Source organism: Convolutriloba macropyga, chromosome 2 (genome assembly GCF_964194025.1).
Source record: "Convolutriloba macropyga chromosome 2, txConMacr16.3, whole genome shotgun sequence".
Lineage (NCBI taxonomy): Eukaryota > Metazoa > Xenacoelomorpha > Acoela > Convolutidae > Convolutriloba > Convolutriloba macropyga.
Genome location: NC_134469.1, coordinates 46,453,544 through 46,514,491, shown reverse-complemented (window position 1 = coordinate 46,514,491; position 60,948 = coordinate 46,453,544). Strand labels below are relative to the sequence as shown.

General features: G+C 36.4%; 2 protein-coding genes across 2 annotated transcripts; both read right to left on the bottom strand.

Moving 5' to 3' along the window:
• Positions 1-1,559: 1,559 nt before the first annotated feature.
• Positions 1,560-3,756, bottom strand: LOC142358706 (peptidyl-prolyl cis-trans isomerase-like). Its single transcript, XM_075410232.1, has 3 exons — positions 3,407-3,756; positions 2,238-2,422; positions 1,560-1,915 (listed from the first exon to the last, which is right to left on the bottom strand). Exons 1-3 carry the CDS (start codon positions 3,609-3,611, stop codon positions 1,814-1,816), a joined length of 492 nt encoding a protein of 163 aa, XP_075266347.1. The 5' UTR covers positions 3,612-3,756; the 3' UTR covers positions 1,560-1,813.
• An 8,408-nt stretch (positions 3,757-12,164) lies between these two features.
• On the bottom strand, positions 12,165-59,063 carry LOC142358705 (condensin complex subunit 3-like). The gene is made up of 15 exons (XM_075410231.1): positions 58,858-59,063; positions 51,254-51,472; positions 50,548-50,839; positions 43,013-43,246; positions 42,605-42,797; positions 42,076-42,219; positions 32,561-32,680; positions 32,123-32,480; positions 31,440-31,739; positions 23,536-23,872; positions 22,588-22,817; positions 22,125-22,306; positions 13,858-14,041; positions 12,887-13,060; positions 12,165-12,657 (listed from the first exon to the last, which is right to left on the bottom strand). Exons 1-15 carry the CDS (start codon positions 59,032-59,034, stop codon positions 12,304-12,306), a joined length of 3,498 nt encoding a protein of 1,165 aa, XP_075266346.1. The 5' UTR covers positions 59,035-59,063; the 3' UTR covers positions 12,165-12,303.
• Between the last annotated feature and the right edge of the window lie 1,885 nt (positions 59,064-60,948).

Here is a 60,948-nt window from a genome sequence, read left to right as displayed (position 1 = left end):
AATTTGACTTTTTCAGCTTTGCTGTGTGGAAAAAATGTAAAACGACAAAAGAGCGTCAGACAACGAAACAAAAAACATAGTCAACAAAAGACAAGTCCTGACGTACAATTCAAAGAATTTTCATTGACTAAACAATAAACGACTTATAACGGACTATGAGTGAATTGGGAAAACCATTTCTAAAAAAATCAGAAAAAATTAAAAAAAACAAAAATCGGTGTCAAAATGCCGCATGTGAACAAAACACCACCAGCGAGAAATGAAAATTTGGTTCATACAAAAAACTAGGCCTAGAATGAGCTATTAATGGATTGGGAAAACCATTTAGAAAAAACCCGATCCAACAAAATCGAAAAAACAGTAAAAATCAAAGTGAAATTGCCGCATGTGAACAAAAAACCACTAGCAAGAAAGCGAATTTTTGTTCAAACACCATTTTCTCACTCTACTTTAAAATTAGAGCGAAAAAATTTCACGCCGCAAAACCACTTGCTTTTTCGCTCCATTTCCTGTTCCGGCGTGACCAAAATCACTACTCAAATTTGACTTCAAAAACCATGAAAAAAAAGACAGCGCCCCAATACAATTCAAATTCTTTGAATTGTAAAAAACCAAGAGCACCGCAATATAGCTTCGAATCTATAAAAAGGAGAGAACCTAATTAATAGCCGTTTCAGAGGCTAACGGCGACTATTAAACAAGCATCAACAAAAACCAGCAGTCTTCTCTCTGCTCTTCTTTGAACAGATGCGGCATTAACTTGTATCCTGTTCCCGATAACTCGATCATCATAAAGCCACTAACGTCAGACGAATTGCTCTCGGACAACAGACGGCGACTCGAATTTAGTTTAGATGCAAAAACGCTCCCACGGGGTTTTGAACCACTAACCTCCAGGTGGCAGTCTTCCCTGCCATCTTAACCAATCAGAACGAGAGCAACCACGAGCACTGAAAAATGAACTAAAAAACCTAAGACTAAAAAACCCAAACTAAAAAATTCTAGAAAAGCACAAAAACTCAGAAAAATTTTTGCGTAAGACACACACGTTTACAGTAATTGCATTAAACTTCGTTCGAGAGCAATTAAAATAGATCGCCTTAACTACTCTTCGACTCTAAAAACCGGAAGGTCAATAGCTCCAGCGGCCGCAAAAGATACCTTTCGTATGACTCATATCAACACGATTAAAAAAATTTGATATCATATATTGAGGGGAGGGCAAAACGCTAGTCCTTTGAGACGTTCACAAATACTAATCTGAGAAAGCAAAAGAGCCACTGTGTGTTGCCATTTGTGAGCTTTAAGTACACCATTAGTGCAGTGGTGTTTTGAAATTAATTTGTTTGACCAGAAACGGATGACCTCTTAGCTCAGAGGAGGATATTTTCAGATTCACAGATACTTTCGCATCAAATATAAAAAAGACCACCTTAATTCAAAAAGTTTTTGAACACCTGTAGAAACCATTTATCAGCTGTGCAAGGTAAAAATTGCGACAATTCCAATCAATCACAGTACCTCCTAATTTCAAATGTGGGTCTCAGTGTGAAATAGAATTTCAAGTCAAAAATGTTTGAATTTCACATCAAAAGGAATCATCAACAAGTATTGTAAAGTACTCATGTAGTAACAAACAGAACTCGTGTAGACTTATCACACAGCTGTTATAATCAATCTATTCAATAGTATCGTATCAAACATGCATCATAAAATAGTAGGCGTACAAGTCGTTCTCAATTTTTGTACGTACACACTACGCATGTGACTATAAAGCGCTTATTCACACGTGAATGTATGAGATTGCAACAGATTACAGTTGTCCACAGTCAGCGATGACAATTTTTTTGCTCGTCGCGCCACTCTGACTTCCGCAACTTTCGATCAGATCCACTACGTCCGAGCCACCAATCACCTAGAACACGATTAGCAGGCAATCAGAAGAGAAACCTGTCAAAATTTTACAGCCAAATCGAAATAGGCTGTCCAAAACGGGGAAAGATTCTTCCTCCGAACTTTGCATCTCACCAGCGCCATATTAGTTCTTCTGCACCTCACATAAAATTGTATGAATGCAGCAATTAGGGAGAAGACATGCATAAGCTTTAAAAATTAGGACATTACAACGGTCAAAATTTGGGAAAATCATCATAACAATGGACTCTCATTAACATGTTTGTCCGCTTGCGGTTCGGATCAACTTAATGCGAAAAACAGTGGAATGAACAAAGTTTAACCTTTCCGAATACAACGTGTTTGCCATCTAGCCACGTAGTCCTGGCGGTGCAGAGGAAGAATTGTGATCCATTGGTGCCTGGTCCAGCATTGGCCATGGAGAGAATTCCATGTCCAGTGTGCTTCAGATTGAAGTTCTCGTCAGCAAACTTCTCTCCGTAGATGCTCTTGCCACCAGTTCCGTCCCCTGCGAACAAAAAAACATAGCTGACAAATTGCCAGAAGATAGCCGCAATAGCTTCATAGATCTGTAGTCCCAAAAAGCACGTCCAAGGACAGACCAAAAAATTTTTTCTTTTTCATTAAGGGCTGAGATGTTAAATTTTGATAACGAATCTTTATAACTTATTGCTGTTTCTATTAGCTGCTCTTAAATAATCTTCAATTAGAGTGACATACACTCATTTGACCTTATCTCTTTGAATTAAAGCAAAAAGTCAATTTCAGAGTGAGGAAGTCATTTTTAAGAGTGAGGTAAGTCACGTGTGATCAAAAATTAATCACACGAATAATCTAAAAAAAAACTAGCTCCACTAAGAGTGAAAAATGACGTCACGCGCACAATTCAGTTGAAATTGCATGAACGAATGAACAAAAAGCAGATTTGAAGTGGTTGTTACGTCATATGGTCGTTAAAAAAATCTTGGCGAAATAAAAACACCAAGAAAAGGCCAATATTAGCCTCAGCTATCGCTTCGCGGCTATTAACTAGAACTTACAATACAACTACATACAATGCATACCATACACGAATTCACATATACTGGTACCTCTATTCCGCCTGCGAAATTCGAAAACTTTCGCAGAAGAAATATTTGTCCTTTGAGCGTTTCCAATTTGATTTCAGTTTACATGAAAATGACCCGCTAAACCCTGGAGGCAACTATCTTTATTTACAATGATTTGGATACTTAGGATTAGAAAAATTTTCCAATTATTTGTTCACATTCTCAAAAACTCTTAGCTCTTATCCCGCTCCAAAAAAAAAAACAATGCGTAAATACAATGATTAGGGAACCTCTTCTCTCAACGCAAACTAACGAAACGCCACACGTCCAGAAAATATATACTAAAATGCATCCAAATTAATTTATTTTAAACAAGTTTATAATAAATTTCCCCAGAAGTTTATGCAGTACAAAATTTGTACAGCACGATTACTCTTACTCACCTCGTGTGAAGTCGCCACCCTGGCACATGAAGCCAGGGATGACCCGGTGGAATGCAGATCCCTTGTATCCGAATCCCTTCTCTCCAGTGCACAGCGCCCGGAAGTTCTCGGCAGTCTTCGGGACCACGTCGTCTCTCAGCTCCATCACAATTCGACCAGCAGCCTGGCCACCAATGGTGATATCAAAGAACGTATTTACGACCATTTTGTGTAGTTTACTTTGCGCTTTGAAGGTTAAGCACAGAACAGAACAGAAAGTGACAGAGGAGTGTTTGTGTGTTAGTTAGCTGTTAAAAGTACAACAGAAAATCTGAATAAGCAAAACACAATTATTATAACGAACAACTAAAGAACTGAGTAGACAAGCTGACATGTTGGTCGAACATTCTTGCACGTAAAATCGACCGCTGAAGTTCTTAGATAAGCTCGTGCTTCTGTAATAAACAAGAATATGCCTGCGTACAATTGATTTGTGAATCTTCTTCATTTGCAAATATTCAAAAATAAAAAATGATAATATAAGTAGAACTGCTCTATAGTATAGCAGTCCACTGAATGATTATTACAGCAAAAAAGATTCGCATAGATTCTCCAAATAGCGCTCAAGCGAATATACTCGTAAAACAGAAAGAACAAACATAGCCGGCAGATTGTCGGAAAATAGCCGCGATATACGCTTGTGGCGTTACATGAATTGAAACAACTATAGAAATAAAATAGACAGATCGACCACCAGTCGTTTAATAGACCACTAGACTTTTTGGGTTAGCTTCGGGCTGTCATTTTTATGAGACACATAAGCTCTATAAGGAGAAAGCCCTAATAGGGCTTTTCAAAATTAGGATCTTTTCCGTTTGTGCCCCCTCAGCTTAGTGGGCGCATATTATTTGCACCCCCCCCCCCCCAGATGCACGTGCAATATTTGGGGGGGGGCACAAACGGAAAAGATCCCAAAATTAATATTCGAAATCAAAAACTCAAGACTCTAATATTCAAGAATTAGGGCATAAGTTTGGCAATACTTAGATGCACACTATTGACCTTTAATAAGTAAATGTTCATAAAATTTGAAACTTCATAAGTGAGCTCAGAAGTCATTTTTTAGTGAGGTAAGTCACTGAAAAAGACAATTCCAAGAAGTCACGGTAAGACGAAACAAAAATCTGTTGGACGAAGTAAATAAAATTAGGAGCGCTATAAAAGCCGCCTAGAATTGGGGACGCGGCTATTAAAAACTTTTGCTAAAGCGAGTGAGAAATGACGTCACGCGCGCAAATACCGTTAGTGAGAGGAAGAGGTCATTCAGAAAATTTGACTTTCAGCTTTGCTGTGTGAACAAATGTACAACGAAAGAGCGTCAGACGACGAAACAAAAACAAAACCAAGAGCACCGCGATATAACTACGCTCAGCTTACAGCTTCGCAGCTAAAAAAAGACAGCACATCAATACAATTAAAATTCTTCGAATTGTAAAAAACAAAGAACAAGGCGATATAGATCCACTAAGCTGTAAGCTTAGCGGATAATCAAAAAGTTCCCGTAATGCCAAGAATGCTGCTTGAATGAAGTCACTGCAAACCAATAATTGACCTTCAATTATTACTGTAGAAATATTTTCCGCTTCAATATTGTGACGCTTAATTTAGAATTTCCAAATCCCTTTGAGCACATGGGATTGAAAATTTTGATCCAAGTGTAGCAGTGGAAATACTGAATGTACACCTCCAACCAATCAGAGTCTGAGAATACACTATTCTCCTTTATATAGAGAGAACTGAACTAACTATAGTCAGTCTTTTAGTTAGATACACCATGTGTACACCATTGACTCCGGTGCTATACTTCTTAACCACCGTAATAATAGAAGTTTACTCTCAGTGTTTTATAGAGTCGGTTAGTCTTGGAGATATAGGTAAGTCTACTTCGCGCGCAGAAATAAGTAGCCCTAGCTCTTTATACTTTAAGGCTGTAAAAGGAGCCCACATCGGGTCTGCCTTAATTGGTGCAACCAGTGAGTTCCCAAACTCTAACCGTAAAAAGAACTCACACCCTTTTCTCTTTTGAGAAAGAAACTTAGAACTAGATTACATAGCTTTTTACTTATCTACTTAAAATTTAAAAAAAGGGGAACACAACCCCAATAAAATAAATACTAATAGTTTAACAAAAGAAATAACCAAAATGGATCATCACATTTATCAACCCTCCTCCCACGTACCGACACACTCGGACGAATTACAACTAGCTGTTCTTTTACAACAGAACAAGCGTCTAAAACGCGAAATTCTGCCCTTTGAAGTTAAATACTATCAGCACCAAGATGAGTTAAATATACTCTTAAATACAGCAAAACAGCGAATAATCCTTTTTAGCCATCACAAGGAAAAATAACAATTCTTGAACATTTGTTATCACAAGCACACTGGAATCACTCTTTAATATAGTCAATTCAACGCCTTTCAATTCAAAGCTCATTACCACTCAGCTTCCCGGGTACACCGCCCATTATCACTCTCAGCTCAAATTCACCTACACCAGACCCTGATCAACACTCACCACTGTATTGTGAAACATTCCGATACGACACGAACTTACCCAACTCTACCACTAAAATTAGATCCTAAATTTATTGTTCCCCCACCCGCCCTCTTTGGAGACGATAACAACGAAGAACAATTACATAATTGGGCGAAACAAAGAAAATCTAAGTCATATAAAACAACACCCGTACAAAAACAAAGAGCTCACGAATTATTAAAACAATCAATGATCACTTTCTCTGTTGAAATTGTTGTCGAACAAGATAAACTTATTTTTAACCCATAAGCTGCAACACCACCTATCTTTAGAGTAAAAACTGACCCATCACCTTTAATTTGTCAAGAAATTCACTACAAATTTGATAGATACACAAAAAACACCGCAGGCTATTTTGTTTTCTACAATCCACACTCGACTTTCTTACACATGTCCACTACAAATTTAATTCTCATATTACTTAATTTACTCCTTTCATGTCCACTTCCAACAAAACAACCAATTAAAGTTGACCAACATAACACTTTCACACCTAAAACAGGCATACAAGATCTTGTCGTCACGCACTATGACTGTTCACCAAAGCATATCACAAATATGCAGTATTATAAACTCAATAAAATTGGCGAATATAAAATTAAGCCGGCCAATTTCAAAATCCTCCCCGCCCAAGTACAAATTTTTTTCACAAATCCGAACGCTACAAGTACGCGCTTACGCCATACACACTAATAAGTTTTTGTCAAAAAATCATTAAAAAAAGGTTTTCGGTTTGATCACGATAATTGGTATGTTAACAATATGGAACGACCTTTCTTTCCCACAGAAATTGAAGCTCGTAGAGAACTTGCGCGCGTCGGTCTCATAAGTAAACACCACTATCGCCCTCAAATGATACAATTTGATGTATTAGACGTCCCCCGCTGGCAAGCAAATATAGAAGAAAAACAAGGCCGTTTCCGACTTGACCGTTATAGACCTTTCACCTTCCAACCCGGAAGCATGGTCTATAACCCACGCGATCATAATTGGATTCCTAATGCCACAGATAATCCCTGGGCTAACTGTCCCGGTAAATAATCAGAACGCGAATATCATGTCATCCACACACTAGGATGATCACTTCAATTAACTAACATCACTCTCACCTTTGATGTTGCCTCAGAACACATGTACTATGGCAAAGTTCGCTTTAAGTGCAATTTATAACGAGACCACTGTCCTCCAAATCACGCTATTAAAACCACAGTAATTTGGGAACCCGAAAACCACAGCCGTATTTTTGATTTTGGAAAATCACACGCACGTATGATCAAATTTCAAAAAGATACTTCATTGAAACACTTGATAATGAAACTAATTCTGGTCACAAACACATGCCACACACGTATTCTAGTCGTTTTCAAAAACACGTTTTGAGGTTCTCACAAAACCTCTCTATAAATGTGATGAAGATCGCCCATATTATGCTACTCAATATCAAGACATTTTTATACAATACAAAGAAGGTTTTAATTTTGTCTCGGGAAAACCGTCACCCGACTTTGATGACACACATAACAGTCCCTGAAGGACCACCCTCTTTAACACCTTACAGAAAAGCAAGTATCCGTGATGGATATGTCATTCCACAAGAATCAGAATTATACCACAAAACAGAAAAATATGAGTTATTCAGAAAACAAAATTGGTTTGGTGCAGTTCACCCTAATTTCAAATCGAGGCAAAACTCGATTACATGATCAGTAGTCTTGCTCGAAATGGATCAAACTGACTTAGACCGCGATTTGAAACAAACCGCTTTCATTTTGATGACACAGAAATTTCCTTTAGTTGGTTATATTATAACAGGACAGAGACACACATTCGCTACACTTAAAAGCCAAAATGTAATTTCACTCTTTCAATGTAAAGTCGTTTCATCACCCCTTTAAGTATTAGAAAATCAATGCTTCGAACGTATTCCTATATACTACCAACACAAATTACAATTTGTAGACCAAGTCACCCGAAAGACCTTCCCCTGGTCTATTAAAGCCCCATGTATATCCGAAAATTTTGATCAACGAATCTCACTCGACGCAGACGGCGATGACACATATCGCTTAACACCCTATCCAATTAAAGCGCGAAACCCTGTTGAAACTTTCACGCCTGACGAAGTTGAAAACCGCTTCACCTACGCAGATTTTACCGCGCAACAACTTGGAATATACAGTCAACACGACTGGATTAAGTCAATAGATAAGATGAAATTTAACCCATTAGTTGATGACACAGCAGAAAAATTTGAAGTAGCACGAGCAGTAATCTTTGCAGATCTTACAAGACAAGCACAATTAAAAGTCTCACAATTACGCACAGAATATAATGATTACTTTAACAGACTCTTTATTAAGGGCAGAGAATTCACCCTCCGCCGACTTGATTGGCGTGACTTGATTAATGGCAACTATTTTAAAGAATCCCTCATAGGAATCTTTGGATACCCTTGGTACGTATTAATAGAAATAGCCATAATATGGACTGTTTTTAATGTTTTACAGTGCCTATTCGGCCTATTTCGTAGTGCATTTAACACTTATAATTTAAAATCACTTTTAGGACCAATATTATGTTGGCTAAAATTAAAACCTCCGGATCTTTTGGAGTATTTTTGCAAACAATATTCCATGTGCTACAATCCGATTCCACACAATATAAACCACCATCGCCTAAAAAACGACGTAGACATTCAATTGAGAGTTGCACTCCACACTCTCAACATGAATTGAATCTATTACACAAAAAGTTTGAAAACTTCTATAAGAAATTCTCTTCTCCTGTACACAATTATTCAAATAAACGACACACTTCCACTTTACCAGCTTCCATTTATCAATGCTATGAAACACCAATTGAATCTCGCACGAAACCAGATTTTCAATCTCTACACCTACACACTTTTCAACCTAATAAGCGTAAAGGCTCACGTGGAATTTATCTTTCACGAGACTCTATTGAAAAATATCCTGACTATCAGGAAACTCCAGAAGAACTCTTTTTATCTTCCAAGCACTCGCCTTCAACACTCTTTTTGTTTTAGTAACTCCACTGCAGTTCCCACCCACCAGGAAGGAGGCTCACCAATCCCCCCCCCCAAATGTAGACCCTACGGCATACGACCTCATTATGCTGGAGGTTGATGACATTCTGCCCTCACCCCTCACTCCAGTGGTACTGGCACCCAGTACCCGAGCCAGTTTGCGAAATGCAAACACCAGCCCTCTTCACGATGGCGCAACCCTCCCCACAGCCACAGTCTGTGGACACGGCCAATTATGCGCGTGTGAACCCACTGCCTTCACCCGCCAACTCTTCCTCGAGCTCAGGTTAATTTTACCTGTATATCGACAGTGACACGAGCTCACCCTCAGTTCCTGTAGGTCCACAAAGCTCATCACAAGAGCTGCTTCTCCAGGGAACCAGCCAGGTGCCACAGCCACCTCCACTCTTCTCTACTGCACACACAGCAGTATCCGCATCACAACCACGACCCCAGCCTAAGAGCATTCCCTCTTGGGCTGATGAAGTAGCCACAGCAGAGCAGTCTGCCCGCTCCACACCAGAAACAGTCGTCCCTAATTGGGCGTACTACGGTAGAATTCGTGGATCACGACCACGATCACACCCACTGGTCTACCCACCGCCAGTACCGCCAACACCGCACACAACGCCCACCGGTACCCTCACCGCGGTACGGCCCGACTATACCACCTCTCAGGCCACAACAGCCTTTCCCTCAGCCACCCCCCTACGATCAACCCACGTCGACAGACAACTACCCGTGTATTGACCCCTCAGCTAGGAGGCGTCCACGAGCCACAGCACACGAAATCTACCCAGTTCGTTCCTCACCAATACAGGCTTCACAATCGCCTGCCCGTCACACAGCGAGCCCTTCACGAGGCTCGCAGCCCTCATCTTGTCGCGGGATATCAAACCCTTTTGCACCAACACACGGAACCCCACACCGGTCACAGGGACCGAATTTCCGGTTTCATGAACTTACAAACCCTCTCGACATTAATACCATACAAGGTATACATAAGCCAGAGGGGATCAACTACACTTCCACCCCGCCTCAACACACTAAAGCCCACAGCCAGTTCCTGTTCTCTTGGACAATTGGAGAACGAATATGTTCAAGAAGATTTACCACTCGAATGTCTCCACTTTCCTCTAAACCCTCGCTTCACGGAACGATTTTGGCATCTGTTTAAGTACTTCTTTGCACTTGCAGATCGCCCAAACTACTACCTCAATACTTTCTTCACTCGCGACACTGCACCCTACAAAATTTATGTTAAATACGACCCATTCTACTTGCAATTCGAATTCTTGCATCCCACACAGATGGATGTAAACAACACCACCCACAAAGTAAATCGATTGAAGATGCTTCACGCGATGCACAACTACTTATTTGTGCACCATCACTTTCAACACACTGATCCGATTATCCACATGAATTCGCATCCTCAGTACGCTAATACTAAGCTGACTTCAACCTACTACATGAATTTTAGTTACATCATCCAACCCATCTATTGTGAAGGCACCCTACGTAATTTTGATCCTATCAACAACTACTTCATTTTCTCTCCACTCTATGCCAAGACTAATCGCCCCATCCTCGTCCCGCTCGAGTATCCACAATACGTAGAAGGAGGCGCCACGAAGTGTGCCTATGGCCACACTTTCAACCTCCTCTACAGGGACTGGATGGTGGACCAGTTGGACAATCAGCAGCCATCACAAGAGGAAACACAAATCTTCAATCACCTCCTCGCGTTACAACCACACTGTAACGATGATTTGTATCCTCGTGCCCTCGCTGCTTGTCTGGCACGTGATCCCGAATTCCTCGCCTTCTTCCGTGATCCAGACAATCGAGCTCCGGACTTCGAGTTCGAATATCGGACGTAGGCCACAGACCTACAGCAACACCTTGGGCTCACAGTCCCACAAAAACTCAAAGAGACTCACTGTTCTCAAAACTCACCTAAACCTCTTTCTTTTCTTTTTCTCTTTTTACTTTCTTCCTGTCTTTACTTTCTTCTTTCTAAAAATTATATATTCACCATATTCTTCTCTTTTTCTACAAGACTGAAGATTAGGATCAGTTGTTTTCTTCTTGCTCCAGGTCGGGACTTACGAAAGAACTTATTAAATATAACTAATAGATTTAATAGGGAAAGTAGCTCACACAGTAGCTAAAAGGTGGATTTCTACCAGAAGGTAAGCTGGTAAAGCCGACTGGTTCAAACCCTGTACCAGGTGGAGATAAACAGAAATCTCCTCGTGCAAGCCAGACAGAGACTACGGACTACAAGCGGTCCTTCAACTGGGAATAAGTCCTCACTACAAGACAGTGAGAGCAGTTGGGCATACTCTCAACAGGACTGACGTTACTGGCCAGCACACCCTGTAACTGGCACCCTTACTGGTTCGACAATCAAGACGAACACCTTCACTCACGACACTAGTCACTACTTCACTGACAGGGATGCCAGACGACGGCACAAGTCACAATCCACTTCAGAATGGACACAACTCATCACTCACTTCACCCTACCCTTCAGCGAGGATGACACATTCAATGTATTTCTGCTACCCTTCACAAATTCGGATTTGAAACTCTTAACCCCGGATGGATGTAGCAGTTGAAATACTGAATGTACACCTCCAACCAATCAAAGACTGAGAAGACACTATTCTCTTTTATATAGAGAGAACTGAACTAACTATAGTCAGTCTTTTAGTTAGATACACCATGTGTATACCATTGACTCAGGTGCTATACTTCTTAATCACCGTAATAATAGAAGTTTACTCTCAGTGTTTTATAGAGTCGGTTAGTCTTAGAGATATAGGTAAGTCTACTTCGCGCGCAGAAATAAGTAGCCCTAGCTCTTTATACTTTAAGGCTGTAAAAGGAGCCCACGTCGGGTCTGCCTTACAAGCAATAACTAGTTATATCCTTCCAATCTGACGACGGTCAATCTTTTCTGGTTTCATGAAGCCTGTTAGACATCTGTAGAACTTCCCTTTACAATGAACTATTCTAAGTTACACTTTTCATACTCAGATTCACACGATTTGTATGGATCGACTTAATCTTCGCAGAAATATTGCTTCCAGGTTGTGGAAGCAGAAAAGATTACCGACCACTCAAACTTTTTCAAACCAAATAAAGAATTAATTGACACAAAAATTGACAAATATTAATTTCACACAACAATTTTCAAGACGCAATCTAAATCACAATGTAATCAACTCGCAGTTTATCAACATCACAAAAAAATTTCAAAAAAAATCAATCGCCTCGGGTACGCTTTCCTCTTGCAGTTCGCTTTCTCGTTTCCGATTTCTCGCCATTATTAACCTCGGGAGCTGGACTCTGCTCACTCACGTGACTCTCGCCACTTTCACTGATGGCGCTGAAACTGGGCAGGCGCGAAACCGGCTGGAGGGCTGTGTTCTCATTGGTGCGAATAATAGACAGCATAGAGCTATCAGCGACATTGTTGGTGGAGGTCGTGATGTTATGGTCTTGTTCACCGCCGTTCGTGCCCACTGAGCTGCAACGCAGGCTGTCATTGTTCAGACTAGCTGACAGGCGACTTTTCACTCGTGCAATATTACGCTTGGGTTGTCCACCTTCTATGCACTGAAATATTATCACAATACAATTCATCACAATTCCAATTCAAGATTTAACGGAACATTCGAAGCACACTCACGCTTTAGCCACTAGTGTGTCTAAACATTTCTTTTGAATAACAACTTGATTGTAAATCTTGTGAGCACATGAAACTTTTGCTCATAAGAGATGACACTCATGCTCTGCTTATATCGTACAGTTTAAAGTTGGTTCAAAGTTGCGCACGAGAACTAACCTGTTCAAGCCTGACAAGACTGTCGAAAAATTCCCGCTGTGTGAAGAGAGTTGCCTCGGGAGTGATGTCTAGGTAGGTGAGTGCTTTAGACAAAAGAGGCACGTAAGACTCATCGGGTTTGCTCAACATCAGATCACACAACTGCCGACCAAGTTGCTGATGCGCTGCTGCTTGCTGTAAGTTTAAAAAAATCTTACAGGTAACCCTAATGATAAGAGAATCAGTACGATAATTTAGAATCTTCATTTTTCTAAATATGTGTAGCAACCAAGCTTTGGAGGATACAATTTACTTTCAGAATTCAATCAGTAATTGAGATCGGAAAAAGTTTCTAGAAACTGTCCAACCTCGATACACTAAATCAACGGTAACAATGGGTCCAAGCAAACTAGGTTTTTGCATTACTTTCCGAACTCTCCCATTCACAACCACAAAGGGTAGACACATTTTTTTGAAAAAACGACAAATATAGTACACGTTACAGCGAGAAAAACTAAGTTATTCTTAATGCACCGATATTATGAAATCTGACTATTGAGAAATAACAGAGGCTCAAAGCATCAAAGCATCGAGGCTGAATGGGACTAAGAAGTTCAATAGTGGGCTTCAAATAACCACATTAGAGGTTAACATATATCACTATTAAGATTTAAAGTGAAAATGGTACCAGTTTCGGTTCACTTTTCATTTGACTTTGAGCATTAAATCCCCACGAATTGAGTTCAGCTGCTTGAAATTGTGATTGAGAGGGAATTTTAGATCACGCAAAACGCAAAAAGTCGAGGGCGTAAAAGTCACTCGAAAAGTCAAAACGGTCAAGCAAAAATTTTGCATAAGACACACACGTTTACAATAATTGCTTCTCTACGAGAGCAATTAATAACACAATTTTAGAAACGTTAAGCTATACTAAATAGTCTAAATATCTCTGCTCTATTTTGTAAGCTCAAGTTGTTGGTTGCTGCTCTTACCCTGACTATTTCGATTCCTTCTGGGTTGTGCAGCAGAAGGCGCTCATTGCATGGGGACATGAGAGTGACCAAGTACTTGGCCATCAGGTCGCAGTCAATTGTTGCCAGAGGGGAAGTCAACGGTGCCTTGAAGATGGTGCGAATCACCGGCATGAACGATTTTCTAATGCAGTCCTGGTGTCCCCTGCAACGAGCGATCATTCAGACTAAGTAAACGCTACAACTACAAATAAAGCATCAGAAATTCCATGCAAAAATACCGCTGACAGCTAAAAACATACCCGCCAGATTGCCGGAAAATAGCCGCCGTTGATCCCCATAACCAAGATTGAGAAAAAAGAAAAAACTAATAAAAAAAGATTTTTGTACATAAATTTTGGAGCTTAAAACGACACAGGGGAAGGTATCAGTACCAATAAGCTTAGAAATGGTAACTAAGAACAAAGTCCGAGTAACGGGCATCTAAAATTGGCTTTATTTGTTTATCCCGTTTCTATTTCTGATTTCGTTTTTTCTATACCGACTCTGTTCATTTTGAATTGCTTTGCTGAGCAGCTGCTGTCTGAAAACAATTTTAGCAGAATGAGAGAAGAGTGAAACTAACCTAGTGAAGTTTAAAAGATTTCAAGCAAAATGTTGAAAAGGCTGTGAACTGAGGTAAAGCGAAAAATTTTTATTCGATGAAGTAAAAAAACACAGCAGGACAAGTTGTGACGTACAATGCAAAGAATTTTCAATGCCGAAAATGCCGCATGTGAACGAAAAACCACTAGCGAGGAATGGAAATTTGGTTAAAACAAACAACTAGGCCTAGATGAAATATGAACGGATTAGAAAAACCATTTAGAAAATCCGATCCAAAAAATTGAAAAAACAGTAAAAATCAAAGTGAAATTGCCGCAAGTGAACAAAAACCCAATAGCAAATAAACGAATTTTTGTTCAAACACCGTTTTATCACTCTACTTCAAAATAAGAGCGAAAAAATTTCACACTTCAAAACCACTCGCTGCATATTACACCGCAGATGTATAGCCCAAAATTTTCGCCTTAGTAAAAGTCGCTTGAAAATTAGATACATAAAATGAATGAAATTAGGAGACATCCTTTGTATCTTATTTTTCGGAAAAGGGGTTTTGCCATTTTTGTGGAATAAAAGAACTTTAAAATAGGTGACAAATCTTGTAGCACGTTTCCGCTCAGTTTAGGTATCTTTTATTCGCATTAAAAATATCTCTAATCCTCAATTAAGCCTAAAAAAGAGCGCATTTTGAGCATGCAAAATTGATTTACTACTCTGTAATAAGCACTTTATTAAAGATTTAATTGAAGCTTTTAAAGCTTTAAAGCGATGTAAACATAAACAACTTTAAAGACAAAGTTGAAAAGCCGAGCCATCGGTTTTTTTCCGAAAAATCCCTCGATCGAAAAAGGGCTTGTATATCAATGTTGGAGTGGCAAACTCAGTGAATTATAATTAGGGGCACTGATGTAGAAACCAAGAAGGGAAAATCGACTTGAAAATCCGACAAATATCATCAAATAATATTGCGGGATTTTTCAAAAGAAATTTTTTTTTAATTCACTGAACAATATATTTAGTTTGCAAACTAATCAAAAAGTTTATTCGAGCTTTTTTAAAAACGTTTTTGTTTTTTCGTTATATCAAATTTTGTCCAAAGTTGAGTTTCGAAAAATGATTAAGCTAAGATAAAGGTGGCGATGTTTAAATTTTTTCGATTTGAAGAAAAAACATACCCGGCAGATTGCCGGAAAATAGCCGCCGTTGATTCCAATAAGCATGATTGGGATTGAACGAATAGAATATATATTGAAAAAAAAAGATTTTTGTACAAAAATATTTTTTAAGTCCGATTTATTTTGATGGCATTTCGTAGTTGAACATACTTCTGTTTCTTAGAGAGAGGCTACAGGGGCTACTATCAACACCAATAAGCATTAGAGGTGGTAACTAAGACTTATAGGAACGACGTTCAAATAGCGGGCATCTAAAATTGGGCTTTATGGGTTTATCCCGTTTCTATTTCTGACTTCAATTTTTTATACCGACTCTGTTCATTTTGAATTGCTTTGCTTAGCAACTGATGTTCAAATTCACTCTTAGCAGAATGAGAGAAGAGAGAAACTAGCCTAGAGAAGTCAAAAAGATTTCACGCAAATGTCGAAAAAGCGGCAAAATGGTAAAGCGAAAAAAAGTTTGACGAAGTAAAAAAAAATACGACCGCAATAATAGCCGGCTGAGAAGATGAGGGCGGCTATTAATCAATCTTTAGAATTCAATTCAAAGAGTAAGGGAGTTTTGGGCAATATTGTTGTTTCAAGAGACTTGACATTTTCCAGTGAGCTAATTTTCCAATGGTCATCGTGAACGTAAACTTTAAAAACTTTTTTCATATCTACAATCTGACTTTACACATTATTCCTCATTACTCTTGTCTGCTCTCCGCTCACAAGTCCCCCCCCCCCCCCTCCCCCACCAATAAGAGTATAACAAAAATAGTTTTTTTGATAACTTGCAGCAATAACTGTGCAAATCAAAGCAAATGCCAATCTTCTTTGTTGTATCCAAACTACAATTTTACACAATTCTTGTTTGCGGGAAACTTCTAATTCAGTATGATTTTGAATACTTTGCCCATTGATTTTTGTTAGTGCAACACAAAGGTTCTTATCATCATTTATAATAAATTTTGAATTTTGATTCAATTATTCAAAATGGATACGGATTTAAAAAACTTCGCAAATAAAGTTCCGACCCCGCTCATCTACATTTTTCACTTGATTGTCTACTAACTGAGGAAGAGATAAAAATTAACATCTCAACATTTCGTTCAACAAACTACTAAATGAATAAAACAATCTACTTTAGAGCGCCGATGAGAAGACCTCTGACTACCAAAAGAGACAGCGACAAAAATCAAATGATTACAAATATTAGTTACGACGAATACTTGTTGTCCAGTTTTTGAGAACTATTAATAATCAAATCAAAATGGCATCAGATAGAACTTATATTAAAGATCATTAACCTCTACTTTATTTAAAAAGGGACTTTCCCTCAATGCGACTTGGTAACAAGTTGACAAAAAAATGTGCTAAAGGGCAAAGTTTAATAAAACGTTGCTTTTTTTGAAAAGAATTAATGTCACGTAAAACGTGTAAACAAGATGTTTAGATCTTCCTCAAATATATTTTGATTTTAATTTCGCCGTCTCCTCATGTCATGTATTTTAGAATACCAATTTTTTCTATTCAATTGTTGTCTTGCAATTTTAAAATACAGGACCTTGGGCAAATCATGTAAAAAAAATTCGAACAACTTTTTAGATGTTCCCCAGAACTATATAAGTTGTAGTGTTTCAATATTTTTCCAATCGCAAATCAATTATCTAGCGCTGATTTTGAAATTAATCATGCAGCTCAAATATTTCAGTTTTTGTTGTTTTATCTAACTTTCTGCCTGAAAGATAGCCACATTTTTACAATTTGCAGTTCTGCCAGTTTGTTTTCCTAATGATCAAATTTATACACACTACTCTTGTTTTTTAAATTTCCGCTCAATTGCAAACATACCCGTCAGATTACCTTAAAATAGCCGCCGTTGATTACCATAACTCTATTGGGATTGAAAGAAAAGAAAATATCGACAAAAATTAATTTTTGTATGAAGACATTTTTAAGTGCGATTTATTTTGATGATGTCATTTCGTAATTGAACATACTCCTGTCTCTCAGTGAGAGGCTACCGGGTCTAGTATTAATACCAATAGACATTATAGATAGTAACTAAAACTTATTCAATACTTATTTTACTCAATACAGTTTAATCGATATAAATGAAATTTAACAATAAAAGGCAGCCACAAAAGTGAAGTAACATACCCGGCAGATTGCCGGAAAATAGCCGCCGTTGATTCCAATAAGCATGATTGGGATTGAACGAATAGAATATATTGAAAAAAAAAAAAGATTTTTGTACAAAAATATTTTTTAAGTCCGATTTATTTTGATGACATTTCGTAGTTGAACATACTTCTGTTTCTTAGAGAGAGGCTACAGGGGCTACTATCAACACAAATAAGCATTAGAGGTGGTAACTAAGACTTATAGGAACGACGTTCAAGTACCGGGCATCTAAAAACGGGCTTTATGGGTTTATCCCGTTTCTATTTCTGACTTTGATTTTTTTATACTGACTCTCTTCATTTTGAATTGCTTTGCTGAGCAGCTGCTGTTTAAACGGACTTGGAGCAGAATGACAGAAGAGTGAAACTAGTCTAGAGAAATCAAAAAGAATTCAAATGTCGAAAAAGCGGCAAATGGGTAAAGCGAAAAAAAGTTCGACGAAGTAAAAAAACATAGCAGGACAAGTCCTGAAATACAATCCAAAGAATTGAATAAAAACTTTAGATGTATTCTAACTGACCAGCAGATCAATTTAGCAATCCCAGCCAAAAAGACAAATTCAAAAATTGAGAAACTAAAATAATCGAACAAACTAAACAAAAAAAATAGTTTCTTTCTGAAACTTTTGAAGCCTTTAACCAAGAAGGCCAAATATGATACAATTCAATATACTCACTAAGATACTCACATGAAAAAGATTTTTTGTCCACTAACATAAACTCGAGAAAAATGACAAATACTTCAAAAATGATAAGTGCAAAATTTAAAGAAGGTTTCTAAATTTTGAGGAAATAAAAAGGGCAAAATAAGTTTTTGGTCTGTGGAGTTCTGCCATGTAAACTAGCTGCAGGACATAAAAATATTTTGTGGGCAAGTAAGGATTGTTAAACTCAGAAAATGACAGAAAAATTTCAAAAAATTCAAAACAATTTCAAATCTTAGCAAAATCTTGCTAAAAATTCATGATAATAATATCTTCAGAACCATTTTATTGTCTCCAGAGGCTATCCCGTATCTCTTTTCCAAAATTTAAATAGTTTCATTGGATCATAAAGACCAATAAAATTGAAACACGATAATAGTTTTCACAAAAATTGAAAAAAGTTAAAATTTATCAAAAAATAGCTTAAACTCGTGTTATTGATACATTGATAACCAAACCATTTTCTCCATCAGCTATGCAGTAACTTAATATCAAATCCTAGAGGAGGTTCCTGTACCCTTGGTGCCGGAAAAACTCGCTGCTGAAAAAATTTACGAGAAAAATTTTGAAAAAATTGCAAGTTTATTAAAAAAAAACTGCTGAAAATCAAGATATTAATATATCCTTCTCACTTGAATACTATATCCTTCTCACAAAAAACTATGTTGTAACTTATTATCAAACACTAGAGTAGGTTCCTTGGCCTTTGAGGTTGGAGAAACCTAAAAAAATGACAAATTTCCAAAAAATACTTGAAATTGCAGGTTTTATCAGTAAATCGCTTAATTTGTAATATTAGAATGTTGAAGGCCATTCCATGGCCAAAAAAATTATTAAATAACCTATTATCAAACCCAATAGGAGGTTTCCTCGCCCCTGAAGCTGGAAAAACTTAGATAATTACAATAAACGTTAAAAAAATGTGAAAAAATTGCAAGCTTTTCTAAAAATTGCTTAAATTCGTGATGTTAAAAGGTTGAAAACCATTCCATTACCACTAGAAATTACGCAATAACCTATTACCAAACCGTGGCGGACATTCCCTGATACCGAGGGCTGAAAAAACTCAAAAAATTTAAAAACTTTTCAAAAAAAAAAGAAATAAATTGTAAAAATTAGTATAAATTTGCGTGTTTGTTTCGAGTACCAAAAGATATAGCTCTTAAAACAGTCATAAAAAAAGTTTTTTCTCGCAAAAATCCTTTATGAACTTTTACAAAAGTCAATTTTAGACGGGTATAACAAATAAGTCGAAAGATGTCGAAAAAACGCAAAAAATTGCAACATTTTGGGCTCAAAAACTCCTAAAAATGGCCTTTTAACCTTGAAATACGGCCTTCTCAGTATATTCGCCACTCTAAACACTTGACGGACTACTAAACGCTAGTAAGGGCCTCTAATGCAATTTGATGACCGCTGAGCTTTACCTGTTTATCCCGTTTTGAAAGCTCAGAGTCATGAAAAAAAAGGTGTGAAAACATCTTACAAAAATTTAAAAAGACAGAGCACCAATACAATCCAATTCTTGGATTGTAAAAAAATAGGAGCGCTATAATAGCCGGCTGAAAAGATGAGAGCGGCTATTAATCACTCAACAAATTTGGCACGCTGCTGCAATGCGTGAAATAACGAGTTCTGTTAGCAGTTTTGTTGATTTCTGTTAGTAGTCTTAAACACTTGAAGAAATACAAAAAGCCTAACTCTTTTATTCCCAAGACGTCTTTCAGGACATTCACACAGCTAAATTCGAATTTCACCAGCGCAACCTAAACCATAACAAAATTTCCAGATTACAATACTGAGAATTTAAGGAGAGTTACAACGCCTTGAAGAAACTAGAAAATTTGGAAGCTAGCTTCAATTTTCAGTCACAAGCAGCCGCTTTAAGCTTTAAGGTTTTTGCTATTTATGAAATAATACTTGTGCTATTCCAAAAAATTAATTAACTGAGAATCGGACTGAGCTAAAATTAAAAATAAAAACTCGCTACCAAAATTAATTGGTTTTCACGATAAGCGATCTCTTAGTTTATTTTTCGAATTTCAAGGTTTTAATATTTAGTTAAAAATGAAAAAAACTTATAAAATGACACGCTGACAAAATTAATTGGTTTCCACAAGGATCCGCCGCCTCCATTGTTTGTGTTTGAATTTTCAAGGTTGCATCATCATTGAGCAATCTATAATACAAAAATTACTTTTTAAAACAACGCCTATCAATTTCAAATGATTGCATGCCTCCAATCAAAATATAAAAGAAAATACATCAAAGCTTTTGCTCTGAAAAGGTATTCCTAAAAATTTTCATAAAAAACTCCGTTTTGGCTTAACATTATATATAATACTTGTTAAATTGTCATTATGAATATTAGTTTGAAGAACTTTGAACATTAGATTCAAAAGTAAACATTTAAAAACGAACAGCTCACAAAAAGCAAGAGTTCAACTGAATCACTATGAAAGAAATAACCGATACAACGAACTTTTTTATTAGTCACAACCCGCAATAGTTAACACTACAACGCAGAGGTATACCCCAAAATTTCCGCCTTAGTAAAATTCGCTCGAAAATTATAAACATAAAATGAACATCTTACTTTTCGGAAAAGGGATTTTGCCAATTTTGCGAAATAAAAGAACTTTAAAATTGTAAAATAGGTGACAAGGCTTCCGCTCGTTTTAGGTATCTATTATCTGCATTAAAAGTATCTCTAATACGCAATTGAGCTATTTTGTGAAATAAATGATGTACGTCCCAGTACCACAAAAACTGATTTTTTACCAAAAAATCTCTCGCTCAAAAAGGCTTTGTTTGTCTATGTGGGACTGGTGTAGATTCAATGAACCCGGTAGGAACCCTTTGATAAGTAGTAATAAAGTAGTAATAAGTACTAGTAGTAGTAATAAAGCTTTAATAATGACTTTTATGCTCAAAAACGCGCATTAAATTAGGCTTAACCGCGGATTATAGTGCGAAATCGATGCGTGCGAAAAAGCGATACATAAATGGAGCAGATTCGTGATACAAAATGCGCGAAAAATAGGATACATAGCTTGTACTTTTATTTCGCTGCTAAAATTTGGACACTTTTGCGAACACGGGTTGCGCAATTCCCTTCAATTTTGTCTGTTTTAGCTAAAGTAGCTATTTTCCGCAATATTGTTGCATTTTCAATGTATTAACATCGGAAAAACGAACACGAGATACACATATCGGGCATATTTGCCCGTGACAATTTGGGAATACCTCTGCGGCGTAATGTTTTTCGCTCCACTTCCTGTTTCGGCGTGACCAAAATCACTACTCCAATTTGACTTCAAAAATCATGAAATGTGTGAACAGATCTTTAAAAAGACAGCGCCCCATTCTAATTCAATTCTTTAAATCGTAAAAATAGGAGCGCTATAGTAGCCGGCTGAGAAGCTGAGGGCGGCTATTAAAAACATGTCCTTGCAAACATCGCCGCCGGTTCCACGAACCTCTTATTCGGAATTTAAAATCGGTATTTACACGGAATATACAATTGAACTATGCAAGGCTATGTAAATAGATTAATTTATTGAAGTCAGAATTCAGTGATCAATGAAAACAGTTTTGTCACGGATGCAAAAATTTGCAACAGCAGGAACACGACTAGCCTTGATCCGATTGCGAAGAGGGGGAAGAACTGTCCCAGACACTGTCGCAGGTAGCTTTCCTGTTTGGTTGTGGGACTGAACCAGAGAATACACAGTCGACAGAAGATTTCACAGCTGGAAATCCTGTCGTGCAACATGAGCTTAGTCAAGCCCTCCACTGCAACACTTCGCATCTCCGCATTCTAGAAAGAACAGCAATTGAATCAACAACTAACTGCCTGAACCACAGAAATTTAAGTAAAGGCACTTTCTTAGAGACTTAGTTTAGAGCTGTCTAGAGAATTAATGCACCCGAGTTTTTACCAGTTTTTGAAGATAAGTCAAATAGTCCACCAAATAATTACCACAAATTTTGCTACGGACCAATTAAACATGTTCACTAAGTTTTCAGAGCTAGAGAATCAGAAATTAGTTCATCCTCTCATTTTTTCAGGCTTTGACAGTACTATATATTATAACCTACCACGTTGTCCAAGTATTTGACTAAGATTCCCAGAAGTTTTCTAGAATTGGGAGAGGTCTCCGATCCCAATGCTTCGTCAGCATCACAGCTGTCTGCAGTCTCGGGGGAGTCAGACGAGTATCCGGATCTGTTCATGTCGGGTGAGCCAGCCGCTATACGAGTCCGATTGAGAAAAGTCTCGTTCAAAGACGTTATGTCCATCACCGTCTGAGAGGCCACCACTTCAACTTCTAATTAACATAAATCAGAACAAATTTCCACTATTTCCAACTTCTAAACTATCGATGAAAACAGCACCTCGATTGCCGCAAAATGAAACAAAAAAATGAATTTCAGGTTAAAGTTATCCTTAAAGTTGTCTGTCGTGTAGAAATAGCTTTTAAGAATTGTAGCTTAAAACACTATCATTTGCCTTTGAACTCAACTACTTTTCACAGACTAAATGGAAATTCCGTATTGATCAGCGCTGCTCCCGACTTGATTTAAAGTGTGCTCGGCTCAACACAATGTAAGACAATTTGAAGTCAAAAAGACCAAAAACTAAGCCAAACGAGTTGATAGGATTGGGTGAGAGCGTGAGTGGTGAATCATTTCGAGGTTCAATTACAAAAGCCAATACTAGTGGAAAAGTAAAATCCAACAACTCCAAGAGGCCACAATGTTGAGTACTTAAAGATAGCTCATTTTACTTCTCTTCGAATATACCGCCCGTGCCATTTCTTCAAAGTTATCTTTTTGGCAGTTACTATTCAAGGATTTAAGAGGTTTGAACTGCCAAAAAGATAGCAACTTTCTGATAGCTAACAATTTTACAGTAGAATGACGCCGAACGCTTCAATTCATGCAAAACACGAACAAAGTGTCGAACTACACCAGTATTGCTCACTTCAAGTATCTTAGGACAGGTCAACATTTTTCTATTAGAAAAGATGCAGAAACCCTAATAACCTGAAAGCGGTGCCTGTTCCCCAGTGACAGACAATCCATATCTTAGAAGGATATCGAACACTACTCTAAAGGCTGTCAGCTGTACCTCCTGCTTCCGATCCATCAACACTACTTGCACTACAAGAGGAAGCATCTGAGTGGCATACTCTTCATCGAAGAGAGAATACACACCAATGCACTGGACAGTCTTCCGTCTCACTGCATCCACATGCGTGGCCAATCTGTTAATGAGAGTGGTCCTCAACTCCAGTAGTCCCATCGGCAAAGTGTTGAAGTAGACCAGCTGTGGAATCCAATGCGCCACTGAAAGCCACTGGAAGATGGCTATCGGATCTTTCTACATACAATGAACATCTAATTTGAGGTACTTAAAGGGAATTTAGTTCAGCTGCACAAATTTGGAAGGAAGAAAATCACACAAAAGAACTGTCCGATGAAAAAAATTGCTCGAAGACCAAAAGCATCTATATTGACAGAAAAGTAGACTAACTAAATTATAGATCTTGCAGTAACAGAGTCTGTTATTTCAGTAGCTTTCAATGTTTTCGCTTTCTCTCTCGGCCTCGAAAAATTTTCCAAAAACTGGATCACAATTATAAAATTTTCATTAGCGCAAAAAGATCAATCAAGTTGAAGATAACTACATTTATTTAAATAAAAAACATAGCAGGACAAGTCCTGACGTACAATTCAAAGAATTTTCATTGACTGAACAGAAAACTAGACCTAGAACGGACTATCAATGGATTGGGAAAACCATATAGAAAAAATTTTTATCCAGAAAATTGAAAAAAAAAAGTACAAATCAAAGTGAAATTGCCGCATGTGAACAAAAAACCACTAGCAAGAAAGCAAATTTTTCAAACACCGTATTCTCACTCTACATTAAAATTAGAGCGAAAAAATATCACGCCGCAAAACCACACGCTTTTTCGATCCATTTCCTGTTTCGGCGTGACCAAAATCACTACTCCAATTTGACCAAATCACTACTCCAAAATCACAAATCGTGAAAATGTGTGAACAGATCTTAATAAAAGACATAGCCGGAAGAATTCCGGAAACGAATCGAATTGGAAATCCAATTAAATGCCATCCAACTGCTCATCAGACAAAACGTGCCTCCAATAATTTAGGATTATCTTGAAATAAAACCATTAAAAAAGTGAAAAAAAAATCAAATCTATCAAAATATGATAAAAAATCTGATCAAATTCTGTCATAAATTGAGACCCCAAAATAATTATCTCTGCCACAATTAATTCATCAACACAACTAAGACCTAATGCAACCACTTATGAGATTTTTAAATGAAGCCAAATCATGAAAAAATAAGCTCTCACAAACAACTTTGACTAAAAAACCGGAAAAGTTAATATATTCAGCTAATAGGGTATCCAGATGCTCGCAAAACAAAAGGCAAGTCATAATAGGTTAAGAAACTTGTCAAAAAACAGAAAAAAAGCCGAAAAATTGCAAAAAATTAAGAAAATTAGTTCCAATTTTAGCAATTTTTCGTCATTTCTCAACAAAAAAAAATGCTTCATCATCCACAAAACTGTAACAACGTGTTAACTAAAAACCGCTCAAGTAATAGGGGTCTTTTCAATACCCATTTCAGGCAGTGAAACAAAACAATAGTGAAAAAAACTTGTAAAAATTAGCCCAAAAATAAGCAAAATACATGAAACACATCCGAATTAGCATAAAATTCACCTTAATTTCCAAAAATCTTCAAACCAATATCAAAGCCAGCCTAAAATTAAAAGAAAATCATAACCAAACCTCGCAACCAAACAAAATTGAGAAAAAAACAGCTTGAAAATGCCGCACGTGAACAAAAAATTTCGCTCGCTTACAGAATTTTTTTCACAATTCAATTTCTCGCTCTCTAGAAAACAAGGATATGAACAAATCACTCTCTTTTCGCTCCACTCTTCATTTTGTTCAGCGACAAAATCACTCCAAACTTTTTCACGTGTTTCATTTCCCGCTTCAAAATTCACTCCAATAAAATTGATTTAAAAAAAGGACTTCTCCAATACTCTTCGAGTCGTAAAAAACGACTTCTCCAATACTCCTCTTCGAGTCGTAAAAAAACAGCGCCCCAATACAATTAAAATTCTTTGAATTGTAAACATACCCAGCAGATTGCTGGAAAATAGCCGCCGTTGATTCCAATAAGCATGATTGGGATTGAACGAATAGAATATAATGAAAAAAAAAAGATTTTTGTACAAAAATATTTTTTAAGTCCGATTTATTTTGATGGCATTTTGGTAGTTGAACATACTTCTGTTTCTTAGAGAGAGGCTACAGGGGCTACTATCAACACCAATAAGCATTAGAGGTGGTAACTAAGACTTATAGGAACGACGTTCAAATAGCGGGCATCTAAAATTGGGCTTTATGGGTTTATCCCGTTTCTATTTCTGACTTCAATTTTTTATACCGACTCTGTTCATTTGGAATTGCTTTGCTTAGAAACTGATGTTCAAATTCACTTTTAGCAGAATGAGAGAAGAGAGAGACTAGCCTAGAGAAGTCAAAAAGATTTCACGCAAAATGTCGAAAAAGCGGCAAAATACGAGCGCAAAAATACGAGCTCAATAAAAAAATACGAGCGCAATAATAGCCGGCTGAGATGAGGGCGGCTATTAAAAATTATTTATTTGAATTGTAATAAACATGTTACCAGTTTATCAGGTAGTAGTAGCATACTGCTGCCAATTGAGCCCAGTTGCTTACAATTGTGACTGAATGAAAGCAATTTAAATCGGCAGCGAAATTCAAGATATCAACGAAAAAAGTGAAATTGGTCAAACAAAAGATAACTGACTACAAAAAAATGCTTAAACTCCGTCCAACTGCAATTAAAGGGAATTTTCTTAGGAAAAAAGATCGGAAGCATCGATCGACAATTATGTCAAACAACTTTTTCTTTCAAAAAAATCCAGTTTTCCTTCCATAACGAAACCATTTTCAGGCCCAATTAACATTAACTCTACCTACCTGAAATTAAAAATTTTAACCGAATGTAATTTTGAACTCAGTTCAAAATCAATTTATTGATCAGGCGTTGGGGGTGGGGTAAGCTTCGGAGATCAGGACAAGAGGTGAGTTCAAACCGCCAGGTGCGGGAGGGTGCACAAGGGGAGTGTTGGAGGGGCGTGGGGGTCGATTCCCCCCCCCCCGCCCCCCAAGATTAAGAACCCCTTTCACGGCATAAATTGTTTCCTCAAAAGTTTGGATAAATCTTATACTTAGAGACTAGCAAGACAAAACCCAAGTTGAGATCCAGACCGAAATGGCCTTTGATCAGACAATCCCAGACAAAAGTGACCTCTGATCAGACCAACCCAGACTGATTTGTCCTCTGATCAGACTATACTGCGTTCGAAACTCCGTGTGTGCTTAAAGCGCGCTTGAAAACTTCCTCTGATCAAACTATTGTGCGCTCGAATGTCACCCCCTGATCAGACTAGTGTGCGCTCGAATCCGCCTCTGATCAGACTGAAGTGCGCTCGAAATCGCCTCTGATCAGACTGAAGTGCGCTCGAAATGGCCTCTGGTCAGACTAAAGTGAGTTCAAAATAGTCTGATCAGAGAACGAATTTGAACATGAAAAACTCTCTCAATATTGTGATAATGTATTCTTTTCATGAAAAATGATGTTTTCGGAAATATATTCAACTAAGGAAAAACCAAATCTAAAAGTATTGCTAATAAAAAAAATCCCAAGTGCCGAAAAAATATTGTTGAGTATGCCATTAAATCAAGTTTTTGACAGAATAGATGACCTTAGACAGCTTTGCATAATAGCGTCTTGATCTACAGTTAAACCATGGGTTTTCAAAAGGGGACCGGCAGTTGCTATCAGCTAGACCTCTTGTTTCTCATCAACCAATCAGGCTCTCGATGAGTCTCTGATCAGAATGCTGCTGTATTGTTGTCTCTTGGGAGAGACAACCTCTGTCAGCAAAAAATAACAAAAAGTTGAAAAAAATCGCTCGAATTGACCTCTGATCAGACTAGTGTGCGCTCGAATTGGCCTCTGATCAGACAAGTAACAGATCAAAACTGCCTCCAGTCAGACCGTCCCGAACTAAGTGACCTCTGATCAGACAAATTCAAGGCCATTATCCAGACAAAAGTGCGCTCGATGTCTTCTTCAGACCATGTAATTCGAGCGCACCGAGTGCGGAGAAAAAACTACAGGGCTAATACAATTGCTTCAAACCTTGTTTGAGGGCAAATAAATACGGGTTGGTATAGAAAATGATATAATTTTAAACATTTAAACTGCTTTGGGATCTATTCTGTTTCGCACGTTACTATGTGAGAAAAAAGCAAGTGCGTCTGGGGGTCATAAAAAATGGTCACTAAGCTTGGGGGGGGGAACAGAATAGATACCTGCTTTGAAAAAGTCGCAGGTGAACAAAAAAATCGTTCCATTAGAGCTATTTTTTTTCACACCTACTTTTCTCGCCAGCAGGCCAGAGAAACTTCAATGGTGTAAAAACTCAGTGCGACGCTTTCGGATCACGGACCTGTCGTCTAAGAGCCGAAGACATTAATTTGGATTTACTTTCTGAATGCCCGCAACTCAAATCACTGAAATATGACCGACTAACGTCGGTCGAATTGCTTTCAAACGACCGGTTGGCTTAGTCGGTAGCTAGCCACGGTTTAGTGAGGCTATCTTTAGGTTAATTGAAGGGCGTGAGGTGAGCGCAGCGGGGGGGGGGGGGTTGCACCGGGGGGGGGGCTGTAAGGGCAACAGATGAGCGAGGGTCTTGGGCTACACGGGGCCCTTACTGCCTGAACGATGTGCAGGGGTGGGGATTGGGGCGGTGAATGGGGGGGGGGCTGATCTGGACTTGCAGCAGACACCCAAGAAATGAAATCGAAAGAAATAATCTAGAAGACAACAGTGAACCCAAAACTTTGAATTAAAATAAAAGGACACGTTCAATAAGGACACGTGAACATGCATCGTTCTAGTAATGGTTAAGTGACTCTGCTTGAAGTCACTGAGAATTTCTGGCGTTTATCGAGAACCGCGAAGCGGTTCGAGATATTCAGTCGGAATTTCGAAGTGACTTCTGCAGAGTCACTTAACAATGCTTAAAACAAAAAACGCCCACGTTTTAAAATGACGAAAATCAACGAAATTCAACTTCTGTCTTAAGTAGCATCTTTTGGCATTTTGACTTCTGGCACTGCAGACTTTCGGCATTCTAAAATGTGCACAAGAGTGTTTTAAGAGCAATTAAAGGACGTTCTTATTTTATCCACAGTTCATTAGACCAATTAATTATGATGATTAATTAAGCACAATAACTTAATTTTGATAGCAGTATACTCCAGTAAACTTTGATTACTAAATTCACTAAGATTTACTTCCAGGGTTCTATTTGTTTACCCCGTTTCCTCTGATTTCGTCTTTTGGCATTAAACAAATTCACGTAAATTAGCTGAATGAAATCTACATTCCATTCAGTGAGATAGGTAAGTCAAATGCTGACTGTGTGTGTGTGTGTGTGGGGGGGGGGGGGGTGGCAGTGCGGGGGGTGTTGGGCGGGCGTGTTGGGTAGTTGGGCGAGGGGGGTATAATTTAGATAGATTGGAGGAACTTATATGGGCTGAAAAACTCTCGCAATGACGTTTTAACCTTGAATATTACTATCAGTTTTTAATTACTACACATTACAAACTAAGCAACTTTAGAGTCCATTGTTCAAAAACAAGTCAACGTTCTAAATCAGAAGTCAAAGTTTGGAAATAAAAGTCAAATCTCAAGTCATGACGTCAGCTTAAAAACATAGCCGGTATAATACCAGAAACGACTCAATAAAAATGCTTATCTAACACTACCTGTTTCATAAATACGGAAGAAAGCAATATAAAGTAGGAAAAAAATCAACTTTGGGGTAAATATGTGGGTAGGTAGGTGAGGGGGGTGGGTAGTTGGGGGTGAGAGGGGTGGGCAGTTTGGGGTTTAGGTGGGGGTGGGGGGTTAGGTGTGAGGTGGGTGTACGTGTCGGGGGGGGGGGGGGGGGCAAGATGTGTGTGTGTGGGCGGCGGCGGGGGTTAGTTGGGGGAGGAGGTAGTTCAGATACGTTGTAGGGATTTATATGGGTTCAAAAACTCTCGAAATGACCTTTTAACCCGGAATATTATCATTAGTTTTTATTTACTATACATTAAAAACTAAGCTACTTTTAACCACCAATGTTCGAAAACAGAAGTCGTTGTCCGAAAACCAAAAACTCAAATTTCAAGTTATGACTTTAGCTAAAAAAAACATAGCCAGAAGAATATCGGAAACGAATCGAAGAGTCCTGCAATGGAAACTCTCAAATAAGCCTACAAATTTCAATGAAAGATAAAAAATGTATGGATACTGAGAAAAAAATTGGTGATAAATGTGGGTAGGTAGGTGGGGGCGTTAGTTGAGGGTGGGGGGAGGTAGGTGTGTTTTTATAGGGGGAGAAGGGTTAGTTGGGGGAGGGGTGTAGGTTTGATAGGTTGGAGGGACTTATATGGGATCCAAAATTCTCGCAATGACCTTTTCATCTTGAATAATACATCACTTCTTAATTTCTATACATTACAGACTAAGGTACTTTTAAAGTCCATTGTCCAAAACAGAAGTCAATGTTCGAGAACAAAAGTCGAATTTCAAGCCATGACTTCAGTTTAAAAAACCTGTAGATTCACAATACCTCTCTGCGAGTCGTAAAATTCTGTACAATCTCAATACTCTTCTTCGAGTCGTAAAAAGACACGTTTATAATAATTGCTTCTCTCCGAGAGCAATTCAACAAGGATAAGTTCTGAAATACGATTAAATATTTGAGTGAAAAGCAAAGACAAACTGGACCTTGACCGACTTTTGGATAGCCCTTGGAAACAATCTACAAAACTCCTCACAAAAATCGATTTAGCTGAAAAAACAAGTTTAAATTTTCCATGTGAAACAACTCTAAAATTCACAAATGAAAACTACTCCATTTTTTGGTCGTGTTACATCTTCTACCTGACTAAAATCGCCATCAAGTTTTGACCTCTGGCTTGGACAAAAAAATGTGAACAGATCTTAATATTAGCTTCTTCGCCGTTTATTATTCAATGATTTCAAGTTAAATGAAGAAACCGGTTCGCTAAAAAAGCAAGTTGATCTTTAGCATCTATGCTATCGATTTATATTAAAATATCTAAACTCAAATTTGCTATGCGTCTCTTAACAACCCGTCGTTTTTGAGGTTTTCAAATAGCTGTATATAAACTTTTCAAATACGATTACAATGTCCTGCTACTTAATTTGAAACCAGGTTAGTTCTTAAAAACGTTATTTACGGAAACAAGCGCACTTTCGATGTTCTTTCAGGAAGATGACATGCAGGCGACACTGAGAAAATAAAAAAAGTGTAATAGATTGAATAAAACGCATTAATGTCGGGTGAAATGCCCTCAAACAACAGGCGGACAGTTGGCTCCCAGATACCCAGCCTTAGCGAAGGAGGCTAGCATTTGGTGGTCGTGGTGCGGAGGTCCAGTGAGCGGGGTTAGAGGCACAATGCCATGAGGAGTGTTGGAGTGAGGAGGGACCCAACCGGCAAAAAAGTTCCCTCACCATGATCTTACGTCTTACTGCCATCAAAGCATCACCTGCTTATCTTGTTTTTGAGGACGAAAAGGTGGACGAAGAGGTCAAAAGTGTCAGACGAAAAATCTATCAAGCATAAAAATGGTAACAGAACCGAAATAGTTGCTTTAAATTTTGTATTCGTTCGTTCCAAAAATGTGAAAATAGGAGACTTTAAGACCAATAGTTGTCGCAAATTAGCCGTTTCCATAACTTTATAGAGCAGCTGTTAAAAGGTCAAATGATTTTGTACCGTCTCTTCGGCATTCTCTCTGTTTTGACTTGGTCTCATTTCTTCGTCAAGCATGGCAGCGTCCTCCTTATTTTTATTCTCAGCTTCTTCATTGCTATTTGCTGTATCCGGTACGTTTGCTTTATCGGCTCTGGACTTGACATTTTTCAAGTTATTTATGGATTCCTGCAGAGTGTCCTTCTCTTTCTCTAGACTGGTGAGCACTTCCTTTTCCTCTTGTGCTTTCAGGAAGTCTCTCTCAGCCACACATGCATCCATAATGTCTCGCTGTTTGATTATCTCCACTCTCAACTTGTTCAGCTGTAACAAACAATGGCTATTAACAGTTAATTAAAGATGCTTAATTCATTTCGAAGTGCGAGGAGGGGGGGGGGGTTATACTCTAGAAACCGCCCTTCACACTATGAAATTGTCTCCTGAAAACAGTCCGGTATGCCCAAAGGCTCTGAGAATTTAATACCCTCAGGGCGTTACTTGTTTACGCTGTTTTTTTTTAAAGCCAGTGTCAGGCTAAAATTTGGCCAATGGAATAATGGCATAAAAATAGATCACAGGGCCAATATAATTGCGACAATTTTCGTTTCAGAGCAATTAACTTCAAAATTCATTTGAGAGCAATTAAACATAACCGTAGTGGTATAGAAGTCCTTTAGTGAAACATCGATGAGGCGGTCAAATTTTACCTGAAATTGGTGCTCTCTCAAGACACTAGTCTCCATATCTTCAGCATCAAGTTCCATTGTTGTGCCATTCCCACCTGCTGCACTTTTCTCTACAGCGCCCCAACCAACAGCTGTTGTAGTGTCTTTAGTTTGATCCTTCGTTTGATTGATTGAGCAGCTCTTGTGCAGATCGTAGGCTTCGCTACTTACACCGCCCAAAGGGAAGCGCAGTTCGTTGATAACTTCCAAAGTGGAATGGACAAATTTCTGCTTGCCAAGAAGTGTTCGCAGCAATTGCATTTCCTGTTCCACCAGTCGTGAATACTCGTTATTTCTCACATTTTTCAAATTACACTCCAGTACTTTCACCACGTTTTTCCTTAACGAACAAATAATTTATGCGAGTTCCTGGATGTCAGAAAAACATCAATGGGCAAATATCAGTACGCAAAGACTAACCTTCCAACTTCATCCATGGACAAATCGAGTAATCCAACGATGTCCAGGAACTGCTGAGCCACAAAAGTTCTGTTGATCAATTCGTCCTCAATATCGGTCTCTCCAATGCGTTGGCAATGACTAAAGAGAGAGAAAAGTAAGAACATTACAGATTGAAAAAAAAAATATTAGTACAGGGAACCTTTACTGCACATATAATTTCCTTTGACATTGAACTAATTCAAATTAAATTTAAGTTTTAAAGCGCAAAAGTCATTTTATTGAGTGAGGTAAGTCACGTAGGATCAAAACTAATCACGCAAATGATCTTAAAACCTTTCCTAGGGAGAGAATGCGAAATGACGTCACGCGCGCAAACGCCCTTAGTGAGAGGAAGAAAGAAAATTTGACCTTTTCAACATTGCTGTCTGAACAAATTCAAAACGAAAAAGAGCGTCAGACGACGAAACAAAAAAACATAGCAGGACAAGTCCTGACGTACAATTCAAAGAATTTTCATTGACTAAACAAAAAACAAGACCTAGAACGGACTATAAATGGATTGCAAAAAACATTTAGAAAAAAATCCGATCAAAAAAATCGAAAAAACAAAGTGAAATTGCCGCATGTGAACAAAAAACCACTAGCGAGAAAGTGAATTTTTGTTCAAACACCGTTTTCTCGCTCTACTTTAAATTAAGAGCAAAAAAATTTCCCGCCGCAAAACCACTCGCTTTTTCGCTCTACTTCCTGTTTCGGCGTGACCAAAATCACTACTCCAATTTGACTTCAAAAATCATGAAAATGTGTGAACAGATCTTAAAAAAGACAGCGCCCCAATACAATTCAAATTCTTTGAATTGCAAAAACATAGAAAAACATAAAAAAATATAAAGACAGAAAATTGATGTCAAAATGCCGCATGTGAACAAGAAACCCATCTGCAAAACTTAGAAAATTCAGTTGGCCAGTAATGATCGTTAAACTCAAAAAAGGACAAACATTCAAAAATTTTGAAAACATCGCAAATTGTAGCAAAATCTTGCTAAAATTCAAGATATTGAAATCTGCAAAACCAATTCATTGTTTCAAGAGACTATCCAGTACCCCTATTTCAAGCTTCAAAAAGTTTCACTGACTCATAAAGATCCATAAACTTGGAACAGAATGATTTTCCGAAAAATTGAAAAACATAGCCAGCAGATTGCCGGAATAGCTGCGAAAGAATAGACTTGCGTGCCGTACAATAGAGATAGAAACAGATACAGATCTAGATTTAAAAAAATGACGCCACTCAAAAAGATAGGTAAAACATTCAGCGAAAACTTAACAAAGCCTGTTAAAATTCATTCCGCAGAAGCCTTTTATTAGAGACCTTTACTGCACCTCTGACCTTTAACTAATCCAAATTCAACTAAGTTTTAAAGTGCTAAAGTAATTTTATTAGGTGGGGTAATTCACTTATGATCAGAATCTAATCACGCAAATGAACTTAAAACCTCTGCTAGAGAGGGAATGAGAAATGAGGTCACGCGCGCAAACGCTGTTAGTGAGAGGAAAAGCTTTGCTGTGTGAACAAGGTAAAACGAAAAAGAGCGTCAGACGATAAAACAAAAAAAAACAAGAGCATAGCAATATAGTTCCGCTCAGCTTTCAGCTTCGCAGCTATAAAAAAAATCACTAGCGAGAAAGCGAATTTTAGGTCAAACACCGCTTTCTCACTCTACTTTAAAATTAGAACGAAAAAATTCTCGGCTCAAGACTACTCGTTTTTTTCGCTTCACTTGTGTTTTGGCGTGGCCAAATCACTACTCCAATTTGACTTCAAAAATCATGAAAATGTGTGAACAGATCTTAAAAAAAGACAGCGCCCCAATAGAATTCAAATCCTTTGAATTGTAAAAAAAAAATCAAGAACTGCAATATAGCTCCGCTCAGTTTACAGCTTCGCAGCTTTAAAAAATGGAGATTCTCGATAGATTAGAGTACTCTAAAAGAACTCCACTGAATGACTCCAACGTAAAGACTCAATTCTTTGTTCTACTCAAATTCGTCGTCAGTCAAAAATGCAATATATATCCGCCTATATCTAGTCTCCAGTCAGTTATGACGTTTCAGCGCTTAAAAGTAGCACAAATGTCAGGCATGAACAAAAAAATAAATAATTAAAACATTTCAAATAGTAAACAATATAACTTATTGATGAGAAAAATGAGATAAAATTCCAGACGAAAAACCGTTTAAATGACTCATAAATTACTTGAGAGGGCTTTCTGGGACTGAAAAATTGAGTTTCTGGGCTTTCTGGGATTGAGTTTGTGAAAAAAAACCAAATGGATTACCGATAAAAACCAAAGAGCAAAGAAAAACACAGCCGGTAGATTGCCAGAAAATAGCTGCGATAGACGCTGATGCCTTCCATGAATTGAAAAAACTAAAGAAACAAGATAGGCAGACTGACCAAAAGTCCTTTAGTAGACCATTAGATTTTTAGGGTTAGATACGTACTGTCAATTTAATGACACACACGGTTTATAAGGAAAAAGCCCTAAAAGAGCATTCTCACAATTGATATTCGATACCAAAAACTCAGACTAATACTCAAGAATTAGGGTAATTGGCACCACTTAGATGCACACTATTGATCTTTAACTAGTAAATGTTCATAAAAATTAAAGTTCCATAAGTGAATTCGGAAATCAATTTTATGAGTGAGGCAAGTCACGCAATTGACCTAAAAGCAGAAATGACGTCACGGTAAGACGAAACAAAAATTCTGTTAGATGAATTAAAAAAAATAGCAAGACAAGTCTTGAAATACAATTCAAAGAATTGAATGAAAAACTTAGAAGAACTTTACCTGATCAGAAGATCAATTGAACAATGCAAGCCAAAACACAAACAAAATCATCTAAAAAATTGAGAAACTAAAACAATCAAACAAACAAAACAAAAAATACTCATTGCTATAACTCTTTTAGCTTTTAACCCTTAAGACAAAATTTCATCCCTTCAAATATATCTATTTCAAAAATACGTTCAAGACCAATTTTCCTTCCTGAAAATGGTCCAGTATTATATCTGCTTGACCTGAAAAAAATTCATTGGCCCTTGAAGATCGATTAACACAAAAATGACCGAATTTTTTAAAATCAATTACAAATTCTAACAAAATGTTGCTGAAAATCGTGATATTATTATCTTCAGAATCATTTCTGTGTTTCTACAGGCTATCCATTAACCCAATTCCATGCCTTAAAAAATTTATTGGCTCAAAGATCGATAGCCAATAATTTTTTGAAAAAATCTCGACTTTCAAAAAATAGAAATTCGTTCTAATAGTGTTGAAAACAGTTCACTTTCCCCTAGCAACTATTTAATAACATACTATCAAACCCTGGATGAGGTTACCTGGCTACTAAGCCAAGAAAAATTGAATAAAAGACAAATGTTTTGAAAAAACTAAAAAATTGCAAGTTTTATCAAAAAATTTATAAAATTCGAAAGGTCAAATTGTTGAAAACAAATCCACTGAAACTAACAACCATGCAGTAACTTTTTATCAGACCGTGGAATCGGTTTTCTGGCACTTGAGAATGGACAAATATCATATGACAAACTTTAGAAACAAATTGCTGACTTCATCAAAAGAAAATGCCGAATTTCGAGACATCAAAATGTTAAAACCAATCCATCAAAAAATTTATAAAATTCGAAAGGTCAAATTGTTGAAAACAAATCCACTGAAACTAACAACCATGCAGTAACTTTTTATCAGACCGTGGAATCGGTTTTCGGGCACTTGAGAATGGACAAATATCATATGACAAACTTTAGAAACAAATTGCTGACTTTATCAAAAGAAAATGCCGAATTTCGAGACATCAAAATGTTAAAACCAATCCAATATTACTAGAACCTATACAGTGCCCTATTATCAAACCTTAAAGACGATTTCCTGGCCGCTGAAGCTGGATAAACTCAAAAAATGAAAAAAATTTTCAAAAAACTTGAAAAAATTGCAAAAATTACTATCATTTTGCGTGTTTGTATTTGTAGTACCAAAACAAATATCTCATAAAATGGTCATAACAAGTAATTTCGTCCCGCAAAATGCCTTCATCAACCTTCAAAAACTTCAACCTAAGACTACTCAAGTAAAACACTCAAAAAATCACGAAAAACATGAAAAATTGCACCATTTTGAGCCCGAAAACTCCTAAAAATGTCCTTTTAACCTTAAATTAAGGCTATCCCAGCAGCTGCACCACTCTAAGCACTTGAAGGACTACGGAAGCCCACTGTGGGCCTGTAATGAAACTTGATGACCGCTGGGCTTTACCTGTTTATCCCATTTTGAAAGATCAAAGTCATTGAAAAATGTGTGAACATATCTTAAAAAAAAACAGCGCCCCAATAAAAATCAAATTCTTTGAATTGTAAAAACTCCTAAAAATGACCTTTTAACCTTAAATTAAGGCTATCCCAGCAGCTGCACCACTCTAAGCACTTGAAGGACTACGGAAGCCCACTGTGGGCCTGTAATGAAACTTAATGCCCGCTGGGCTTTACTTGTTTATCCCATTTTGAAAGATCAAAGTCATTGAAAAATGTGTGAACACATCTTAAAAAAAACAGCGCCCCAATAAAAATCAAATTCTTTGAATTGTAAAAATTAGGAGCGCAATAATAGCCGCCTGGAATTGCTGACACGGCTTTAATAAGAATCACAGTACCGTCCCTAAAAATCTACGATTATCTGAATATGAACTCCCTTACTAAAAAATCACAGAAAACCATTGCCAGATCAAAATAAAGGTCCTTATTCCTTATTTCGCCGACTAAAAACCTTATCGAAAACAATACGCGAAAAGGCCAACGTTTGAAACCATTCTCTAATCTTAATTGCACAAACGAGGAGAAAAGGGAACACGATTGCGCAACACAACCTTTTTGAAAATAAAAATATTACCACCAATAAGTTTTGTTCATTTCAACGGAGATTATCTCTGATGATAATTTCAGTATTTCAAGAAAAAATGCACAAAAAACTTAAAGCAACGCAATATTATGGCTGATCTTTTGGGAAACAAGGCTGAAGCAGCTGAAAAACTACGCTCCCTGAAAATTCTGAGTACCAGGACTAACTGACAGATCTAAAATCTTGTTTCATTCAATGACTCATCATTCTGGCAGACCTGCACGGAACCCGCTCTTCTGACTTAGCTGGGACCATCCACATTCTAGTTGTGAAGTATCGCAAAGTCACGGAACAGGCACGCGGTTGGAGAATTCTGAATTGCGAGTAGACTTCCCCTTAAAATCCAAGAGGACACTACACTGTGTATTTCGGCTACAACGAAACTCTTGCCCGCCTAGCAAAATGAGATTCTCTTCAAGAATAATATTTGATTCACTTTCTTTTTCGGTGCGATCACAATCAGAACTTGTTAAATTAGGTTTACGATTCTATAAAATCCAAAAATGTGGAAAAAAACAACTACACCCCTTCAAAATTTCAAAAGCACGCCAATTTAACGATTTATGGAGTTGCAAAACCTTGTAGATTGCTTATCTCCTGTTCCAGTCGTAAAATTAGGCATCATTACTCTCTTCGTTTTATTAAAAAACGATTAAAAAAAGTACTCATCTCCGAGTCCTAAAGCCGCAAAAATTGCAATACGTATATACTCAGCGTATACCGTCGCAGCAATAAAAACTCTTCTAATAAAATACTCTTCTTCGAGTCCCATCGCAAAATTGACCATTTCATTATCTGGTGATGCTGCAGCAGATCGAAAACTTTTCCAAAACAAGGGGGCTAGGTAATATAATTGCTTTCAGACAATCTTTCGGCCCGGCTCATCCAGATTTTGACTAAATTTACTAAAATGCGGGAGCCAAAAACTTCAGAAATATACATACTGTTTGAAAATATAAATGTGTAAATAAATGTTTTAGACGCAAACCACTTAAAAAATTAAATAATGGCAAATTCGAGACTGTTCTGATAGAATAAAACAAAGCAACATTATATAAAAAAGAATTAAATTATGCCACATAGCAGAGCCGATGAGACCTGCAATTATCGAGACTACGAGAGAAAAAAACGACAAAAACAATTACAGTCAAACTCAATATCTATTTTTTAAAAAAAACAATAACAAGGTCAAAAAAGCATCAGATAAACAAATCAACTGCTACTTCATTAGATGTAGATGGGCCCTACATAGATGGATACTACACCAAGTAGATGGGCCCTGTCTTTAATGAGACTCGGTGATCAATTGATCAATCTGCAAAATCAATAAAAAAGGTGGAAACTCATTACCATCAACTAAAAATACTAGATAGACTCTTATGCATCTCCTTGGGAAGCCAATCGAACAACAAGGCAGTATTGAGAGTGAACTAAATAATACCGAATTAGAGAGCCAATGACACCTGCCATTGATGACACTAGGATACAACAAATAATCAACTACTTAACAAACAAACGTTAATAAGGACCAAAACGTATGTCTATTCTTTTACAAACACTTAATAACAAAGTCAAAACACCATCTAATAAAATTTGATAAAATTCCAAACAGCACTAGAAAAAAAATAACTTGAACCTCCGTAGAAAAGATGGGACAGGTCCTTAACGAGACGAGGTAAGACTGACAAAAAGAACAAAGAAAAGGGCACAGAATAATTTATTTTCAAGTAAAAAACCAATAGCTATCAACTAATTTATGTTCATTTAAACCTGCACAGGAAGCCCTTGAGACATGTCGGTATTCATGATATGACCTATAAATACAAACAATTAAATTTACTAAAATGCGGGACAAAAACTTACGTAAAAATATACATACCTAAAATATACAGTAGATGCAGAAATCAGAAGTTCAATTAAACTTTGGGACAAAACGGCGTCCAAGCCATTAACATAGCTGGCAGATTGCCAGAAAATAGCCCCAATAGCTTCGTGGATCTGCAGTCTCAAAAAAACAGTAAAAAAAGACAGACCAAAAAAATCGTCTTTTCATTGAAGGCTGATATGTTATATTTTGATTATAAATCTGTATAAGTTTTTGCTGCCTCTATTAGCTGCTCTCAAATAACCTTCATTTAGAATGATACACACCCATTTGACCTTATCTCTTTGAATTAAAGTAAATAAAAGTTAATTTCTAAGTGAAGAAGTCATTTTTGAGAGTGAGGTAAGTCACGTGTGACCAAAAATTTAATCACGCGAATGAAAAAAACTCGCTCCACTAAGAGCGAAAAATGACGTCACGCACGCACTTCAAATGAAATTGCATGAACGAATGAACAAAAAGCAGATTTGAAGTGGTTGTGACGTCATATGGTCGTAACACAAATCATGACGACTAAATAAAAAAACCAAGAGAAGGCCAATAATAGCCCCAGCTATCGCTGTGCGGCTATTAAAAACAATGAGTTATTAATTCAGAACTTTACTTAAGTTCAATTGGGCTTTTCTTCAAAGTCAATGGGACCCATCACTAAGGTACTCTGTCAAGTAAATAAAGACCTAAAAATGGACAAAGATCTAGACATAAATTTTTTTGGTAAAGCACAAATTTGTGGTAAAATGCAAAAATAAAATTTTTGACGGTAGTGTGCGACAATTTACTGATTCTTTCAAACCAATCAAACATTCATAAACTTTCAACTAATAAGAACCAGGTAGATTAACGTCTAAACCCTCCGGATGTCAATTGTATTATCATTAGTCGAGACTAAGTCATAAGGCTATAAATTACCAATATGTGCATGCAAATCTCAAAAATGCAGAAACAATTTTGCGAAAATAGTGTTGAAGCCATTAACGCCATAAGCTAGCAACTGAAAAGATTATAAGAGGTCAATTGGGTCACATTTGAACATCAATGGGCGTTTACTTTAGAGGGAGTATGCAAAATACGTAACAAAAAGAACGACCAAAATCGTTGACAAGTGTCAAGGCGGTGAAACCATCAGTCGAAACAAAAAGAGATTAGTGTTTGCTTCACCAAAAAGTGGATGGTCCCTTTAACTAATGAGACCAAGTTGACATAAGAAATGAACAAGAGATCAAAGAGCTCACATTTTCAAGGTCCTCAAAACCATTAGCTATCAACAATTGAAATTAGAAAAATTCATTTATACTTCCAGAGGAAGCCAAAAACTGAATTTTATTTCGCAAGAAAACGATCTCAAAGCCGTTAAAACCACATAGTATTCTTAAAACCTTGAAAAAAAAACTTTAAACATATTCAACTGCGCTTTTTTTTCAAAACCACAGACCTTTCATTAAAACAATGTGTCATGACAAAAAATATTCTAAAATGGGCGAATCTCCAAAAATCCTCGTGATATCAAAGCCATGAATTCCTACGATAAAAAACAGCTATAAGGACTAAATTTTCGTTCACTAAAAAGAATGCCACCTTTTTTGCTGAGACTTAGCTAAAGTTGAAAGAAAACAAATAATCAGCAACAATCGAAAATCACTGATTTCTTTTAAAAAATATTTAAAGTCACAAGAGCCATTGCGCATCAAATGAAAGCATAATATAGGTTGAAAATTGACTGGAACTTATTACTGAGACAAGGTCATGACACTGAAAAAAGAAAAATGCGGGCAAAACAAAAGAATTTAAAGTTTACGAAAACACCTTGTGAAAGCAAAAAAGCAGTCTGAAGATTTAATATATGTTCATACTTTAAATTCATTCTGGTTCAGGAAATCATTCTGGTCTATAATTAACAGAGAAAAAAAGCTCAAAAATTTTTTGAACAGAATATCGCCCCAATAAAATCAGAATGGTAGAAAATTAGCCTTGATACTGCTGGACTTCATTAAAAACAAGTAATTGTTCCAAATTTTACCGAAATCAAGAAAGATTCAACATGTCAAAAAAAAAAATGATATTCTAGATAATCATCGTTTTAAAATAGCGAAAAACCGGCAAGATTATAATTATATAACACTATCATAGGAAGCGGAAGTAAATTACGGCTCTTTGAAGTTTACTCAGAATTGTGTCTCCAGTTTTGTTCAGGTCACTACTTCCGGCAAATTTAATCAAACTAAATAGTTCCATTATTGGTACCATTTTTGAATAAATTTTGGAAAATTACGGAACGAACAGTTCAGCAACTATCCTCTAATTTAATAGGTAAAAACAGTAACATTGTTGTTAACAAATTCAAAATCGATAAAGTGAATAAAAAATACGGAAAACGTGAAACAACGGATACGATGCGAAAGTTCATTAATTTTTAAACTTCGATAACTGCTTGGAAAGAACAAATTTCAAAGAACTCTTTAATTATATATTCTACGCTGCACGGGCTTTCTAATGATACCCCTAACAAATCTCTACTGAAAGAATAAAAAACCAGTTGAGCATATAGTTCTTCCCCTTCTAAGATGAGTCGGAACAATTGGCACGGCTTTCAACTGGTTGTCATTGTTCAAAGCTCAATCCTAAACCAAACCATCCGAGAGCTCAATGTATACAGCCAAATCTGGTACTAACATGGCCAGAAATTTGGAGAACTCAGTGACATTTGGCAGGTTGCTTTCTAACAATTCAGTCTGGTTGTGTTTCTTGAGAAATTTGAGCAGCTCCAGCCACTGGAACGCGTTCTCTGGAGTGCACCATTGATCGCCCAAAAGCTTCCTAAAGACAGGATACAACTAAATTCATCATTGCGTCTAAAGCCTCGAACATCACCTAATCCTTGTCCACAAAAACGACATAGATCACACGACGGTTTACAACGACGTAGATCACAATTCTTGCTCACAAGTTTAAGTTCGCGCTCAATCTGTCAATTACATATCGAGAGAAACATTTCAGTCGCACTTCATTATGACCTGCTTTTACTGTTCACCTCTATTACAAATTACATCATAAATGATGTGTTAAGCAGTTAAGCATTCAAATAATAAATATAGTCAGTTTTCAGTATAACATAACCCACTAATATCGGACGAACTGCTATCAAACGAATAGCGTGCGACTATCTTTGGTTGTAGCTTATTGGGAAAAGCTGGGGCCTTACTGTTCATTGAGAAGGTCAAAGCAGTCAACAGCTTCTTTTGCAGATGGGAGTGACAAGAAGATGATTTCGACCAGTTGGGAGCATATCTCTTTGTTGCAAATGGGGTCGACAACTTTTAGGAAGTCAGCGATGCAATTTCCTACTTGTGATAGCCACCCGTTAATTAGACTCTTGACGGCAGCTTCCATAGCAGCTAAATTGCAAAACATGATGATTACATATTGTTTTAAGCAAGCACATCGTAATCTACACACCGCTAATTATTGACCATCAAAAGTAGTGCAACTAAAGCTTCACTCAATATAGCAATCAATGCTCAATGCAAACATAATTGCGGAAAAATGAACAAATTTGAGCAATATTTGCGGATTGAAGTGCAACGAACGGCGGTTGAATTTCTGTACTAACGGTGGGTTGAATTTCTGAAGGCAATTGTAAGTATGTCGACCCTCTGTTGAAATGACAATGCGTTGATAGACACTGACTGGGAGAGCCTTCTCAGAGCAACTGCACGACAAGCCATGTCCACATCTCTACAGTGTCTTGTCAGACATTTGAGCATTGTGTTATTATTCACCAACGCCGATGACAATATCGTCTTTCGGATTTCAGCCGATTCCACGCCAAGGAGAAAAGCAAGCTCTAAAAGTGAAATTCTCTAAACACTTCAGGAAACTTCAAAATGTAATTTCTCTGCCTTTTGTGAAATTTGCTTCTTTTTTCATAACGTTTGTTGAAAACATTGATCTGTTATTTGGTTTTCCTCACGTAATTCCAAGGGTAGGAAAATTTGAGATCTCCTGCTGAAGGGGAGGGTCAAACAAACCTCCGTACAATTGAAATGAAAAACTGACTTTCCACTATATGAAACAGTAAAACTCCGGAAAAGACTCAATATTGATCATGAACTATACCTCAGCTATGAGTTGTTTGACATTTTAACAAACAAAAACATGGTTAGGATGAACGAATCAAGAAAAAATTTTAAGAATTGCACATACGTGAAATTTTCCATGATCACTCGCGCAAAATCAGATAATTTTGCTCATTTTGTCCAAAAATGTCCAAAATAATCGCCAAAAAAACTGATGAATTATTCTTCATACAACTAGGTGAGGGTTATTTATGCCTCCATTTCTTATTATAGTGCTCAAGAATAACAATTCGGCCGTTTTTTAAAAAAAATTTGCGAAGAAATTCAGATATTTCCTAGTAATTTTTGTAATTGGGAAACTTTTCAATCTTTAAAGCTAATTTACTTCGCGAACCAATCAATGTCAGCGACGAAGAAAATGAACAGTGAAGAACTAGATACCCTTTATTTAAACCATTAACAAAGATTTAATAATTGATTCTGAAAATATTTAACTGATGCTCTTTTTACAGTCGAATCATTCCATTTCAAATTGACGTTTAGAAACTCAGAAAACAATGTCAAAAAGCAACTCATTTACAAGTTCCGGATTCCACCAGAATCATATGACATGTAATTCATTCAGTTTTTAAATGACGTTCATTCATATAAAGTCCTTGTAAGCTGCCAATGCATAATTTCCAAAAAACTGAAGTGATTGCAAACAAACAAAAAACAAAGAAATCTTTTAGTTCGTCACCGCTTCCTATTTCCATCCAAATTTTAAAGGTACCACAATTAGCCCAGAATTAGGCCTGAACAAATTTAGAACGTTTTTGCTCTATTTATTTTAGGATTTAAACATTTTTGGCTGTTTTCCTCGAATTTTATTCTCCGCTGAGAGTTCTTACTCTCAACAACTTAACTTTATGGCCAATTTCGCAATGTACTCTATTAACCAAAAATGATCAGTTAATGCTCTCCATCTGGAATGCGCTTCAATGAAGAAGTAACTGAAAGCATCAATTAAAGACAAAAGTAAGCCTGATGTTAGTAAGCTTAAAGTAAAAATTAAGTTGATATCTTAGCCAAAGCAGGCCAATTATAAGAAGACCAATTTTTTGCTATTACAATTCTTGCTTAGCCTTAAATTGCATATGATAGTTGCAATCTTGACAAAAGTAGAATACATGTAAACTGCATTTCTTGCTTCTCTTTAAGTTGAATTTTAAAGTTCCCTCCAAAATAAAAACTATTTTTGGAGTGCATTTGATTTTTGGTCTTAGAAAAACAACAGACCCAAAGCTATTTTAAAAAAAAATTGAAGTTTTTACGCCTTTCTCTTTCTATTTTCTTCAGCCGTTGTCGTGTATGAAACGGTTTTCAATTTTTTTGTCCAAAAGTAGGGTCCGTTTCTCTTAGTTACGTACTTCTGCTTTAAGAAGTAGTCTTTTATCATGTCTACCATCAGCATCTAATGTCCAGTTTTAAAAACGCGATCAAATAATTGTTCTGCAATGCCCAAATTAGATTACATGCTGCTCAATACGGCTCTTAAACATGCGCTTCGAGCGGCCCCTTAAACATGAAAAAATTTTGTCCCACTTTAGAGCTCACGCGTTTAATATATAGGATAGGATGATACACAAATTCATAACTCGAAGGCGTGCTTTTTTTCTTATTTTCATCACAATAATGTGGTGATGATCTGTATCTCTCTATACATTTTAGCAGATTACGCCGTGGATGAAAGAAAGATTGTTCCTGTCCTGTGTTTCATCAATTACATCAAATAAAATTTGCTGCCAATTTTTTGGTTTCTGACTATTCTAAACTCTTCAGCGCAGAAAGCGAAAGAAAGGGGACGCAACATTATATCCATTTGCACATTGCAGAGCCTCCTTGTTCCTATATTTCTAATATCCCAAAGCTGCGATTCATACAACTGTCACTGAGCACCACTTTTTTCACAAAAAATGCCCACTGAAAATGATGATGCTTAACATTTCTGCCCTATCAGAAACCGTGATATTTGACAGCTCAAAAACGTTTCAAGGCGTGCATCACTATGCAAATATCAGAAACCATTCCTACAAAAAGATACAATCTGAGAGTGCCAGTTCCAGAACATAGCCGGCATATTGTCGGAATAGCTGCGAAAGAATAGACCTGCGTGCCATATAATAGAGATAGAAACAGATACAGATCTAAATTGAAAAATCGACGCCGCTCAAAAAACTTGGTAAAAAACATTCATCGATAAATTAATTAAGCTTGTTGAAATTCATTCCGCAGAAGCCTTTTATTAGGGACCTTTACTGCACATATGAGTTCCTTTGACCTTAAACCAATTCAAATTAAACTTAAGTTTTAAAGTGCAAAAGTCATTTTATTGAGTGAGGTAAGTCACGTATGATCAAATTCTAATCACGCAAATAACCTAAAAACTTTTGCTAAAGCGAGTGAGAAATGACGTCACGCGCTCAAATGCATTTCATGAGAGGAAGAAGTAATTCAGAAAATTTGACTTTTTCAGCTTTGCTGTGTGAACAAATGTAAAACGAAAAAAGAGCGTCAGACGACGAAACAAAAAAACCAAGAGCACCGCAATATAGCTACGCTCAGCTTACAGCTTCGCAGCTATAACAATACATTTCGAAAATATTGATTTAACATATCAACCATCCAAAAAATAAAATATAACATAGCCTGCAGATCGCTGGAAAATAGCCAGGATAGACGCTTGTGGCCTTCCATGAATTGAAACAACTAAAGAGATAAGATAGACAGATTGACCACCAGTCCTTTAATAGACCACTAGACTTTTTGGTTAGATTCGGACTGTCATTTTTATGAGAGACATACGCTCTATAAAGAAAAACCCTAATGGAGCTATCCAAAATTGTTATTCGAAATAAAAAACTCAAGATTCTAATACTCAAGAATTCGGGCATATACACTATTGACCTTTAACCAGTAAATGTTCGTAAAATTAAAAGTTCACTAAGCGAGTTCAGAAGCAATTTTTTAAGTGAGGTAAGTCACGCAATTGACCTAAAAGCAGAATAAATGACGTCACACACACACACAAATTTTAACTACAAAGCAGTAGAAATCACTGAAATTGAAAAAGTCCATTCCAAGAAGTCAGGTCGCAAGAATCATCGATGGAGACGACGATTTAAAAAAACATAGCAGTACAAGTCCTGACGTAAAATTCAAAAATTTTCATTCACTAGACAAAAAAACTAGACCTAGAACGGATTATGAGCGAATTGGGAAAACCATTTAGAAAAAATACCATCCAAAAAATCGAAAAAAACAGTAAACATCAAAGTGAAATTGCCGCATGTGAACAAGAAACCACTAGCGAAAAAGCGAATTTTTGTTCAAACACCGTTTTCTCGCTCTAATTTGAAGTTAGTAGGAAAAGAATTCACGCCACAAAATCACTCATTTTTTCCCTCAACTTCCTGTTTCGGCGTGACCAAATAAATACTCCAATTTGACATCAAAAATCATGAGAATGTGTGAACAGATCTTTAAAGACAGCACCCCAAAACAATTCAAATTCTTTGAATTGTAAACATAGCTGGCAGATTGTCAGAAAATTGCCGCAATAGATTCGTAGATCGGCAGTCTAAAAAAACAGTAAAAAAGACAGACCAAAAAAATTCGTCTTTTCATTGAAGGCTGATCTGTTATATTTTGATTAAAAATCTGTATAAATTATTGCTGCCTCTATTAGCTGATCTCAAATAACCTTCATTTAGAGTGACACACACCCACTTGACCTCATCTCCTTGAATTAAAGTAAATAAAAGTCAAATTTGAGAAGTCAATTTTGAGAGTGAGGTAAGTCAAGTGTGACCGAAAAATTAATCACGCGAATGAACAAAAAAAAACTCGCACTATTGAGAGCGAAAAATGACGTCACACACGCACTTCAAATAAAATCGCATGAACGAATGAACAAAAAGCAGATTTGAAGTGGTTGTGACGTCATATGCTCGTAATAAAAATTGCGACGACGAAATAAAAAGCATAGCAGGACAAGTCCTGGCGTACAATTCAAAGAATTTCCATTGACTAAACAGAAAACTAGACCAAGAACGGACTCTGAATGGATTGGGAAAACCATTTAGAAAAAAATCCGATCCAAAAAATCGAAAAAACTGTAAAAATCAAAGTGAAATTGCCTCATGTGAACAACTATTGTGAACCCTGAACCTCCACAAATGCCATAAAAATAAGGAAGAATAGAAACGACATTCGAACACAAATTGAACAAAAAAACTCGAAAAACTTATTGAGCTTTTTTAACAGTACAAGGAAGCATAAAACCGAGTAAAGTTCCTTTGCACTTAGAGCAAGGAAAAGTTCGCAAATCAATGGGCAAGTCATATTAGGCTAGGAAACTTCTGATTTAAAAAAAGAGAAAAACTCCAAAAAATAAGAAAAATGGTTTACAATTTTTCTACGCGATTTCCCAAGAAAAAAATAACTGATATCAAGAGAACCTTAGTCAATTGGTAACCCAAAATAAGAAAACAAATGATTTATACCAATAAAACACAGTCAATTGGTATCTGAATATTCCCTAAGTAACAAGCTTCTATTCGATTCCCGCTTAAAGCAGTAAAACAAAAAAAAACAGGCAAAAAACTATTAAATTTTGTCTAAAAATCAGTAAAACTGATCAAAATTCTCCAAATTAGCAGTAAAGTCAAATTAAGTACTTGAACATTTCAATTCCTATCAAAACAAGCCTAAAACTAATACAATATCATAATCAAACTTCATAACCATCAAAAGCTGGAAAAAACTGCATTTAAAAGCTGCACGTGAAAAAACTCGCTCGCTTAGAGAAATTTTTTTCAGAAATTAGTTTTTTCGCTCTCTCAAAAACAGCCGAATGAACAAAAACCACTCCCTTTTAGCTCAACTCTTCAGATTTTTTCAGCGCCAAAATCACCAAATTTTTTTACACGTTTCATTTCCCGCTTCAAAAATCATTCCAATAAAATTGATTAAAAAAAAGAGATTAAGAAAAGTTAGTAATATCTGCCATTGAAAAGTGCTCTAAATATATTCCATTAAAACCTCTAGAAAAGTTCCTATCAAAAGCTAGAATACTAAAAAGTAGCAAAAAGCAGAATCAGAAGATTTCAGCAAAAATTTTAAAAAAATCAAATCTTCGCGGAAATCTTCATAAAAATTATTCAATTATCTTTAATAAAATGACTCAAAACTGAAATCAAAATCATCAACACGCATCAATAACAACAAAATTGGACTATAGGCATCCCCAAATGCTATAAAAACTCGAAAACAGCGGAATAAACAAAAAACCACTCTCTTTTCGCTCCCCTCTTCACTTTTGTTCAGCACCCAAACCACTAAAATTTCTCACGCGTTTCATTTCCTGCTTCAAAATTCACTCCAACTAAAGTGATTAAAAAAAAACATAGCCGGAAGAATTCCGGAAACGACTCGAAGTGGAAATCCACTTAAAAGCCATCCAACTACTCACCAGAAAAAACGTGCCTCCACTAATTTAGGATTATCTTGAAACAAAACCATAATACAAAAAGTAAAAAAAAATATCTAAAATATAATAAAAAATCTGATCAAATTTTGTCATAACTTGAGATCACGAAAAAACTATAAAAACTATCTCTGCCAAATTTACTTCATCAACACAAATAGTACCCACTAAAACCACTTATGAGAATTTTTTAAAATACTTGACGCCAAATCATGAAAAAATTAGCTCTTACAAATAACTTTGACTAAAAAATTGGCAAAAGTTAATAAATTTTTTAATATTACAAAAGCACATAAATTCAAAAGAAATTCTTTTCATCCAATAGGATATCCAAATGCTCGCAAAACAGTAGGCAAGCGCCATAATAGGCTAAGAAACTTGTCTAAAGACCAGAAAAAAACGCAAACTGCAATAAATCAAGAAAAATAGTTCCAATTTTCGCCATTTTTCGTCATATTTCTCAACAAAGAGCTTTATATCCACAAAACTGTAGCCACGTGTAATCTAAAAATTGCTCAAGTAAAAGGGGTCTTTTCAATGCCCATTTGAGGAAGTATAACAAAAACAATAGTCAAAAAGTCGCAAAAAATAGCCCAAAAATCAGCACAATACATGAAAAACCTCCGAATTAGCATAAAATTTATATATATTTCCAGAAACCTTCAAATCACTACCAAAACCAGCCTAAAATTTAAAGAAAATCATAACCAAACCATACAAAACCAAAAAACTAAAAAAACTGCTTTAAAATACCGCACGTGCTAAAAAATTTCGCTTACAGAATTTTTTTTCACACCTCAATTTCTCGCTCTCTAGAAAACAGCAATATGAACAAAAAACCACTCTTTTTTTGCTCCGCTCTTCATTTTGTTCAGCAACCAAATCACTCCAAATTTTTTCATTTCCCGCTTCAAAATTCACTCCAATAAAATTGATTAAAAAAAAGGACTTCTCCAATACTCCTCTTCGAGTCGTAAAAAAGACAGCGCCCCAATACAATTCAAATTCTTTGAATTGTAAAAAAAACAAGAGAAGGCCAATAATAGCCCCAGCTACCGCTGTGCGGCTATTAAAAAAACAAGAGAAGGTCAATAATAGCCCCAGCTACCGTTGTGCGGCTGTTAAAAAGACAGCTCCCCAATACAATTCAAATTCTTTGAATTGTAAAAAAAAATACGAGAAGGCCAATAATAGCCCCAGCTATCGCTGTGCGGCTATTAAAAAACCAAGAGAAGGTCAATAATAGCCCCAGCTACCGCTGTGCGGCTGTTATAAAGACAGCGTCCCAATACAATTCAAATTCTTTGAATTGTAAGAAATCACGATGTCACCAATAATAGCCGCTATCGCTTCACGGCTATTTAACATAAATATAGCCCCCAGCCCAATAGATCAACAAACTCACGGACAATAAATTATCAAGAGTGCGTTTTAGTCCTTTCTCAACAAAAGTTAATTGAGCATTGAGGCATTAGAGTTATATTCTCTTTGAGCTGACTAAGGACTGGAGCAGAAAAAACGAAAAAGGTAAATTAATCATACGTTGGACAACTGCGTCTTTCTCCAGTGCTTTCATGGCCTGGGACAAGTCAGCTGCGCCCACATTACTCTCATCTTCATCTACTTCAGCGTGAGGTTGAAAGTAAATGAGAGCTTTGACTGCAAGATGCCGCACATCATGCGACTTGTCTCGACTTCTGACCAGGAGAATGCTCCTCATTTTGTTCCACACGTCATCACTCATTTCCGTTTCATTGTCCGCACAAGTGCTCATCACATTCAGAATCACTTGGCAGGTACGATGTCGATACGACTTTCGCTGATCATCATTGAACTAGAAGAACAATATGCGATAAGAACAATAACAAAACCGACTAACGTCTAGCAAATTGCTCTCAAACCATTGTCGAGGGATTGGTTCCCTCAGTAGCTAGCTGCGGCTTCAGGGGGATGAGTATGAGAAAACGCCAAAACTAGGACAGACGAAAAATTGCATTAAGACAGCATGACTAGTATAAATGCGAAAAACTTCGTTTCAGAGCAATCAATAATGACAAATTATATATCCTACCATTGAAATTCTTCCAACACTTTGATTTATAACCATGCTTATGCAAAAGATGAGACGATGCCAAAAGCTTTAAACCTCATTTATTGGCATATGGTATACCCTGTAAAGTAGAATCATTATTTTGGGTAAAACGAGACAGAACTATTCAACACATAAGGGGAAGAAAATGAGTTATACCTCGTTAATGAGCCACGAAAATTGTTCCACGAATGGCAGATCATCGTCCAGACACTGACAACAGAATAAGGAGAACACTTTGAGTGATCTGTCAACAGGGAATGACTTCTCTGCAATATCATAGTTTTGAACAACAATGCTCCCCATTATAGAATTGAATGCTTCAACGCTTGCAGCAACAGGTTCAACGTTTTCATCACTTGTCGGAATCCCTCGTGCCTAAAAGTGTAAAACACTGCGAAATGAAAGAAAAGGAATACTTTACTCAATGCAGTTTAATCCAAATTAATGAAATTTAACAATAACAGGCAGCCACAAAAGTGAAGTATAACTAGCAGGTCCGTAAAGGCAATCTGAATGCATCTTATCTTGAAACTTCAAGTATTGATATTCTCATTGAAAACTTATTCGTGATAACCAGTGTACATGCGATCGTTTCAATGAAATTTTTTGCAAAACTACTTTGGAGACACCAGCGAAAAATGAAGAGAGCCAAATATGTCAAAGAAAGGTGTTACGCGAGTTAAGAGTAATAGACGTTCTCACAGAGCATTAAAATCAAAACAGATAGAATGAGTTATAAAGAGGGAGAAAAAGAGCTCGATAGCAGAAGAAATATATAATGAGTCGGATAGCAAATATATTTAAAAACACGAAAAAAAAACAAAAACAGAACAAAAGAAGGTTGAAAGCAGTGAAGGAAAAGAAAAAAAAACAAAATTCTGGGAGAGAAAAGCGAAAAAAGGGAATTAACGAAAAGAGGAAAAATCGAAATTGATGAGAGAGAAAAGAATAGAAAGAATACAATGCAACAAAAACCATAAGAACATCAGAAACCAACTGAACGAAAAACAATAGGAAACAAAAAATGAATCAAAAACAGTCATATAAAAAGAAAAGAAAAAGATTCAAGAAAAGAAAAAGGAAATTGAGCGAAAGAACGCTAGAAAAAACGGAAAAGATAGAATGAAGGAAAATGGGACAGCAAAAAGAAGCAGAAATCATGAGAGAGAGAGAGAGAGAGAGAAAGTACAAGCACAGTGAGATAGTGAGCAGGCGCAAAAAGCAAAAAGTTGAGTGCAAGAAAATAACGCAGATAGAGAAAGCACTTAAAGAGCAGAAAAATGGAAGATCGCCAACAGAAAAAAGACAGAAAAATAAACTAAAGAGCGGGAGAGACACAACAGTTTCAAAGGAGAAAAAACACATCTTGGGCGAAACAATAAATAGCGGTTCTCATAAAAAGGAATCGTTGGCAAGCCTTTAAAGAAGTCAACAAACACAGAACAGAGTTAAAGGGCTGGCTAAGGCCACCAACAAGATTTCCTCAAAAAAATTAAAGAGAATTATATACCGGAGAATTAAAGAAAGGTGTTACGCGAGTTAAGAGTAATAGACGTTCTCACAGAGCATTAAAATCAAAACAGATAGAATGAGTTATAAAGAGGGAGAAAAAGAGCTCGATAGCAGAAGAAATATATAATGAGTCGGATAGCAAATATATTTAAAAACACGAAAAAAAAACAAAAACAGAACAAAAGAAGGTTGAAAGCAGTGAAGGAAAAGAAAAAAAAACAAAATTCTGGGAGAGAAAAGCGAAAAAAGGGAATTAACGAAAAGAGGAAAAATCGAAATTGATGAGAGAGAAAAGAATAGAAAGAATACAATGCAACAAAAACCATAAGAACATCAGAAACCAACTGAACGAAAAACAATAGGAAACAAAAAATGAATCAAAAACAGTCATATAAAAAGAAAAGAAAAAGATTCAAGAAAAGAAAAAGGAAATTGAGCGAAAGAACGCTAGAAAAAACGGAAAAGATAGAATGAAGGAAAATGGGACAGCAAAAAGAAGCAGAAATCATGAGAGAGAGAGAGAGAGAAAGTACAAGCACAGTGAGATAGTGAGCAGGCGCAAAAAGCAAAAGTTGAGTGCAAGAAAATAACGCAGATAGAGAAAGCACTTAAAGAGCAGAAAAATGGAAGATCGCCAACAGAAAAAAGACAGAAAAATAAACTAAAGAGCGGGAGAGACACAACAGTTTCAAAGGAGAAAAAACACATCTTGGGCGAAACAATAAATAGCGGTTCTCATAAAAAGGAATCGTTGGCAAGCCTTTAAAGAAGTCAACAAACACAGAACAGAGTTAAAGGGCTGGCTAAGGTCACCAACAAGATTTCCTCAAAAAAATTAAAGAGAATTATATACCGGTCAAACTTTGTATGCAATAATTTATTAGTAAGAGCCCTTAATATGAAAAAGTCCTCTACTGAGAGCTATGAAATTTGTATTTATTTCAAGACCTCAGTTTTGTCATATATAATTTTTGGCACCTAACTTTGTTTTTGCAACGGCACCTTTTGGGGTTTTCACACTTCACAAATTTTGTTCGCTGAATTCTTCTGTATTAAAAAAATTTTCGTACAGTGAAGCTTTGACAAAACAAATTTCCATCATCCACCTTTTGATCCTTGGCGTTTTCGGTGAGTGACTCTTCCTTCACAAATTTTCAAGACAACATTTTTCATCAACAACATTTTTTTTTGACAAGGAAATACAAAAACAATTTTTTTTCAGCCACAAACCCTCTGTCTTGACACAATTTCGATCTTTTAACTTTTCAGTATCAAAACCTTTTCGGGCACAGACTGTTTTCTGAATAACTAATCGGCCAATGATTTTTTCGACACTATTATTTCGACACCAATTGTCATTTTCTTTATCAAAGAAATTTCGGCTACAGGCTCCTCCGCAAAGCATTTTTTGGTAGCTGACACGAACTCTTAGCAACATTCTGGGTCAATAACCTTTTGGCAACACTTTTCGGTCAATGACCTTTTTAACATTTTTCGGTCACTGATTTTAGAAACATTAATCGGTCAATGACCTTAAGCAACCGCTTAACCGTGCCCTTCGGTAGTACTGTTAAAAGATGCTGCTCAGTGATGCCTCTAAAACATGCCGCCTCATGTGTTCACGCGATTAATATATAGATGGCTAACAGCTAAGAAACCAATATTTTGGCGAGCTGCTTCGAAATGAACCTCTGTATTTTAACCCCAATGTAATGGGGATTAGGAACTCATAACAGCCCTACTTTTTTGTTAACCCAATTTTGGCAAATGGATATCTTTTGCGGGGAGATAAATGAGGTGCCATTAGATTGGGCTTGCCTGATCTCGCCGCAAAAACCCGTTTCTAGCAGTCTGTGTATTTTCTTAAAATTGTACAGCGTTCTAAATTTTCTAAGTCTGTTGTTGTTCTAAGTAAACAACAACAGGTATCATAAGAAAGCACATTGAAATCTGAATTGCTTGTCAAACACACTTCAATTTTTTGATTTCTGATAAAAAATGAGGCTCAAAATTTTCCAAGTCCTTCAATGTTCCAGCCTTTTCAAGCTCTCAGATCGTTTATATTCGTTTCAATTTTAATTTAAGAATAGCCTGCAGAATCTGTTCTGAATATTGTCTAAATAATTGTTAGAAAGTTGTTATCGTTTCTGATTTTAAAACTTCTTAATCTAGACTTTCATCATATCAGAAACTTTTTTTTAAAAAAACATGGCGCTAAATGAAACCAATTTAAGGAAAAGAAACTAGAAATTGGTTATCATTTGTTATAGTTTTCGCATATCATTCAGACATGGTTTAAAGGAGCACGGCTTTCGCTGTCATTTCCAGAATTGAAGACCATCGATTTAAGCTCTGCTCGAAAAATCACATTCAGGTTTTCAAACGTACGAATTCTAAAAATTGTTCTAATAGTTGTACGATTTCTATATTGTAAGTTATATTGTTAACAGTGTCTTTGCTCATATACCGCATTGCAAATCCGATTGTTAAATTGAACACATTCTCTCATTTTTCATGGCAGTAATGTGACGCAATCTCTATTGTCCTCTCTGCTATACAAACATTCATTGCCAATGGTAGTACAAAATAGCTTCAGTATACAACTCTTTACAATGAGGATTCCGAACTGAAAGACATTTAAACAAAATTAAGAGAAAAAGATCTACGATTACTTTTTGATTCATTCAAAGTAAAACAGGAAAGGTTTTCCTTTCTATTTGACAAATGCAGTTGCTATCAGTCAGTTATTACGAAAAATAAAACAGGGTGATGATATACGTAGGCACCTCCGATTTATTTTTTTTGAGTACATTTAAATTAATTTCTGCTATATTTACTGAAAAAAAGAATTAAGTGGTTTGGGCAACAAAGAGTAAGTTTTGTCTTTCTGCTTGCTGCCTTTTCTGATTTTTCCAGGAATGACAAAGTCATAATTAAGATCTTCAACTAATGGTTGCAAAAGCTTTACCTTGTTTACATGGAAAAAATAGTTTTAAAAAATAGTAATAAAATTCAATTTATTTACATTTTGATACTGTTTCAACAAACAAGTTACCAAACATCTCAGAAAAAGACTAATTCTAGTTGCGATTTATATGATTGATTGTAGACTTTCTTTTATAAATCATTAGATAATATAAACAAAATCGGATTAGTATGTGTACTATTTTATAAAACAGGAACACCTCACGTTAAAAAAGCATCCAATTCAGGAGTTATCAACAAGATGTTGACATATTTACAAATTTGGTTTTAAAAATCTTGCTCACAGAGCCAAAAATGAAGAAATTAATGAAAAGGCCAAAAATTGACAAAAAATTAGAAATATAAGCCAATATTGCACTTGAAATGCATTATTAGGCTCTCTAAAAGAATGTGGTATCGATTTCAGATAGTTGCTTATTCATGCGACATCGACCAAAATTTACTTCTACAAAAAATCAAAATAAAAAAATTGAGCCAAATGGACGAAAACACGGCTAAAAACTGGCATCTATATCCGCCGATCTCTCAAAAACTCTTTTCAAAATCGAAAAGTCAATCACTCAACGCAGCGCATGAACAAAAAGCTCCTCTCGCTCAGAAAATGTTAGTTCACACGGCAATTTTACACACTTTCACTATTAGGTCAAAACGCCGCCTGAACAAATAAAAATTTGGTAAAAAACATTAAGAACATAGCCGGAAGAATTCCGGAAGCAACTCGAAGCATCAAAACTTCCCAAATAAACCGTAGTTGCAATTGAAGCCATTACTTTTTGTATTAAACCATTAGCTCATTACCTCCCCTGGTCTGATCTGTCACCAAGAGAAACAAAATGCAGTAAAAATTTTTATTGAAAACGTTTGGTAACGGTAAAAAAGTTCGAAATAATTAGGATGGTAAAAATACCGATTGTCTGAAAAAGCTGACAGGGCTATCAATTGCCCTCAAATAATTCATGATTCTAATCTCAAAAAGATTGCAAAAGCAAACTGCAGATAATGATCTGAGAAACTAAATTTTTCAAAAAAGAAGGCGCAAGGTTAAGAAACAGACAACCAATACAAAAACAATTCTAATCAATGCAATTAAGACAAAAACAACACATACTTCTTCCTTGATGTATATATTCCAGACAACATGATTTCATACTAATTCAAAAATTAAATTAATAGAAAAGACAAACAACAGAATAAACAAAGGCAAAAAATTGTTTAAAAACAAGACCAAGGACTGAAGAAAACTGCAATAGATAGTCATACGTGGAAATTTTGAAATAGGTTTTCTAGCAAACTCGGGACTAATTTAAGATGAAATCAATTGCAAACCAAAGAAATGACGAAAATCCAAGAAAAAGCTGAAATCATTGTAATATTTAACTGAAAAAAAGTCAAAATAACGAATAATAAAGAATCTAGGTACCAGGACAAAGCCAGAATGATAACAAAACTAGAATGTGAAAAATATGGACACAATGTAAGGAACACAGTAACAAAAAAGAGTAATTCTTGATTTAAAGTTAAAAATCAAATTAAAAAATGAAGAAAAAGAAAATATTTTATTGTTCAGCATTCGATACATAGTAAAGACGACGATTCATCCGAGACAACGATCCATCCTCCCGAGCGGAACAAAAAATGTTCAATAAATTTTTTGAGACCGCATTTATGAAAAATCTTATCATTGAGAAAAAAACCTGTTTTTCAAAATCTCAAAGCCAAAAATGACTGAATTTTTATTGAAACGAAATTAAAGTCCCTCATGTTGTACAGAAAGACTAGTTCTAGTTATTAAAACCAAAATACAAAAAAAAACTGAGAAAAATTGGAAAAAAACTTCCAAAACCGGATTAGCATATGTACAATTTTATAAAACAAAATTACATCAAGATAGAAAGAGGCGTTGAGTATATGAATTATCAAAGGGAAGTTGCTATATTAACTGATTTTTGACAAAAAGACGACTGAAAGATCCAAAAATGAAGAATATACTAGAAAAAGGCCAAAAATTAAATTAAAAAATCATGAAATATGCGCCAATTTTGAACTTCAAACGCATTTTTAGGCTCTGTAAAACACTGTGGTATCAATTTCCGAAGTTTACATTTCAATATAGCATCGAATAAAAATTATTTCAACAAAAAACCAAATTACAAGCAAAAAAATGGGCCACTTGGACGAAAAAACGGCAAAAAACGGTTATCTATATGTGCCATTCAGTCAAAAACTAATTTTCAAAGTCGAAAGGTCATTCACTAAACGCAGCGCATGATCAAAAACTTCTCTCGTTCAAAAACTAGTACACACAAAAATTTTGCTCACTTTCAATTTTAGGTCAAAATATCGTCTGAACGAATAGTACTTCCGGTTAAAAAAAACTTAGAAAACTTAAAAAACTTAGAAAACAATACTCCTCTTCGAGTCGTAAAAACCAATACTCCTCTTCGAGTCGTAAAAACCAATACTCCTCTTCGAGTCGTAAAAAAACCAAGAGAAGGCCAATCACTGTGCGGCTATTAAACAAAAAAAGAGGTCAATTAAAAGAAAGCCCTTCACCTAAAAGGGTAGTCGGTCAACTCGGGGGCAGTAAGTCAACTACTATGTATATTTATAAACCCTGATAGTAGTAAAAAAATTAAAATGAAAACAAATGCCAATGGCTACGAGTTAAGTGTTTGATCATTCAGCTTTCACGTTCGATTACAAATTATTACATGCGCTGGGTTGGAAAATTGTGCGGACGCATAAACGATCATCCTTGTTTGATTTCAAAAATCAAGCAGGCAGCACACTTACAAAAACACATGCACGCACAAGCGCGCGCTTACAACAACACCCAAGCATTGATACGCAATTATTTCTCAAAATATCAAATTGCACAATATCACCTTCAGGCTACTTAAGAGAAACATTTCTATTTAGTTTCCGAACGAAAAACTCCAAATATGCTACTTAGTATATGCTATTTAACTTATAAACTGTAAAATTTGCTAGAAAGACATCTGGAGCATCACACACAAACTTATGTGCCTATGAAGAATGATAAATGTAGCCTATAAAGAATTATGAAAATAACTTTAGCTGGAATTTTTCCAAAAAACTGGTGATCAAAACAAACTTTCTGCATAGAAAATTTGACAACCCCCAGACGCAAACCCTGCTGAAAGTATACAGCAAAATTGTTTACACGAGACCTGTTCTCTCCACCATCAGTTAAACAAGTTGGGCTTCGAAACAGCTGAAACAGTCAACATAGAAATACAAACCTTTTCATAGTAGCGACAGAGAACTGATACACCGTCTTTCTCACTTATTTTTCCAGTTTGCACTTTCTGGAACAAATTTATTAATTCCTTTTCTAGCTGGTCATTGTCATTTCTTTTCTTTTGTTGCACATCAGAAGAAACATCTTTTTTGTTTCTGTTGTTTTTTCTCGGAGGCATGGTAATCTGAAACAAATGGACGCCTTTTACGCGCATTTTTATAAACTATGGAAAACGATCAAAAACATACAAGTGTCATAATAGACAGGCTTTGGCTGGATTGCTCTCAAGACAACAGGCAGGGAGAGAGGAGAATAGAACTTACGAAAGTGACTTCAATGATGCTACTAGAGCTTACTAAAAATGTAGCAGGATGACTCGATCAAGACAATTGTAAAATACAATATGAATTATAGATCGTAAGTTGAGTCATAGATAATCAAAGATACATCAAGTAATCAAACATACGGCAGACTATGACAAGATCTGAAATGGAACATAAGACATTAGCACCTTATCACAGTCTATCAAACATATATAACATCAGTCTATAACACCTCCCTTCCAAGTTTTGATCTCATCGATAGCGAAGTGGTTTGCGTACAATCCTTCCACGACGGGTTCAACTTTAAGTTTAACCAATCACTAAGTGCAAAGCAAACCGAGAGGAACAAATAACAGGCAGACTACTGTATGACGCTCGGGGAATGAGTTCACGTTATACGCCCAACATCTAGGGCAAAACTTTGATAAAAACAAAACGACTGCTTTAATTGTAGAATGCAAATTTTAATATCTACACAATAAACAGAGAACACGGTTTCAGGGCAAAAGAACTGTCGGCGTTCCTGAGAATGAAACTAAAAACAAACCTCGTCAGTTTTTTGGCTGTTTGCATTTGTTATTGTTAAAGTTTTACTATACACGTTATTCTATACATAACTAAAACTCTAACTAGGTGGCTTCAACAGTGGTGAAACGCAAGAACTTTTTTCTTGAAGCCAAGGTCCTGCAAATCAAGCTCGGTAAAAGAAACTCAAAGCGGAAACAGGATGACCTGAAACAATTCAACAAGTTCATGGAAACCTCGAACGCAATTAAGTGTTAAACAGGAGAGCTCTCAGGTCAGGTTTTCTGGTCGTCAGGCGTCGCCTCTGCCCCATTGCATGTCACTTGCATTGCTATCAAAAAACTGGTTTGTTAGCTTGTACATTCATATCAAGGTGCCTCTTTTCCGTCTGTAGGCAAGTGTTGGAAGTTTGAGTACCCTTAGTCGCGATTCATAGTCCAATTCTCTCAATTGGCTTACTAATTTCGTGACTCTCCTTTTGAGATTTTCGATCAGGTTGACAGTATAGCAGCCGCCCGTGCGCAATATGTATTATCTTTTGTAGTTGAGCGTGGTACTTGTTTAAAATACAAGGATTGAAGTTTAATTAATAAGTAGATAAAAGCAGAAGAGAATTGTTTCAAATAAATGAAGATCTAATTGAGTGATTAACTCTGAAGGTAGGTTTATTATTCAATGAGTCAGTTTTATCCTCAGTTTTGCCCGTACCCAGTATCGGTTCTATCACCGTGGTAAATTAACCAAGTAAATACTGATATGTCACAATTGTTAGTATTGCTCAAAGCCCGAGCTTTGTCTATTTCAATATGTCGACACCTATCAAGATTGTGTCAGTCATTAATCAAGTAATAAATTAAAATTTAAACTAAATCTTTGACCTTGAAACCCAAGGTTTTTAGTACACCCTTTTTTTACATACGTGTGACACTCACACTGCCCCCCTCTCAATAAGAATAGAGTGTGCCACTCACTCACATAAAATCAAACAATTTTTACAGCTCTCGATACATAAGCGTTTTAAAATACAAAAAGTTTGTACTTTTCATATAAAAAGTTAAGGTATCATTTTTCGTCATTCATGAGTTTCTCTGCCTCGTCCAGCCCGAAATTGTTGTACGCTTCTCGCGCCCCATCGTTCATCAGTATTTGGTATGCTCGATTAATGGTCTTGAAAAACTCCTCATCTCCACCAGCATCAGGGTGAGTCAACAAGCTCATTTTGTGGTAGTGTTTTTTGATCTGAT

Bases quoted from the DNA above. Each gene is read 5' to 3' on its own strand.
- LOC142358706 (XM_075410232.1), bottom strand. From the start codon at position 3,611: ATGGTCGTAAATACGTTCTTTGATATCACCATTGGTGGCCAGGCTGCT. The intron at 2,423-3,406 runs GTGAGTAAGAGT...TTTTGTTCGCAG, and splicing joins GGGTGGCGACTTCACACGAG to GGGACGGAACTGGTGGCAAG. The intron at 1,916-2,237 runs GTTAAACTTTGT...ATCGTGTTCTAG, and splicing joins AACACGTTGTATTCGGAAAG to GTGATTGGTGGCTCGGACGT.
- LOC142358705 (XM_075410231.1), bottom strand. From the start codon at position 59,034: ATGCCTCCGAGAAAAAACAACAGAAACAAAAAAGATGTTTCTTCTGAT. The intron at 22,818-23,535 runs GTTATTAGGGTT...TATGTTAATTAG, and splicing joins GGAACAGGCACCGCTTTCAG to AAGTTGAAGTGGTGGCCTCT. The intron at 12,658-12,886 runs GTTAGTTCTCGT...ATAATATTTCAG, and splicing joins GTCTTGTCAGGCTTGAACAG to TGCATAGAAGGTGGACAACC.